General features: G+C 55.2%; 1 gene segment (V, D, J or C); it reads right to left on the bottom strand.

The window, feature by feature from the left end:
* Positions 1 to 18,675: 18,675 nt before the first annotated feature.
* Positions 18,676 to 30,178, bottom strand: LOC114202730 (immunoglobulin heavy constant mu-like). The segment is given in 7 exon segments: positions 18,676 to 18,894; positions 18,983 to 19,098; positions 20,916 to 21,248; positions 21,351 to 21,668; positions 21,937 to 22,278; positions 22,357 to 22,674; positions 30,108 to 30,178. Coding segments are annotated over 6 exon segments (1,362 nt in total).
* Between the last annotated feature and the right edge of the window lie 40,109 nt (positions 30,179 to 70,287).

The following is a 70,287-nucleotide window of genomic DNA, read 5'->3' as shown; positions in this document are numbered from 1 at the left end:
TGGAGTTCTCCCGTTCTCCTTGATCGGTAAACTTGGTCTTGGCTTGCTGGCTGTTCGGGCTGATCTTCTGGGGGAGGGGCCTGTTGCTGTGGTTTCCAAATGTCTTTGCCGGAGGCTGAATTGCCCCGCCCTTGTCGGTCCAGGCTAAGCAAGCTGCTCGGGTTTGATCTCAGGAGCTTTTGTTCCCTGCAAGCTCTCCGTACAGCCTTGGAGGACCAGGGCAAAAATGGTGGCCTCCCAATCTCCACCCGGAGGAGCTGAGAACTCGGGGCCCCGCTCCTCAGTGCACCCCCAGAGAAAAGCAGTCACTCCCTTGTCCCTGGTCTCCGGCAGCACTCCGTGCTCACCCGGCCTGTGACCGAGTGTTTGTATCTCTGGCACCCGACCCCGTGTGGAGTCTCCAAACCCAGCAGATCCCTGCGGTGCGTTCCCGCGCTGCTCCTCCCCGGGAAGGAAGGGGAGTCTCCCCGGATTTGCCGCTTGTTGGGTCCCTGCTGCAGGAGCAGTGGCCCGACTGGGCCGCGGATCACAGTTTATGGCAACCCCGAGCTCAGAGCCCGCGCCTCGGCTCCGTCTCTGCAGCCGGCTTCCCTGCTCTGATACCTGGGAGCTCTGGCGCACTCAGGCTCCCCCGGTCTTTCTGTGACCCCAGGGGTCCTGAGACCCCACTGTCCCGCGAGGGTTCCACCCCCGCTTAGCCACTGGAGCGACATCCCTCAGTGGAGCTGACTTCTAAAAGTTCCGATTTTGTGCTCCAGGGCTCTAGCACTTGCCAGCAGCGGCCGGCGGAGGCCCCTCCCCCGCCATCTATCCTCCCGAATATCGCCTCGGATTCACTTCTCCGCACGTCCTACCTTCCAGGAAGTGGTCACTTCTCTGTTCAGAGAGTTGTTGCTACTCTCCTCTTCGATCTCCTGTTGAGTTCGTAGGTGTTCAGAATGGTTTGATCCCTATTCAGCTGAATTCCTGAGACCAGACGAAATCTAGGTCTCCTACTCCTCGCCATCTTGCCTATAGTTTATGTCTTGTCTGAAACAAGTTGATATTTGGGCCTGGGGTGGAAACAGCTCTACTGTCACCTAACCTGCCCCCCCCCACCGTGGTTCTGTCACCGCCCATCTGTACGTTGATCCTTTGTAAAGAAGGCCTCTTGAATGCTTATAATGGGACGGGGGCAGGAAGGGGGTGCACCTTGTGCAATATCTCTAGCCTTTGAGAGACGTGGGGCAGTGAGTATCATCAGGCCAGTGGACACACTGTTGACTGTGATAATGAGCAGCCTGGTTGGTGTTCAGTGAGATGCAGAAAGAGGAGCGCTCAGTGAGTCAGCCCCTTTTCCTGTCAACTCAAGGAACAGAGTGGGCACCAGAAATCCCCTATGACAGCATTTTAAGAGGCCCCATATCCTGCAGCCAGAGGACAAATATTACTGAGAATGGGGCCCAGCATCCGATATAAGAGTGGGGAGGATTACAGAGGAGGCTGAATTCAAAAGCCCAGAGGTCCCTCCCACGAAGGGAAGGGTCTAGAGTGAAGGAATGGGACCCCAAGACCTGGGATGAGCACAGCTGGATTGGAGTCTGAGGTCATGCAGAAAAAGAGATGTAGGCCTCTCCAGCAGGTACAGACCCCATCCCACAGAAGTGCTGGCCAAGCCCGAAGGAGACAACAATTTGTCAAGGCGTAATCATGCCATTGTCACTGCATAATTAAGTGCACTTCATCTTTGGGAATGTGTTGGGTCTTCTTTTATGGCCACATGATAGAACAGTTAGTGGATGTGCTGCAAAGCTCAGGGCATGTGGGCCGATGGGTGGTTCTTTCCAAGGCCTGCGTGCGGGAGTTCTACCATGAAGTGCATCTTTACTAATGCTTGTCCTCTTGTTCTGTCCCTACTGAGAGGTCAGTGTTAACACCTCCCATGATAACCGTGAGTCTGTGATTCTTCCTGTAGGTCTGTCCATTTCTTGCTTTATATTTTGAGAGCTATAGTCCAGGTGTGTGCACATTGAGAGCTGTGTCATCCCTCTTCGTGTCCCTTAATGCTTTTTGCCTTAAAGTCTGTTTTAATTGAGATCAATGTGGCCACAGCTGCTTTCCTTGGGTGAAAGTCACTGAGCTTAACCAGCTTCATATTTCATATTAAAACAGAACATAAGGGACACCTGGGTGGCTCAGCGGGTTAAGCGTCTGCCTTCTGCTCAAGTCATGATCCCAGGGTCCTGGGATTGAGTCCTGCATCAGGCTCCCTGCTCAGCGGGGAGTTTGTTTCTCCCTCTGCTGCTCCCCCCCAACTTGTGCTCTCTCAAATAAATAAATGAAAAAAACCATAAAACCTAAAAAACACATCATATATAGAAATATTCCCCCCACACCATTGACATTGAAGTAGAGCATTTAGCCCATTTATATTGGAGTTCATGAGCTTCCTGTGTATGTAGATTCATGTACTTAATCAAATTTGGGAAGCTTTTGGCCATTATTTAATCTATTATATGTGTATATATTTGTCTCGATATACTGGAAACCATGAATTCAAACTGATGCGCCCAACCCACCCCCCAGCACAGGCCCCGTCTAGCTCTCCCTCTTGGCGACTGTGGGTCCCTCCTGTCCTCCACTCTTCTGGGTCTGTTTACTCACTTGATTGGCACCCGGGTGTGCCAGCCTCCCATCCCTGCTCACATGGACACCTGCCTGTCATCTCCGGCGTGGAGGTCTGGGCTGCCCCCGTGGAACCTCCAGACCCTGCTTCAGACCTCACTCCCTGTCCCCCCGGGCAGGGCTCTGAGCTCTGAGTCTGCATGTCCCCACCCCTGTCACCCAGACCTGCCCACCTAACAGCTTTGGGGGTAAATTGCTCAGGAAAGGAAAGGATCCTGGGTTCAGTAGTGTCTCCCCAAAATTCACGCCCAGCCAGAGCCTGCGACTATGACCACATTTGGACGTGGGCTCTTTGCTGATGTAATCAAGTTACAATGAGACCATATGTAAGTGGGTGGGCCCTCCATCCAGTATGACTACTGTCCTAAGAGGAGGGACATTTAGACACAGCGACACGGGCCAAACGCCACGTGCAGCCGAGATCGGTGCGAGGTGACTAAGGCCGAGGGACGCTGTGCTGCGGGCAGCCACCCGAAGCTGAAAGGGGCAGGGGGTGGTCCCCTCGAGGCGCTGGAGGGGGGCACGGCCCTCTCACACAGCGATGCCAGACTTTGGGCTTCCAGGACTGCGTGAGGACGGCCTTGAGGCTGTATGATGGGAACACAGTCTCTCTGGTGGCCCAGTTCTTTCCCTCTGCTCTTCGGAGATGGTGCCGCCCTCTCTTGCTTCCCTTGCTCCTGCCGCGGCATTGACCACCTGTGTCCCGCTGCCCGGAAGACAACGCGAGCGTCCCCCTCCTGCAGCCGCTCCTTTGCACTTTAGCTTATTCAGTAAATACGGTGCTCTTGAGCTGTTCTCTTCTTGACTCAAGTTTGATAAGATGCTGCTCTGGGATTTTCCATTTTATCTCAATATTAGTGGAATATGTTTATCCATTCCTTGCTCTTATACCTCTTCGTCAAGCAGTAATTATCTCTCTCTTCTCCTCTTTATGTGTATTTTGTCCTCTCCCCTTTTCCCCTGACCCATCCCCTCAGAGGTCTGTCCTTTTTAAGAAACAATTTTGGACTTGCTGTGCCTCTCAGTTGTTTATTTTCTTACTTTTTTATTGATGTTTTTTGTTGAAACAACGATGATCTCCTTTCTTGCTTTGTGTTTGTTCTGTTGCTCTTTTTCCAACTTGTAAATTTTGGCTCTTCGTTAACTTGTTGTTTTCTCTCTTCCAGACACTTACGGCTGAGGATTCCTTCTCGGATGTGACGTGAGACGTGGGCGGGTCACTTAGTAACTTCGTCGTAGACGCCTGTCCCATTCACTGTGTTGTCAGAGAGCTTGCCGTGGTGTAGGGCCAAAACACTTCAAAATTTACTGAGCTGTGACCCAGGGCGCAGCAGATGGTGGTTTCTACAAGTTCGCTGTGTGTTTAAGGAGTAATTCTCCTCGATTTCTGGGCCAGAATCCCGTGAAGTCTGCCGGCCCGGTGCCCGTGGTTCTGCTCTCATCTGTCTGCACGGCTGCTCTCACTTATTGTGTCCAGTCTGCTTGGGCCTGGACCCCACGTGGCTACTGACACTGCTCTTGGGAGGGCAGCATGACCTCTGTTGTGCCCGACCCAGGGGGTGGCCCCAGCCCCACGACAGGACCTGTCAGAGATGCCGGATGCAGCTGGAACCCCTCCCTCTCTGACTCCTGCTTCTGGCCTCGGCCGCTGAGGTCCCTGCCTCCCGGCTTGGCCTTCTCTGCTCATTCCATCCTTGCTCATCCCCGCTGTCCCATACAGACAAATGCCAACCCTGTGCGATGGTTCCAGATCCGAGTCCCCATCTCTGGCCTCTTACTGGGTCTTGCTGTGGGACCCCGCCCCAGCATCCCTTCTTGGATGTCCAATTGACAGCTCATCCCACTGTCTTAGGAAGGGAGCTCTTGAGTCCCCGGTCTCGAGAAGTGGCAATTCCATCCAAGCTGTGGATCGGGAGGCCTCGTGAGTACAATTCTGCCTGTGTGCAAAGCCGTCAGGTCGTCCCCCCACAAGGATGTGCATCATCTGAGCCCTGCTCTCTGCCCGCTGCCTCCTGGTCAGACTTCTGCACTGGTGACCACCCGAACCCCTCTGGGGGCTTCCTATCCCCTTGGAGTGAAGCCCTGGGCTCATGTCTGCCCCAGGAGCCTTTCACCTGCTGCCCCTTCTGCCTGCAATGTGCCCCCCCAGCCCTGTGCTGACCCTGCTGGTCAGTCCCCCTCTAGTAAGTGTCCTGGTCATCGGCCAAATAGTAGCTGGCGTTGATGTCCGTGTCCGGTCTCCTTGTCTTTTACGGGGTATTTACTGGTCTTTACCTGTGCTGTTCGTCCCTCATCAGGACAGTGGTGCCACAGCGTGGACACCTGTCTGTGTGTCCTCCTAACAGCTGTGTGGTGCATGGTGGGCTGGCAAGGGGCAGCAGCATCCTGAACAGGGGGTCAGCAGTTTAAAGCTGCTTTTCTTTGATTATTTGCAACTTCTAGCAATTTCATGTGTTTTCTTGGTTATTTGTGTTTACAACCCCCTGGGAACAGTCTCCTGTCTCCCACTGAAAACTTTTCCTTGAAGGTCAAGTTTCTCCCACTGTGTTGTCCCATCGCTCATTTACTGGGACCCTGGGATGGGTAGCTTCATGGTTAACTTGACCAGGCCGTAGTGCTCAGATATTTGGCCAAACACAAGTCCAGAGAGTGAAGGTATTTTAAAAATGTGATTAACATGCAAATCAGAAGAGATTGAGGAAAGCAGATTGCCTCCATGTGAGGGTGGGCCTTGTAAAATCAGCTGAAAGCCTTGGGAGGAAAAAGGCTGAGGTCCCACGAGGAAGAGGGGCTTCTGCCTCCAGACACCTTCTGATCTGACCTGCAGCATCCACTCTGGGTCTTCAGGCTGAGGGCCTGTATTACAGGTTTTGGGCTCACCAAGCCTTCATAGTTCATGGGATCCAGTTCCTTAAAATAATCCCTTTTATATGTATATATAAATATAAATAAGATTTTAAAATAAGATTGACAGACTTACCTGTCATCACACAGACACACACACACACAGACACACACACAATCATCTATCAATCATCTATCAATCATTTATCAATCATCTATCTATCAATCATCTATCTGGTCTATCATTGTTTATTCTCTGAAGAACTCTGACCAATACTCTTTTTGATGTCAGATGCTTTGGCCACTGTCTCCCGTCCTTTTTCCTTTTTTTATGGAGTCTCTATCCTGATAGATATTTAATCTTTGCTCTGAAGGCAAATCTGCCAATCTTACATTTTAAAGTTCCTGGCTCTGCTGTCATTCTGAGACACCTCGGGAGAAGGTAAATGCCTCCCCACCGTCCCTCTGGTCCCACTGTTGATTCCTATCAGTCAGTAATGCTGGTCCTGACTTTGCTTTTGTCCTGACCGTGGGAGTAGGGTCCTGTCTCTGCACTATGGAGTCTTGCTGTGGCCATTTGTCTTCCAGAATGACCTCAGCAAACCTGGGCCTGGCCGTGGGTAGGGCATGGATGTCAGGGCCTTGGCTGGAGAACAGAACTCTGGTTTCTGCCCAGGTGCCAGGAGGCCTGGTCCACAAGCCCAGGGGGCAGGACTGACTCAAACCTTCCCCTCAGACACCAAGAGAGTGGGGATCGGTCGGGCCCCATGCAGGTGGCTGGGCGGTGAATTCCACACTGAGGACCAGACTTGTCAAGCCTTGATTTAGGTGTGGGAGGGCAGCTGTGTCCTATTTATCACACAGCTGGAAACAGATGTTTCTGCCCAGGGTGGTTGGCGCCTAGGCCGGCGAGGCTGTGGTGGTGCGGGTGAGCTGCGGAGCGTGCTGGGAAATGGCCCTCAGCCTGCACGTCACTGGGCTGTGTCAGGGCCTGTGGCTGCAGAGCTGTGGAAGGTCCCGAATGCATTCATTGCGTGGAGGGAAACAGCCTGGGCTGGGGCCCCACAGGGGCCGTCACATGCCTCTGGCAGACAGATTTCTGTAGTTGGGGAGAGGTTAGTTTGTGCTTATTTAAGAGAAAAGGGGAAGTCATGGTAGAAGGCCGCCCACTGGATTCTTATGTTGCAGAAATCCGCTTGACCGGCCAGGAAGGGCTGGGGTCACATGCGTTTAGGGAAACATAGTTTAGGGCATCTAAGTATGTTTCCTGGACAGAAAGAAGCTCAAATACAGATCCCCTGGGCCCAATCAGGCGCCCACCATGCTCAGTGGAGGACTCGGGTCAGGGGCTTGATGCCCCGCCCCCTCCCATTCTCCCCGGGGCCTGCGGATGGGGCTCCACTGTGTCGATCCAAGGGCGTGGGAAAAGCCAGGGGCTTCCTTGGGAACAGCTGTGGTCCCATGGGGGCTTCTCCAGGGAGGCTGGGCTGGAGGATGTGCCTTAGGTCTGAAGGCCCAAGTGCATGGCCTCCTTTGAGGCTGGCCAGACCCTTCATTCATTCCTTTACTCATTCCTTCCTTCCTTCCACTACTATGGATGCTGAGTGTGTGTGGGGGGCCTCGAGGCCAGGCTGGGAGGCGGGTGGAACCAGGGAGCAGTGGGCCTGGACGGCGGCAAGGAGGGTGGTGCTGGGCAGCCTGGGGCTCTGGGCCGGGCCAGGCAGGGTGGGTTAGTGATACAGGAGCCCCGACCTCATTCCTGGTGTAAAGGGAGCCCATCGATTGGTTTGAGCTGAGGCTACCAGGATAGTTAGGTCCTCAGGACATGGCTGAGGGCTGGGGCAGGGGGCAGGGGAGGCCTGGAGGCTGGCTGGACAATGGGAAGCTCTGGGCAGGGGTGACATGGTTTGCAGCATGTGGGAGGATGGTGGTGATGGCTTTGGGGTATCTTTTGGGGTCCACATGGCAGGAGGTCATTTACAGAGATGGCAGGGCAGGGGAGGGTAGACTTCAGAAGGATTTGTAAATTGGTGACATGTGCAGGTGGAAATGCTGGGAGGTGAAGGGGCTCTTGTGCAGCAGGTGGGCACTCATTCACTCAGCAACTGTTTGCTGAGCACCTACTATGCGCTGGGCTCTGCTCTGTGTGTTGGGGGTCATCAGGGAGCAACAGGAAACACTGTGCTCTTGGCAGTAACTTTCTTGGTGAGGGGAAAGAAATAACCCACCGGTATGATGAGAAAGGGAGCCATAGAATGTGCTGGAAGGGGCAGAGAGGGAAACAGCCGGGGACGGGCAGAGGGCAGGGGGCGTAGAAAGAGCTCCGGGTGGTGGCTGTCCTGACTCCCACCATTTAGGGCTGTCTTCTAATGGTGTATGTGAGCCTGTGTGGGTGCAGGGCATGTGTCTCTGCTCACACATGAGCACTCATGGTCTGCAGACCCACACATGTCTATGCACACGTTTGTGTGCATGTGTGTGTGCTCAGGGTCTGCAGCAGTACGTGTGCATGCGTGCTTATGTGTGAACACATATGTACCCACGTGTTCGTGCACACATATGTACCCATGTGTGCCCGCATGCATGTGCCCGCAAGTGCAGGGAGCACCTCCCATTCCCTTCCGGGCAGAGAGGTCCCACAAGTTCTTCCCACAGGGGCGGCTCCCCACTGCGAACCCTGCCACAGCCGTACCCCAGTCCTGGGTGTGGATCCTTGGATGCTTGCCTGCAGCCCCCTGGGTCCTCTGACTGGAGGCAGATCCAGATGACTGAGACTGGTAAACAGGAGGCAGGTGGAATGAGCAAGGTTGTTTATGGGGCCGGCTGGCAGGCAAAAAAGCAAGGGGCTGCAGTAAGGACTGCTGGCTCAGGGAACTGCAGGGTGTGACGCCCTCCTCTCTGGGTGTGGCGGCTGAGCTCTGGATAGAGGTGGACTGAGGTGGGCTGGGGGGGCAGAGATGGGGCTGGAGTCCAGGGTGGTCCCCTCTGCCCTCGGCGACAGCATGAGGCTGAGCCTCCTTTCTCTGCAGGTGCTGGGCGTCTACTGTCCCGGGGTCACTTCACCTGCAGTAAGAGCCCAGGGGTCAGGAAGGGGGTGGGTGTGAGGGGCAGGGTCCCCAGAGAACAGGGCCCAGGCCCCTGAGTCCTGCCCAGCCAAGTCAGATGTGAGCAGGAGGCCAGCATCTGCTCCACCGTAGGAATGTGGAGGTGGAGGGAGGGGGCCTCCAGGGCCTCAGGGCTGAGAGGCCCTAGGCTGCGTCCACGGCCCGTGATGGCCATATATTCCTCCAGCTCCCTGCAGGCTCTCTGGGCCAACGGCAGCGTGTCCCTCAGCCCTGCACACAGAGGCGCCGGCTGCCTTACCTTGATGAAGGTGACAAAGCCGCTGTAGAGCAGAGTGAGGAGGAAGAGGGCTGCGAACGTGGGCCACAGTCTGTTGGCATCCTCCAGGTCTGTGGAGTCTCTGCCGCTCTCGTCCTGGCTCTGGGGGGGTGGGAGGGTCATGGCAAGACCTGGGGAGGAAGGGCACTGGTGAGGGGGTTCAGCTCACATGCCACGGGGTGCTGAGGGGCGGGCGACTGCTCTGGGGCGCCCCTGTCCTGACGTAGTGCCCATCTGGTGCGCACCTGTGAACCTTCTCCGCCACCGCCACCCCCCCGGCACTGGGGGTTCTGCCGAGCCAGACGGGCCCAGCACCGGGCCGTGCAGATGGGCTGCAACCAAATAGCCTGGCACATAAGCCAATACGTCTGCACAGAAGGTGGGTGGCACTCAGCAGGGGTAGACACACGGGGGACCCCGCCAGGCCACTGTGAAAGTCCCCCTCAGGAGCCATGAGGGGGGACCAAATGGTCCAACCAGAATGGCACTCTACACGGAAGAACCACCGTGCTCTGGCACACAGCCTGATTCCAGGAGGGCAGAGGGGCCCAGTGTGCCTGGAGCAGGGAGCTCGGGCAGGGGTGGCCAGGGAGCCAGGGCTGGGCCGGGTGCTCCTGAATAACAGGGATTCCCCCAGGGCCTTGAAGCAAGGGCCAGGCACGGCCAGCTCTGCCTGTCAAAGCAGCCACTCCACAGGCGACGGATGGGGACCCGTCCAGCAAGCACACTCCCTCCCCAGTAGGAAGTCCTGACAGGAACCATCACAAGGCACCGACGCTCCTGGCTGTTCACACCCTTTCCGGGGCTCCACTCTGTGCTTGACCAGGGCTGCTGACAGTGGGTCTGGGGCAGTGTGGGCCCGGACCCATGTCCTGTGTCATGGGCCCGGGGAGCAGGCGTGGACATCGCGTGGGCCTTGCAAACGTATAGCCGTCTGTGAATCTAGTAAGTACGTCCCGTCATGTTCTACAAAGGTATTGGTCCATGGTGAACAGGAGACGTTAAGGAAGGCAACGGCCCTTGCTCCAGACAGTTTGGGAAAGCCTGTGCCAGACAGGTGGAGGGCACTGGTGGACAGCTGGGGGCTCGGCTGGACGTGACAAGGGTCGCAGAGCGCTGTCCAGGGAAAGACTGGGATTCTGGGCCCTGACGAGGGCAGTGGACCAAGCCCTGCAGCAGGAAGGGCGAGGACGGGAGGGGTGGGTGTGACAAGCCTCCTTCGCAGCCTCCCCTCCGGCACGGCAGAGCAGCGGGCCATCCGCAGGGCACAGCCTGGAGAAGCCCGAGACGGGGACAACACATGAACGGACCTGCTTTTAATCCCAGCATCTGGATCTCTTGTGGGTCTGTTTGCGACTTTTCATCCAGATCATGGGGAAGCTTTTCTGGTTTTTTTTTCACACCTTTTAATTTTTGCATGCACGCTGGGCATTGCGAACAGACAACCAAGCAGAGGGTAAAGTGGGGTGTACACATGCACTTTCCACGTGCAGCAGTGGGACCTGTCCAATCAGGACTCAGCCGGCTGGGATGGCAGGACAGTTGACTTCAACTCCAGTGTTTGGGGTCAGGACTCTCCTTCCACGGGGACGTCAGGGTCTGGCACCACACAGGACGGGGGATCTGACCCAGCTCGGTTCCCCACTGTGGACACTGAACAAAGGTCCTGTGCAGGGCAGTCAGTGACAGAGAGAATGCATTTGGGTTCATCCCTACGCTCATTCCTCATGTCAGCCCACGCAGACATTAAAGCCTTGACTGATTCCCTCATGTCCCTCACCTCCCTGGATGCCCATGCCTCTGTCCCCCATGTCCAGGGTGGGGTGAGGTGGCCGACAATGTTCTCTTTGTAGGAACCAGGTCACCAGCTGGACCTCTGTGAGTCCCCAGCTCTTTGGTGGCTTTAAATAAGCATGGTTTACAGAATGTCTGTGGTGTTGTCTGTTCCCACTGGCCTGACAGTCCTTCCTTATCTTCTACATCCTGACTGGAGGCTCAGAAATCCCTTTGCTGTGGAGCAAGGCTGGGCTGAGGGGGAAGCTTGCAGCAAGGGCCCAGCAGGGAGTGTACTGTGATTAGCGGGGGAGGGCCCAGGCTGGGGCTGAGAGAAGCAGAAGGGTTGGAGGTCCGGGCGCCGGAGAGCCCTGACCTCTGTGTGTGGGACCTGGGCGCATGCAGCCCTCATGTGAGATGGGGAGCAGGACCAGGTTGCGGGGGGTGTTGGTGTTATTTTATGGTGACCCTGCGGAGCACAAATGTCCCCACCATCATGGCTGCCCGTGCGCCAGGCCTGTGCTGAGTGTACCGCTGTTTGGGAACAGGGGGCTGCGCTGGGCTGAGACAGAGGACAGACCTGTGGATGCGGGACGGGGGGAGCCTGGGGGTCCTGTGAGGAGAGCAAGGAGGACCCCCAGAAGCAGAGCCTCAGCTGCAGTGGAAGGAAGGAGGGTGCTCAGCTGTTGGGGGGACGTGGCTGAGACCCTGCTGATCCGTGGAGGACGGGCTCATTCCACGGGGCTGAGGTGGCCCAAACCAGGGGAGCGGTTCTATCCGCCCCCACCTGGCTGGAGCAGGGGTCGGGGAGATACGGGCAGGGCTCCAGCTGCCTCCCTGAGCAGGCCCGCCTGCACGGCTCAGCCCTTAGTGGGCTGGTGAGGGCCTGGCCCTCCCAGAGGAGGGCTTCCTCCGCACTCGCTCCCGGGGGCCCCCGGCACCCTCTGCAGCGCGTCCTGTCTCCAGAGCGTGTGACCCTGGCAGGTGGACGTACCTCTGTCCCTGCAAGAAGATGCGGCATGTTTGGGCTCTGGAGGCTCTGAGTCCACGCTTGGGGGTGGGACAGCTGCAGGCACCGGGAGAGGGCAGTGCTGGGCACTGGGGAGGCTTGGCCGTCCCCGCTCGCTTGCACGCCTCCATGCGCCCCTGCCCTGCTCCACACATGCTCGTGTGTGCAGGCACTGGGAGGGGCCTGGCTGAGCACCCCCGGCAACCACAGGCATAGATGTCACGGTCGGCGGAGGGGAGCGCACTAGGACCAGGCCACATCATCCGAGCTGAGCCCTGCCCGCTGGGCTGTCCTGGCCTCTCCACCGCTGGACACTTGTATGTGCTCAGGTGACCCAGGTGTGCCCGTGCACGCACACCTGGAGCCTGCAGCTGGGGCTCTGCGCATGATGCAGGTCAGTGTCCAGCCTTGACTGAGTCTGTCCAGGGCGCTCGTCTGCCCTCACCTGTGACATCAGACCTTGGAGAGGCCGGGTCTGTGCCTGGGGGCAGCTGGGTGTAGGACGGTGGAACCTGGAGGAGTGTCAGCGTGGACCTGGCCCTCAGGGAGCCCAGAGGAGGGAGGAAAAGCAGGGCCAGAGAACACATACCCTGGGGGCATGAGCCATGACAGGTGGCCCAGTGCAGGTGGCACCCAGAGGGAACGGGGGCAAGGCCGAGAAGACAGGCTGAGGAAAGGGGTCCCAGGATAAGTGGGCAGACAGGGCCTGGCACTGGGACTTTGGGGGAGGCCTGTGGGGGCAGAGGCAAGCGGGCTGGGGGTGCTGAGGAGCCGCCACCTCTCTGGGGCCCCCATGGGCCGCTGCCCAGCAGGCTGCCAGCACCGCCAAGCCTGGCTATAGGACACAGTAGGGCCAGTGCTCTCATCGGTGGGGGGATGCCCAAGGCAGGGTATGGGCTGTTGGTGGGGTGTCCAAGCCATGGAGCCTGGCACAGACTTCCTGCATGCCCCCCACATTGCTGCCATGGGCCTCCACTGGGCACCTTCCCCCTCCCAGCACCCGGAGCCGAGACCACCTGCTGCCCCTCCATGAGCGGGAGCAAGATGGCTGCTTGGCCTCAGGTGTCCAGCACAGTCCCACCAGGGCCTTGCCGGGCCAGGAAGGGCTCTTGTCAGGGTGCTGCCCCGTGATGGGGTGGCAAGGGGGTCTGACGAGGGCCTCAGAGGGCACAGTAAGCCCTAAACTTCTACCGTGAGCCCCACCCTGGCGGGCCTCCGTCCCCTCCGCCCTGTAGGCGGCCTGCAGTCGGGGCCCGTTGTGGGCCTTGGCTGGTCAGATGTCCCTGGGTACCGAGACCAGCTCCCACTTCTGGGTGTATCTGGATCCTGAGGTGCTGACTGTTCTCCCAGACCACTGGGGGTCCTGGGGCTTGGGGAGGCTCAGATGCCGCTGGAAGGTGGTGTCTGGATGACCACCCTCCCCAGGGGAGGCCCCTGTTCTGCGCCCAGCGGTGCGGCATATCTTGGTGGGAAATGGCTGTTCTCTGGGGCCTGGCGGGGGTGACAGCCGCCTCCCCCCGGTCCTAGTCCAGCATGTGGTGTGTAGACATGAGGACAGGCTTTGGGGGGACAGGTGTCGGGGCATCCAAAGCCCACCCCAGACGTCGAGCAGACGCCGAGCAGGCTGGGGTGGGGTGGTCCGGGGTGGGCGGTGCAGGCCCTTGGCCACAGCCCCAGGACCCAGCCGTTCAGCTCCTGGGAGGGCTGCCCCTCCGCCCCTGCCCCGCTCTGGGAGGAGGCCGGGACGGAAGCCCTCAAGCCTGTGAGTGACTCACCAGTGTCCAGGCTCCAGCTGGTGTTGAGCAGCTTCCGGGATGCGTTGTGCCTGACCACACACGTGTAGGTGCCCGGGCCGGGGCCCTGGGCGGCGAGGACACGCAGGACGCTCCAGGTCCGGAACGTGCTGTTCCCAGGCTGGGCCGTGGGGCGTGCAGTGGCAAACCCAGCAGGGTCCACCTCCGTCTGGCCCTTGAGCCAGGTGAGGAGGATGTCTGGGGGCGAGAAGCCAGACACCTCACACAGGAGCCAGGAGGCCGCTTGGGGCACGGTCAGGGCACGGACGGCGAGGCAGCAGGGCGCCGTGGCAGCTATGGGGAGAAGCCCGGTCATGCTGGGGCCACCTGAGGCTTGGGTGAAGCTGGGCGGCCCGGGAGGGCGGTTCCCCATCCCCTTGGTTCTCCTTGTGGAAGGAGGGGCCGGTGGAGCCGCTGGGCTGGGCGGGGGGTGTGTGTGCAGGGTCCCAGCCACCCATCTCCTGGGCCCGGGAGCGGGCCTCACCGTGCTCTGCTGGTGCTGTGGATGCCACCTGGGAAGGCATGCTGGGCTGGCTCAGCGTGCAGGAGATGCTGGGAGGGTGGGTGTGGTTCCCGCAGTCTGCCAGAGGACAGCGACCTCGGTCAGCGGGCAGAGGTCAGCGGGGAATCAGCCTGGGGGCGGTGCTGTGGGCAGTGCCAGGCCCAGGTCTGCCTAGCTCCCCAGTGCAGAGTCCCCCTTTGTTGCTTCCTGGCCTCCCACTGCTGGGCTGGGGGCTTGCTCGTGGGGCAGGACTTCCCCAGGGTTCCCCAGTCCCTCCCCTTCCCACTCTGTGCCCCAAGGAACTGGCCTCTGAGCATGGTGTCCCCTGGGCTTCCTGGCTCCGTGGCTGGCGTCAGGGTGTGGCTGGTGGAGGGCACTACGGGGAAAGGAGGGGGCGAGACCGGTGGGCCGTGGCCTCCCTGGGCCCCTCGGCCTTACTGCTCTCTGGGGTCCGGAGGCCTACCCGCACCCGCTGCTGGCCCTTCGCCAGGGCTCCTGAGGGGTCATCATGCCACAGTGCCCTCTATGGTCAGGGTGAGGGCGGCCAGTACGTTATCGGGCCTTAGGTTTGGGACAGACTAGACACCCACAAGTTTGTTCTGTAAAGGGTCAGATAGTAAATATTTAGGCTTTGCAGTTACATGGGGCTCCTGGGTCTCCGTCCCCCCCCACCCCCCGCATCCAGCTAAAGTGGCAAAGACCATTCCCAGCTTGTAGGAAATAGCTCCGGGCTGTGGCCCGTGCGGCCCTCTGGGGTGGAGAGTGCCGGCCTGTTCGGAGGGCTGGGCTCGTGGGACCAGCATGGCCCAGTCTGCCCCCTGGAGGTCATCTTCCCCTGGAGGGCCCACACAGCCTGCCTGCAGGGTCTCCCCAGAGCTCTGCCTGGGCCCAGCTCCCGGTCAGCCGGCGGACGTGCCCTGCATGGACAGGGTCCGGCAAGTACCCCTGCCCAGGTCAGGGTGGCATTTGGCATCCTCTCCTTACTGCCCGGTCCCTTCTGGGTCTGACAGGGTTGTGCTGAGCCGGGGCACTGGTGTTTGGAGATGGGGTGGTCACAGGTGGGGCGGGCTGTGGAGGGCCCACGGAGGGGCCACAGCAGACCACAGCCCCTGCCCCTCGTGTGGGCCTCACCAACGCCCCAGAGGGCTGGTGCTGGGGCTGCCCTTCTTTGTCTGCGAACACAGCTTGCTGCCCCACTCAGAGGAGCGAGCACTGAACCGTCCCCGAGGGGCAGGCAGGGCGGCTGTGACCACACGTGGCCCTTGGACAGGCAGCCGGCTGGGGGGGCACCTGCTGCAGGGACCCCTGGGTCCACCGTCACGGCTCCTGAAGCTTCGGTGACATGCTGCAGCTCTGTAAGGGTCACGGGGCCAGGTTCCGCCCACCTGGCCGTGTTGGCCACGTGTACCCACGTGGGGCTCCGGGACAGGCTCGTGTCTGAGGCCTAGCGCGTCCCAAGCCTGGCCCGCGGCCCAGCCTCATGCACTGTGCTCTCTGCAGGAGTCGGGGGGTCTCCTATTCACAAGGTGCCTGAGGGGGTGTCTGCTGGTGCCCGGCACAGGGCCTGCCATGCGGTCGGTGCTCCATGTGCACCTCCTCAGTGCCTGCCCTTCCCGACCCAGAGAAGTCAGGGAGGGCTGCCTGAAGGAGTCAGCCAAGGGACGGAAGGCAGGGGTGGGCGTGCTGGGGTGGGGGTCCTCACCTGGGACCCTGGCAGTGCTGGGGGCTTTGGTGGAGTCCTCTGGTAAGGACGGCCTGCGAGTCGACCGGGAGGTCCTCACTTCCCAGGACGCTGAAACCGGAGGGAGAGTTGGGGGGGTGGTCAGATGGTACGTGCGCGGGGGACGCTGCACGGTGGCCAGGAGGACGGACGGAGGATGGCAGGAGGGAGGTGCTAGTGGGCTGCATGGTGCAGACTGGGCCATGGGAGGCCCCACACTCAGCCACAGACTCTTGCATGCTGGGCCCAGGTGCCCGCGTTGTCCTTGGGGTGGAAGGAGCGGGAGACCCTGGAGGCCATCCTTGGGGGCCTGGGGACCACCCACCTGGCCACTGGATGGCCTTGTGCAGCTTGGGGCTGTTGGTGGCCCCATTGACGTTTGCGTTGCAGTGGTGCAGGCCCGGCTTCCAGTTGGCCATCAGGACGGACAGCTGAGTGTGCCCTCGCGTCCCCAGCACGATCAGGTGAGTCTTCTGCCTCTGGTCCTGCGCCTCCGGGCTTGAGCTGACCTGCACCGACTCTATGGAGGGTCCTTGTGCCAAGCAGGCCAGGCCTATGAGGTCACCTTCATTCGGGGCCTCACATCCTGAGACCAAGGGGAACAGATGCGGCGTCTCGGTGTCTGGAAGACAGACGGGATTGTGAGGCTGGGGCCGCGCACAGAGGGTGCAGGGTAGGGGGTACAATAAGGGGCGCTGCCCCTGCTGCAGAGCCCGTGCTGCCTTGGTGGCGGGCCCCGGGGCCCTGTGTCCCCCCCAGGCCTCCGAATGTTGGCCCTGGGCCATCCTATAGGAGGCCTGGGTCCCCTTTGCCTGCAGAGGGGCCTGCGGCTGGACTTCTGTGCGGTTCCCTGACGAGTGGTGGGAGCAGACGCAGCCCTCCCCAGTGCCTGCCCCCGGGGCTCTGCGGCTTGGGTCCAGGCCCGTGAGTGCTTTGTCTTCATGGGAGGCCTTTGGCCATGCCCTGGGCTGGGGAGCAGGCCGCCAGCGTGTCTGGGCTCGGAGAGCACCGCTGCGCAAGCGCCTGGTGAGGGCACTTGGCTAAGGAGCTGTCCACGCACAGTGCAGATGGCCCGGCCCTGCTCACTGCTGCCGGGGAATGTGGGAGGCGGCCGCACGCGGAGCCACAACTAGGAGCTTTGGGAAGGTCTCTGTGGGTCTGGCCAGACGCCTCCCGCCGGGGATGGTGCGTGTGGTCCCAGCAAGCGTCTGAGAGGAACCAGGAGCAGCCATGCGGTTCCCCAGGAAAGGCCCCTGGAGGTGGACTTGTCTGAGGAACTGCCTGGGATGCCGACAAGGTTTCTGAGAATCTCACGTAAACGCGCCTGCCCGACGGAAGCAGAAGGCGGCTGGCGTTGAGACGGAGCCACGGACACAGAGGCCGGCGGGGCTGCCAAGGGGGGCACAGAGGACCCAGGCCTCGGGCGCCAGCTCCGAAGACAGAGTGTAGGGCTGGAGCGGATTCTTCCGGAACCTTATCACCTAATGGGGAGCCCTGCCGGACCTGGCCTCTCTTGCTTCAGGTCCCTGCCTGCTGGGACGGGCCCGTCCACCCTGCACCCCGGGCTCAGTCGTACACATGTCTTGCCTCTCCCTGATTCAGCTGATTTTGGATGCAGGGTTGCTGTTCAGTGGGGTGATTTTGGGACTTGTTCGGCGAAGTGTTTTGCTTGGGAAAAGGACATGACTTTTGGGGGCCAGGGGTGGACGGTTATGGCTTAGCCCCGGTTTATGTACTGAAATCCTGTTGCCCCAGTGCCCCAGAATGGGCCCTTGTTTGGGAACAAGATCGTGGAGGCTGAAACCTTAATCCCACCTGACCTATGCGCTTATCAAAGGGGGGGTCTGGACACACGCGCAAGGGGCAGACCGCGCAGAGACAGCACCTCCAAGCCAAGGGACACAAAAGATGGTGGCAGCCGCCAGAAGCCTGCCTGGAACGGACTCTCCCTCCCGGCCCAGGGGGCCAGCCCTGCCGACACCCCCATGGAACACCTGACGTCTAGACGATTGAATTTTTGTCATGCAAGCCCCCCCGTCAGGGGTCCTTGGGCACAAACACAGTGCAGGTGCCATCCGGAGCCGACAGCCCCCTTCCCCACAGGCACAAGAGCCCCCAGCCGCGGCCCGCACCTCATTTGGCCCTCCTCAACCTATAAGGATGGGCCGTGGGGGGTCCATGTAACCAAAACGAAGCCGGAGCCTTGAAGTGCCCCCCCAGAGTGCACACAGGGGACAGGTGTCCTGGGGACCCGTGAGCTGCTGGCCCCAACCCCTCAGCTGTGTGGGGTCTGCGCCTCCCCTCTCTGCCCTCCCCTGCTGCCCTCCAGACCCTTGCTGGCACCGCTTCATGGCCCGTGGGCCACCCCGGTTGTCTGCACGGTGGCTGGGCAAGCCCCCGACACAGGTCCCACATCCCGTTTGCCGCGGGCCGCCTCTGCCATGGCTCCTGGGCCTGGCACCGCCTGCCCTTCCCGTGCAGTGATGTGGACGCACAGAGCCTTCCCCACCGCGCCGCTCCCTGGCAGGTACTCTCCTCACCGGTTCCCCAGAAACTCCTGCTGCCGTCCACACAGTGGTCAGGGTGCAGTCCAACGGCAGGGTCAGCCCCTGTGCTCCTGCTGGTCTCATTCCCACACACCCCAGACACCACAAAGGGTGGCACAAGCCCGTCGGGCGGCCAGGCCGGCTGGGATGGAGACGGGGACTGTGCGTCGCGCGGTTGCACACAAACCCCCCGAGGTCCAAGCCTGGCTCCTGGGTCCCGCCATGTCCAGGAGGTCAGGCCTGGGACTGTGCCCAGCTCGGCTGTGTCCTTCAGCAGATGGGACGTGCCCGAGACCCTGGGTCCCACCACCGGGCCCCCTTCCCTGGCATGTCCTCTGGCAGGCTTGTGTGCAGACGGACCTCCCTTTCCCACGGGCCCTTGACACACACTCGACACACACAGGGAGTGCACTTTGGGACAAAAAGCCTGCACAAGGAAGCAGTTTTTTCAGATAAAATATACATGTTTATTTGAAGGTAACATGCGTGTACATTGCAAAACAAGGCTCGGAGCGGACTCGAAGACGTGCGGCCGCGTCTTGGAGCTGGAAGCGCGAGGGGGCAGCGTGGGGCAGGTCTGAGGACCAGCTGACGGGCTCCACGGGCTGCCCCTGGATCCACGTCCCAGGCCTCTGATGTTCTTGGCCGGCCGGTCATTTCACCTGCAGACGACAGACCGCGTGAGCTGTGTCCCCGCTGCCCTGGGCCACGTGAGCCTCCCGCCCGCCCCCGTGCCCGTCCTGCGGCTACCTTGAACAGTGTCACTGTTGTGCTATAGAAGACGCTGAGGAGGAAGAGAACAATGAAGGTGGACGCCATGGTGTTCAGGTTCTCGAAGCCTTCCTCATCGGCGCTCACCTCCCCCCCTGCATGGAACACAGCACAGAGGGGTCAGGCCGCCCTGCAGCAGGGCTTGGCCCCAGAGCCGCCCTTGGGCCTCAACTGTGCTGCCCCGGGGGGGCCAGGTGGGGTGGGGAGGGGGCGAGTGGGTACGCATGGCTCCCAGCCCCACAGTCTCCTCCACACTCGCCTTGTGGGGCCGAGGGCTCCTGGGCTCAGCTGGGAAGCGTCTAAGCCCGGCACTAGCTGGGCCTTGGCAGCCTGAGGCAGAGGGTGAGGTAGAGGCAGAATGTGGCCAAAGCAAAGCAGGGGGTGACCCTGAGCACCTTGCATGGGAGCCATGGGGTGGCAGAGAGCGCGGCAGAACAACACAGACACAGGGGCCGGGCTGGAGCGGGGCACGGCCGCACAGCCAAGGCCACCCAGGAGAGAGGCAGGGAGCAGGGCCTCCTGCCGGCTGTGGTCTGGGGTGTGGGTGTGCCCCTGAAGCCAGCGGGGCTGGCACGCATCTGGGCCCGAGGGGAACGTCCTTGATTCCTACTGAGATTCCTGCTCACTGTCTTTCCGTTTCAGAGTGCATGGCCGGTGGGAGAGCCCGTGTGGGGCCCTGGCCGGGTGTCTGCCCTGCCAGTCCTTGAGGGCTAAGGGCTCAGATAGAACCCTGAGGCTCCATGGAGGGTGACACTGGGGTGGACAGGCTGAGGACTTTCAGTGGGGTCTGCAGCCCCTGCATAACTGGCCCCTTTGGGGCATCTGGAGCTGAGGCTCCCAAGGGCCTGGGGTGCACAGAGGGTCTTGGAGGCAGCCCAGAGGGGCTGGGCTGCCTGTGGCTGTTGGCAGAGGAGATCCCGCTCGGGGCCCTGCTCCTCTCTGCCCACCAGGTCTGTACTCCCTCACTTCTGCGCCTGGGGCCTCATTTTCCACCATTTCCAGGGCTGGCTGTTTGCAGGGGCTCTCCACTCAGACCAGGCTCTCTGCAGCCTACCCCTGTGAGGAGGAGCCTCCAGGAACAGCCTCTCTGCCTCTGGGGCCGATGTCCATGCACTGCCTGCTCTGTCAGGATGGGCCCAGCCCCATTTGCCCGTGGCACTGCTGCCTTCAAGAGCCTGGGCACGGGCAGGGGCTTCCCTTGGCTCCAGGCCCAGGAATGGTGGCCATGGTCAGAGTCCAGACCTCCAAGCTGAGACAGAGGGACAAGCAGAGCTTGGGCACAAAGCCCCACAGAAAGTGACACGACTGGACAGGGCAGAAGTTCCTGCCAGAGGCACTGAGGGACCACGGGTGTGCGAGGGCTGGGACGCGTGTGCGCGCGCGTGTGTGTGACTGTGTGTGCGTGTGTGTACATGTCCACGTGTGTGGGTGAGTGTGCACATGTGTCCATGTGTGTGCGTGTCATACACACGTGTATCCGTGTGTACCCGTGTGTCTAATGGAGGTGCACCCATATCTGGTGTGCGCGTTGCACACCCATGTGGCCGTGGGAGCAGCTACAGGAGCGGTGAGCATGGGCTTGGTCTGCAAGGAGCACAGGGACTTCCAGAAGCTGGGTGGGGGCAGGGACGGTGGTGGAGGGTGGTCTGGGGGTGGGGACAGCACAGTTGCGGCCCCGGCAGGCGAGACCAGCGCTTACTCAGGACAAGTGTCTTTGAATGGATGTTTTTATTTCTAATTTTGATAAAATGCCACGTCACCCCATTGACAAGGTTAGTTTGTACACAGGCACACACAGCGATGGGTCAGCCAGGGGCTGCGTGATCCACCGGAGGGTGGCGGCCCGGTGGTCAGTAGCAGGTGCTGGCTGTGTCAGACAAGACCAGGGACACGTTGTACAGAGTGGGTTTACCGGTGGACTTGTCCACGCTCCTCTCGGTCACCACGTGGGGCAGGGCCTCGTGGCCTACAACACAGGTGTAGGTCTCCCCGGCGCTCCAGTCCTCCTCACTCACGGTCAGGGTGCTGTGGACAAAGTAGAGGCCGGGGCCTTGCGGCTCGGGTGTCGGGGCACTGGTCACGTAGCTGTTGGGGGACATGGGCTGCCCCTTCTGCAGCCACTGCACAAACACGTCTGGGGGAGAGAAGCCCTTCACCAGGCAGGTGACCGAGGCCAACTCCCGCAGGCTCAGCTGCTCCCGGCTTGGTGGCAGGACATACACAGATGGCATGTGCTTGACAACCTCTGTGGGAGGAAAGACAGTGGTGAGCTCAGGCAGGGGGCCACTGGGGAGAGACCCCCGGAGGCCCTGGAGGGTCCTGGGGCAGAGGAGGAGTGGGCCCCTACCCTTGGGCCTGGAGATGGTCTTCTTCAGAGGCGAGGGCAGATCCGTGTGGGTCACCGTGCAGGTGAACTGTTCTCCTGACTCCCAGTCCTCCACACAAACCGTGGCCTCCCCCATGGCACTGAAGGTGATGTTGGGGTGGCTCTCAGAGATGTTGGTGTGGGTCTTCAGAGGCTCGCCATTCTGGCGGGTCCAGGAGATGGTCAGGCTGTCATAGGTGGCCAGGTCTGTGACCAGGCAGGACAGCTTGGCCGACTTGGTGAGGAAGATGTCGGCAAAGGAGGGGGGGATGGTGAAGATGCTGATGCCGACGGGTGAATCTAGATCAGGAGAGAGTTTGTGTCAGTGACCGGTTGGATGTGAAATCAGGCAAAGGTGGAGATTTTCCCCAAAGAACATAGGCTGAATTCACACTGAGCCTTCCTGAGCCCCAAGGACCCACTAGAGGGGCATAATGGGCCCCCACCTCCCTGCCCTTGGCCACTCTGGGAAGCCAAGGCTCAGGGAGCTGCTGGCCCAAGTGGACACCCGTGGTGTGTGTGAGGGACCCCCACCCTGAGGGGCTGCACTAGGGGCCAGAGCACTCACTGGGGGTGCACATGGAGGACACATTCTTCTCGGAGATCTCTCCACTGTGCTCCACTCGGCAGGTGAACACGTTCTGGCTGAGCCAGGCGCTCTCGGTGATGGTCAGCATGCTGAGGACCCTGTAGGTCACAGACCCGGACACTTTGTCCTCAGCCTCCACCTTGCTGGTGTCGATGCCGGACTCGATCTGCTTTCCATCACGAAACCAGGACACGGAGATCTCCTTGGGGCTGAAACCTCTGGCCTGGCAGAGGAGCTGGGACGTGCGCTGGCTGTTGCCGGAGAAGGCATCGCGGGGCGGGATGAAGACGGTCACGTTGGGGGACAGAATTCCATCCGGGGCTGGGAGGGGGACAAGGTGTCAGCTCACGTGGCCTCACCCTGCCCTCCCGGCCATGGGTAGGAGGCCCTGGCTCTCACCTGGTAGGGGCACTTTCACGGATTTGTTACCGTTGGGGTGCTTGACCTTGCATGTGAGATACTCATCAGAGCCCTGGAAGATGTCCACGGAGGGCAGGAACACCTGGGAGGTAGCCACGTACTTGCCCTCTCTCAGAACCGAAGGGAAGTTCTTGATGTCCTGGTTGCTGACCTCACTGCTGTTCTGGTAGTTCCAGGAGAAGGTGATGGAGTTGGGCAGGAAGTCCCGGGCCAGGCAGCCCATGGCCACCAGGGTCTCATCAGATGGGAAGCTCTCACAGGTGATGAGGGGGAAGATGTTTGGAGGGGACAGACTCTCTGAGGACCAGAGAGGGACAGGAGTTGAGTGACAAGGTGTCTTCTTCCCATGCTCCGCCAGGCAGGCCTGAGCCAGCCCCGTGGCCCCCTCACCCCACTGCCACAAGGGCTGGCCTCACGGCCTCCCCAGCCTGGACCAACAGTGCAGCGGGCAGCTGGGCGGAGGCCGAGTCCAGTTGGGAAAGGGAGGCGCAGCAGCCCCCACCCAGCCGCAAAAGCCCAGCTCTGCACTTGCGAGAAGCTGGGGGAAGACGTGACCTCTGCCTTATCCTCGAGCACTCTGGTACCCTGGCTCCCAGCTCAGGATGGCTCGGCCAGTGCTGCCTTCCCTCTGAGACACCAGAGCCAGACTGGTATGCTCAGCTGCAAGCCCTGTGAGCTGTCTGTGACGCAGGTTGAGGGCATCAAGAGGAGCCCCCCAGCCAGGCCCCTAGCTCTGGCCGGTGTGTCTAGGGTCAGTGGACGGTATGTATGTGAAGAGTCGGACCATGCAGACTCCCCTTGGCCTGTTCTTAGCACAACCGGGTCATTGAGGTCAGACCAATGTTAGTCAGGACAGTCCAGCAAGGCCAGCTCAGCCCAACTAAAACTGAATGGCCCAATGCAGGTGAATCTAGCCCAAACTAGGACATCAAACACCTCTGAGCCAAGCCAGCTCAGCCAGTCCATTTTTGCTGGACCAGCTCAGTGACCCTGGCTAATCAGCTAAATGCACCAAGCATAGCCCAACTCAGCCCAATTCAGCGCAGCCCAGCTCACCCAGGCCAGCTCAGCCCAGCCTGGTTCAGCCCAGCTCCATCGAGCTCAGCTCGGCTCACCCAGACCAGTCTAGTTCAGCCTACCACAGCCCAATTCAGCCCAGCCCAGCCTAGCTCAGCTCAGCTCAGCCCAGCTCCATCCAGCTCAGCTCATCTCACCCAGCCCCCTTCAGCTTAGCCCAGATCACCTAGCCCAGCCCAGATCAGCCCAGTTCAGCTCAGCTCAGCCCAGCAGAGTCCAGCCCAGCTCAGGCCAGCTTGGCCCAGTTTAGCTCAATTCAACCCAGTTTAGCCCAGTTCACCCAGCCTGGTTCAGCTCAGCCCAGCTCACCCAGACTGGTTCTACTCAGTCTACCTCAGCCCAGCTCAGCCCAGCCTAGCCCAGCTCAGCCTAGTTCAGCTCAGCTTACCCAGCCCAGCTCAGCTCAGCTCAGCTCACCCAGCCTGGTTCAGCTCAGCCCAGCTCAGCCCAGCTCACCTGAGCTCATCCAGGTCAGCTCAGCCCAGCTCACCAAGCTCAGCTCAGCTCACCCAGCTCAGCTCAGCTCACCCAGCCCAGGTCAGCTCACCCACCCCAGCTCAGGCTAGCTCAGCCCAGCTCACCCAGCTCAGCTCAGCCCAGCTCAGCCCAACTCACCCAGCTCACCTGGCCCAGCTCGCTCAGCCCAGCTCACCTAGCCTGGTTCAGCTCAGCTCAGCTCACCCAGCCCAGCTCAGCCCAGTTTACCCAGCTCAGCTCAGCTCACCCAGCTCAGCTCAGCTCACCCAGCCCAGGTCAGCTCACCCAGCACAGCTCAGCCTAGCTCAGTCCAACTCACCCAGCTCACCCAGCTCAGCTCAGCTCAGCCCAACTCACCCAGCTCAGCTCAGCCCAGCTCACCCAGCCTGGTTCAGCTCAGCCCGGCTCAGCCCAGCTCAGCCCGGCTCAGCTCACCCAGACTTAGCTCAGCCCAGCCCAGCTCACCCAGCCCAGTTCATCTCAGCCCAGCTCAGCCCAGCTTACCCGGCTCAGCTCAGCTCACTCAGCTCAGCCCAGTCCAGCTCACCCAGCCCGGTTCAGCTCAGCCCAGCTCAGCCCAGCTTACCCAGCTCAGCCTAGCTCAGCCCAGCTCAGCCCAGCTCAGCTCAGCCTAGCTCAGCCCAGCTTACCCAGCTCAGCTTAGCTCACCCAGCCCAGCTCAGCCCAATTAAGCTCAGCTCACCCAGCTCAGCTCAGTCCAGCTCAGCTCAGCTCAGCTCACCCAGCCCGGGTCAGCTCACCCAGCTCAGCTCAGTTCAGCTCAGCCCAGCCCAGCATACCCAGCCCGGGTCAGCTCACCCAGCCCAGCTCAGCCCAGCCCAGCTCACCCAGCCCGGTTCAGCTTAGCCCAGCTCAGCCCAGCTTACCCAGCTTAGCCTAGCTCAGCCCAGTTTACCCAGCTCAGCCCAGCTCAGCCCAGCTCAGCTCAGCCTAGCTCAGCCCTGCTCACCCAGCTCAGCTCAGCTCACTCAGCCCAGCTCAGCCCAGTTAAGCCCAGCTCAGCCCAGCTCAGCTCAGCTCAGCCCAGCTCACCTAGCCTGGTTCAACTCAGCCCAGCTCAGCCCGGCTCAGCCCGGCTCAGCCCGGCTCAGCCTAGCTCAGCTCAGCTCACCCAGCTCAGCTCAGCCCAGTTCAGCTCAGCCCAGCTCACCCAGCTCAGCTCAGTCCAGCTCAGCTCAGCTCAGCTCACCCAGCCCGGGTCAGCTCACCCAGCTCAGCTCAGTTCAGCTCAGCCCAGCCCAGCATACCCAGCCCGGGTCAGCTCACCCAGCCCAGCTCAGCCCAGCCCAGCTCACCCAGCCCGGTTCAGCTTAGCCCAGCTCAGCCCAGCTTACCCAGCTTAGCCTAGCTCAGCCCAGTTTACCCAGCTCAGCCCAGCTCAGCCCAGCTCAGCTCAGCCTAGCTCAGCCCTGCTCACCCAGCTCAGCTCAGCTCACTCAGCCCAGCTCAGCCCAGTTAAGCCCAGCTCAGCCCAGCTCAGCTCAGCTCAGCCCAGCTCACCTAGCCTGGTTCAGCTCAGTCCAGCTCAGCCCAGCTCACCTAGCCTGGTTCAACTCAGCCCAGCTCAGCCTGGCTCAGCCTGGCTCAGCCCGGCTCAGCCTAGCTCAGCTCAGCTCACCCAGCTCAGCTCAGCCCAGCTCAGCACGGCTCAGCCCAGTTCAGCCCAGCTCAGCCCAGCTCAGCTCAGCCTAGCTCAGCCCAGCTCACCTAGCCTGGTTCAGCTCAGTCCAGCTCAGCCCAGCTCACCTAGCTTGGTTCAACTCAGCCCAGCTCAGCCTGGCTCAGCCCAGCTCAGCCTGGCTCAGCCTGGCTCAGCCCGGCTCAGCCTAGCTCAGCTCAGCTCACCCAGCTCAGCTCAGTCCAGCTCAGCTCAGCTCAGCTCACCCAGCCCGGGTCAGCTCACCCAGCTCAGCTCAGTTCAGCTCAGCCCAGCCCAGCATACCCAGCCCGGGTCAGCTCACCCAGCCCAGCTCAGCCCAGCCCAGCTCACCCAGCCCGGTTCAGCTTAGCCCAGCTCAGCCCAGCTTACCCAGCTTAGCCTAGCTCAGCCCAGTTTACCCAGCTCAGCCCAGCTCAGCCCAGCTCAGCTCAGCCTAGCTCAGCCCTGCTCACCCAGTTCAGCTCAGCTCACTCAGCCCAGCTCAGCCCAGTTAAGCCCAGCTCAGCCCGGCTCAGCTCAGTTCAGCTCAGCCCAGCCCAGCATACCCAGCCCGGGTCAGCTCACCCAGCCCAGCTCAGCTCAGCCCAGCTCACTCAACCCAGCTCAGCCCAGCTCAGCCCAGTTCAGCCCAGCTCAGTCTGGTTCAGCTCAGAAGTGCCAGTTCAATCTGGTTTGGTCCAGCTCAGCTAAGGACTGCTTTGGGCAGCCCAGTATAGTCCTGTGTAGTGCAGTCCCGAAAGCCCAGGCCTGGGACTGGCTAGAAAATTTCAGACCACCGGACCTGCTTGCCTTGAAGCTAAAGCCATCTTATCCAGGAAACCTGTATGGATGGGCCTGGCCCCGGGTCAGTTCCTTCTGGTGCTTACTCCTGCCTTTTCCACCCTGTGAGTCCTTGTGGATTTCTCCAGTGGGACCCCCGATTTTGTCATGGCCTCAGTCTGAGCTGGCTCTTGGTGCCCAAGCATCATTGATCACTCCCACCTCAGTGTCCTGGATAAAATACTTCCTAGCCAGTTAAAATTCGTCAGGACACTTTACAGGGATTGAGGAGTGTTTGCTGTCATCAGGGTGAAAAGCCCATCTTTGCTTTAGAATAGGCTGTGCTGCTTCTGGGCTGACATAAGGGTGCTCGGGACTGTCCCCTCACGGGCTTCACCCGCCTGGGCACTTGCCCTTAGCTGAACTCCTGCCTTCTGAGTCTAAAGTAGGTCCCCGACTTTAGCTAAGTTCCCTCTAAATAAAAATCATCATGAAATATGACCAAAGATGCATCTTATCTGAATTTGCACTTCTCATTCTGTTCTTTATCCTAAAGGTCTTTACAAGGCAGTAGACTACTTTCAAATGCATAGTAATGACCTCACACCCAAAGCCACGTTTACAACCGAAAGATAGTGTAAGGGGCTCTCTATGTCAGAGCGTCTGAGCCGTGGGATCAATAGCTAAGAAGCCACGGGGCAGCTCTTCCAACTGTTTCCTTGAAATGATCTTTAGAGAAAGCTAAATTGTGAGTGACCAAGACGATGGTCACTCCGGGACTCATAAAAATCAATCTCATTGTCTCACTGAGCAGTCGTTACAGACTGATTCCTCACCAAGCAGAAACCAAACGTCAGATAACAAACTTCTCTCTTACCAGCTTGTCTCCCTGGTCACCGTGGGGGTCTTTGAAGAATTCCTCCGAATCCATTAAAGTCGGCTGGTCGAAGCATAGCCGGTTGGCTGGGTGGCAGAAGCCACGGGGTGCGGGGGGCCAGGCGGGCCCTCCACTGGGGCTCCGTCAGCCCGGGGGCCCGGCAGAGTTCTTTTCTGAGTCGAGACCTGACTGGACTTCCTCTTAGTCCAACAAGCGACACGCTTTACTGAACTCATTCTGGACAATCACACACGTTTCACCTAAAACCTGTCCCCACAGGAATGCTTGAAAAGAGGTCTGCAAACTTTTTCAGAATATCTACGTGCCTCTTCAGCACGAAGAGAAAATCGTCCAACTTAGAATACTGCGAACGCAGCGATTGCAAAAAACCGTGTTTCGGGACGCTGGAAGGTGGTTTGAGGTTAACAACCGTTTGCGGATACAACTAATTAAAAAAGCCTTACACGAACGCATTGTAAACTGTCCCCGAGACCAGTTTAATTTCTTAAACGTCTTACTTTGGAAATGAGTATAATTCAGATGTTGGTGAGCTAAGACCGAAAAAGTAAATTCAGATGGTTAAAAAAGGAAGCGTCTGGGCTCCTGCCAGCGTTTTGGCCTTATTTTAGAAACGCAGATTGCACAGGTGTTGTTTTGCACCATGGCTGTGTTCAGCCTCGCGGGGCTGGGCAAAACCACCGAAAACCACTTCTGCTAACCACAAACTATAAATTTGCCAAGTGTGTTTTCTTGCTTCCTAAAATAGCCAGTCCCTGCGACCTGCTTCCTGCCACCTGCAGGTGCCTGGCCACTCACCGCGCCTCAGCTACCTCAGCACCGCCACTTCTAGAATCGCTGAATTAAATACAAAATTAAGCTTAGTTTCTCACCATCAAAACTCAGCTCTGGCGGGGGGTTGACAGCACCGGGGTACTATTTCTTGGATCGACTCCAGAAAGACATGATTCTGGGTTGTTAATTGCCCGATACAATTAAAAAGTCTAATATACTCAAAAATCTCTGACATTTTAAAGTCACAGTTTTCTCCACTGTTTTTCTCAGGAGCCACCTCAAAGATACCCTGTCCTTGCATGTGTAGTAATCACACATGGAGGAGGAGCAAGCCACCTTCCCTTGGACGCTGACTGCCTGGAGCCGAGCTCCCTGGCCCCCCAGACCTGCCCTTTAGGGGCACCGGGACTCTGCGTCCCTCCTGGCCCGGACGGCTCTGTTCCTGACCAAGAATCGTAAACAGTCTAGCCCAGAACATCACTCCTAATTCCGAGGAGAGTCTTTCACTGTCGCTCTATGTGGGGCGAACCTGGTGGTCCTGCAAACACAGCTAGCCCGGCACACTCCTCAGCCGACACCAGAGTCTAAGAGCCGGGCGGCGCCGACCACGGCCGCAAGGCCCTATGGCCACAGGGCTCCCGGCCCACTTGTGGCCGGCCCAGCCTCCAGCCCCCTCTGCAGGGGCTCAGTTACTGCTCTGGGCATTCTGGTATTATTCTAGTTTTAAGAACGCATCAGAAAATCAAGAGGCTCAGAAGTCCCGAAGTCACCCGGTCCCTGTACCCTCCCGGCCAGGCTGCCCCTGGGGGGCATGTCCCGAGGACCCACCACTGATGCTCAGAGAATCCCACAGAAAGGAGCAGAAAATAAAGGCCCTGGGAGGGCCGCTCTTACCTGAGGACACGGTGACTGAGGTCCCCTGGCCCCAGTAGTCCATACCATAGTAATCACAGTGGTGAAATCGCCATGCGCATCCCACCAAAACCCCGGGGGCCTGGTCCGGCCTTGCCCTGACTCAGAGGCCTGCACGGTCTCCGGGCCACATGGAAGCCGATCCTCCAAGTCACCCTCCACCGGCCCTGCTCCCCCACCACTACCCCTGAGACCCTACAGAAGCCAGACCACTGCCTGCCTGGGCCGCCTGACTGCAAGCTGACAGCCCCTAACTGGGACTCCGAAGTCCAGTCCACCCCAAGGGCCACAGCTGCGGAGAACCCAATTCCACTGATCATGCCACAGTTGCCGTGGCCCCCAAGAAGTCCTGGACAATGTAGCCGGACTGACCAAAGAAGCCGCCGTGTCCCTGATTGCAGCCGTCCTCAAGGCAGGGCGATCTCCAGGCCCCTGTCTCTGTCCCCTTCCTGGCCCCCAGGAACCCCAACAGCCTGATCCCCCCAAGTGCAGCCAGAGGGGGAGACTGAAGACCCACCTGAGGACACGGTGACCAGGGTCCCCTGGCCCCAGTTGTAGAACGAGTTGTCACAAAGTGACAACTGTGTGGGGACCCCAGACAAGAAGTCGGCCCCGCTAAGGCCTCGGACCTCAAAGCCCACCCGGTGGGGCCGACAGGACGGCCCCAGGAGGCAAGGGTGGCCGAGAGCCAGGAAGGCAGGCAGCTGCTGGCCCGCTGGCCCCTTCCTGGGGCACCGGCTGCCCCAGTCCTTCCAAATCCCAGACCCAGACACCGTAATTTTCCCCCCAAATGCAGCAAAAAGCCCCAGAGAGAGAGAAGCGAGAAGGGCTGTGAGGACTCACCTGAGGACACGGTGACCAGGGTCCCCTGGCCCCAGTATGTAAAGTTGTCACATTGCCAAGGGCGCCGTTAGGGGGTGTACAAAAACCTCACCCCTGCCCGGCTGCCCAGCCTTGGCGGATGCCCTCCGTCCTCAGGTCTGCACACCCCAGACACAGAGCCCCCTCTGCCAACCCCTGTTCCCTACAGTGAGGACCTCACGGCCTCAGGAGCAGTCCACTGGGCTCCCCACACGGCCCTGCGGAGACCAGGGCGTCTCGGGAGACTTCTGCCCCAGGGCTGGGACGGACGGGGCAGACGGAAGGCCCTCTTACCTGAGGAGATGGTGACCAGGGTGCCCTGGCCCCAAACATCGAAGTAGCCATAGCCACGCTGATGCAGCCGCCCAGCCCCCGCACACCGAAAACCCAGCCCCACACTTCTGCTTCCCGGCCAACGCCTGTGCCGGGGCTTCTGTCTGCCTGGCCCTCGGCTCCCTTGCCACCAGGGGCTCCGCTGCTGAGTCTAGTCCCCACGGGGCCCGGAACCCAGAGGGACCCTGCCGCCCTGCCCCCGGCTCCAGTGATCCAAATCCCAGTAGCACATCCTCTGCCCATCTACGTCTCCCATACAAAAACCCACCTGACCTCCCACCCCGAGTCGAGACACAGAGCAGGCTTGCCCTGGCTCAGCGTGGGAGAGCAGACTCACCTGAGGAGACCGTGACCAGTGCACCCTGGCCCCAGGTGTCGAAGTGAGCATACGCACAGTGCACTGTCCCAGTGCTGAGGCCTGCAGAAGCCCCCACCAGCCAGGGTCCCCAGGGAGCCCCAGGGGCCGGAAAGTCTGCTTCCTGCTGGAAGAAACGGCCCACCCTGTGCCCCCACACATTCCCTCCTGCACTCAATGCACTGGCCTGGCATTTGATGTCCTTCCTGACACCCGACTCACGTGGGGCCTGAGGTCACTTTCTCCCCGAACAGCCTTGCGATGGCCCTCACTGCTCGTGGCCCAGGGTTGCACGCCCCGCCTGACCAAGCGGGACCAAGCTCCCACCCCCACCCCCAGTATCCAGGCCGCTGCCCACACCACCCCTCCCCCAGCCCATCAGTCACCCAGGCCGTCCCCCTGGCTGTGTCATGTCCACTTGAAAGTCCCCTCGCCTTCTGGGGGGGCTAAGCACCCCTCCTCCAGCTTTCTCGGGTTCCCCCCGCCCCTGCGGGTCTGTGGGGAGCCGGGAGGGTGAGCACCCGTCAGCCCCTGGAGTGCTCCCACACGGGGTTTCTGTAGGGTTGTAAATCACTGTGGCCCCAGGTAGCGCTGTGGTTCCTGGCTCAGCCAAATCCCCAAAGGCCCTAAGGCAGGCGCAAGGGAAGATGGGGCCACAGACCTCCATCCTCCAGCCATTCTTGACTCAGCAGCAATTTGCCACCACTAGCAATCATCAGAATATTGAAGGCCTTCCTGTGTCCGTTTTCCTTTTATTTTTCAGAAATAACAGTAGACTCAGGGCTGTGCCCACAGGCCTCCTGCATCTGAGCCGTGTGGTCCGAAAAGGCCGGCGGCTGCTGCCAGCAGGGCCGCACCCAGGTCCATGGCCTACCTGGAGGGGGCATGACTCCCGCCAGCCGGGCCCCAGGGGGCCTGCCTGAGGCTCAGCTGTTGAGGCTGCCTTCCCCCTGGCCAGGTCTGTGGACCCAGAAGCAGCTACCCTGTGGACTCTGCCTGTTCACTGTCCCTCATGAACAGGCTCCTGGGGGCCAGGGCTGTGCTTGTCTGCCGGGACTGCGGGTCCTGGAGGAGGGTTTCCAGCTCCGCATGCCCCTGGCTGTGGGGCGGGTGCAGGGGCTCGATGCTCCACGGGGGTGGCCCTCCCACCTCTACAGGCCGCTCTCCCCTGACCCCACGCATCAGACCTGGGGCTGGGCGCTGGGACCTGCAGGTCCCCCACAGCTGCAGGCTCCTGGGGCCCTACCCCTTCCAGAACGGTAACTGGGAAGGTGTCTCCTGGCTTACTTAGCTGACCTGAGCAAGACTCGGAGTCAAGCTGGAGGCTGAACCCCTGCAGCAGGTGGGGAGGGCACCCTGTCAGTCAGGACATGTCCATGCAATTGCTTCTGAAAATGGCTGGTGAGCTAGGAGCGGCTAGCATGGGGCCTTGATGTCCTTCCAGGCCTGTGGTGCTGCCATGCCTCGGTGAGCTAATCATACTCCAGGGTCGTGTTCCCCTAGAATCGGGCACGGTGGTAGACCAGATGGCCAGAATGCAGACACGCTCTGGCAAGTACTGAGCTTCTGTTGCCAACAAACCAGCAGGTGTGGCGTTCAGGGAGGTGGAGACCCACACGGGCTCCCACGGGCCGGCCTGAGTGCGGCCGGTGAGCTCATGCAGGGGAAACAGCTAGGGGCATGGACACAGCCGGGGACGGGGATGGAGTGATGATGTCCCGGGGCTTGCTGGCAGGTTAGAAGTCTGTGTGTGTGTGACTGCAGGCTGAGGGACAGCCGAGGCCAAGACCGCACACTGGCCGTGGGTCTGGAGAGCAGGGCACGTTGCTTGGTGTAGCTGGATTCAAATGTGGCCTATGTGCCCCTCGAAGAGGTGGAAAGATGTGTGGGCCTGGTTTAGAGTCTCTTTCTGGAAAGTTCTGTCTAGTACGGTGTAGAGGATGGATCTAGGCCAGCCTGGGGGCACAAGGAGCGGGAAGCCTGGGTGCTGAGAGAGGGTCAGGGAGCCCTCGGGGTGACAGGTAGGTCATGGGGGCTCCTGTGGGAGGGGGTGGGCGCAGGGAGAGCAGGGGAGTGTCTGAGGTGGGGCTCCAGGTTCCTAGCCTGGTCTTGGGGAAATGGAGGGAAGTTGGGGAATGTGGTGTAGGTGCAGCTGGTGATGTCGGCCTCCAGCAGGCTGACACAAGGTGCCGGGGAGACCCCGCCGTGATGGTGGGGCACAGGGCCTCTGCAGACATGGTGGACATCAGCCCACGGGGGGATGAGGCAGAGGAGCACTGTGGGGGTGCCCTGTGTAAGGGCAGACCAGCGCAACGGCCCCAAGTGACCTGCGAAGGATGCAGGTGAGGGAGAAGAGGCAGGAGTGAGGTGGGGAGAGTGGAGGAGAGCAGTGGTCTGTCCCTGGGGGGAGGTAGTCCTGGGCCTGTGTGAGAACCGGCTGGCCCTGAGGACCTGGGGTTGGGGGCAGGGCAGGTTGAGGAGTGGGTCACGGCCTGTGGTCCCCCCGCACCCCCATGCCCAGGCCTCCCGAGCCCGCCCTCCCTCCAGGGCTCACAGGGGTGGCTCCTGGCTCGCAGGCAGGGCTTCCTCCAGCTCGCTGGGGTCTCAACCCTGGACCTGCCGTCTCCTCTGAGGGAACCAGGGGTGGGGTCTGCTCTAGCCCTTCAGGAGGCACCTGCCCTGGCTCTCTAGGCCCTTCAGTTCCTGGCTGGGGGAGGGATGGTGCCCTCCATGCCCTGCCTACCCTTGCCTCCAGCTCCCAGCCCCAGTCCCTAGCCCTGCCTCCTCACCATGGCTGAGAACCAGTCAGCTGCAGGCACCGTCTGGCTGCACAGGATCCGGTGCAGCTCTTGCAGACCAGCGGGTCCTATCGGGCCCCTGTGGAGGATGGGACCTAAGCTTGGCAAAGCTCTTGAGCCTTCCATGGAGAACTCTGACCTGCCATCCTTGGCTCTTCCTGGCACAGCCATGTGGAGTTTGGGTCAGGGCAGCTGTGCTGGCTCCAGAGCCTGCAAACCATATGTCTGGCTGTGCTCAAGCCCCAGCTGGGCTCTTTCTGCAGCATCCCACGACCTGGTTCTGGGAGCCTGCCACTGCCCTCCAGGGAAAAGACATGGGGGTTATAGGTGTGTGCCCCAGCGAGTGCAGGATCACTGTAATGGGGTGGTCAGGACTGGGCTCACTGGTGGGCCTTCCAGTCACTGCCCACAGCTGCAGGCTCCTGGGGCCCTACCCCTTCCAGAACGGTAACTGGGAAGGTGTCTCCTGGCTTACTTAGCTGACCTGAGCAAGACTCGGAGTCAAGCTGGAGGCTGAACCCCTGCAGCAGGTGGGGAGGGCACCCTGTCAGTCAGGACATGTCCATGCAATTGCTTCTGAAAATGGCTGGTGAGCTAGGAGCGGCTAGCATGGGGCCTTGATGTCCTTCCAGGCCTGTGGTGCTGCCATGCCTCGGTGAGCTAATCATACTCCAGGGTCGTGTTCCCCTAGAATCGGGCACGGTGGTAGACCAGATGGCCAGAATGCAGACACGCTCTGGCAAGTACTGAGAGCATTCCTTACACTCCTGGGGAGAAGATTCATATTTGAGATTTGACCTCTGATGGCCTCTGCCATTGGGGAGCTGGTTCCTGAGCACACTACTCCAGAAGGAAGGTCTTCATGGGCAAAAACACAAGAGGAAATTCTTCTTGCTTCATCTCTCAGGCCAGAACCTGTAAAGAGCTTCTGTTGCCAACAAACCAGCAGTTGTGAGAAGCCACCAAAGGGAATAGAGAGGAATAAGAAACAGAATTTCCCTCCTCTGAGACTCTGAGACATGTCCAAAAAGGAGTAAGAACCAGAAAAAAAGGCAGGAGCTTACAAACAAATATGAAAAAACAATGGGAGGGGGCACCAAGTCCTGCTATGGAAAGAACAGAAGACACCAGTGGCTCCCGGCAGGGTCCCCACCTCATCCCTGCAGCCCAGAGAGGTGGTGGTGGGGTTAACAAAGCCCCGAGAAGGCAGCTCATATGTTCCCCACGTTTCTGAGAGGGGACTGGCTGGGGTGGTCATCATGGTCTACGGGACAGAGCACCTTCAATGCACACGACAAAGGGTTGACGAGGGGGTAGCCAGGGCAGACGTTGGTCTCCTCACTGAATGAGGAGTCAGGACGGGAGCTTGCCCAGCTGCTGAGGGTATGGGGTGTTGGGCAGGTGTCTCTGTGAAGGCCGTGCCTCCCTGGCAGGAGTGGAGCTGCTGCGGTCACTGGTACCTGAAGCAGGAGGAATGGGCAGGAGCTAAGGTACTCTCATTGCCAATCTGGCTTTTTGTACAAGAAGGGAAGCCCCAGCTTCTTTTGCACCTCCTTGTCCAGAGTGAGTCCTGTGTCCATCTCGGGCCTCCCTGATGCTTTCATCCCCTGGACCTGGGAATGCCCTCCTTTTGCCAGGGTCTAAGGAGCACACGCAGCTGGACAGACGCCTCATGTCAACCTGCTCTCTGGCTGGCACGGAACGGCTGCTTTTGAGAGCTGCCGTGGGGAAGGGGTGGGTGGCCACGATGGGTCTTCCATGTTGGAAGCAGTAGGTCCAGGGCTCAGGTCCTGAGGGCAGCACTCCCCAGTCCCCAAGAGTGGGACATGCCCGTGCCGACAGGCCAGTCCCTCCAATGACCCGGACATGTACAAAGTCTCAGAGATCATGACATCCCCCTTCACCCCTTCTTTACCTTAAGGTTAGAGTAAATTGGGTCAAGCTCAATACTCAGCCAACAGTACCCAGAAGGGTGTCCACAGCCCAAGGTCACCCTTACCATCCCCCTTGTTATTGTTGGCATGCTCTTGGGCATTGCCAGCCATATGCACTTTTGAGGCACATTCAAGCTTTTCTCTTGAGGGCTGTCCTGACTTAGACTGGGAGGCTCTTACCCCTTCCTCATTGTTCCCAGAGACTCCTGTCATCATAGGTTCCCAGCTAGCAGTGAGTGGGAGGGGAAGAGCAAAGTGCCTTCGGAATTCTTGGGAGCCTCCCAATGGCCATTGGTCAAGGCTGGGCACCCAAATTGTGTTAAAGAAAGTGGATGTTCTGTGGAAAAAGTGTCCAAATGGACAGAACAGGGCAACGGGACTCCCTCAGCTTTTGGAATATGAAGGTGCTGAGGTGCCGCCACCATGGCCACTGACCCAGTTAGCTCATGCATGGTGAGTTGCTTTTCTGCTGGTGGCTCTGTGTCTGCTAAGAGCCAGCTCCCTGGGGCCCCTGCAGTGGGTAGACCAGCTGCTCTTCTTGGAATAGGGAAGGGGTAGGGGCTTCGGTGTGTGCAGATGTGCAGCTTAGTCCTGCTCCACGTTTACCATGATTTCCCTTGGAAAAGTCTCTTGAATGCTCTAAGCTTCACAATCCCTCATCTGCAGGGACACAGGAACTACATCTTGCTCATGAGAGTCTTGCAGGTTTAAGAGGTAGTGGTGCACAAGAGACGTTCAATGACAGGGAGCATGTGTGGAGAAGAGGCAAGGAGTGATCTGCCATGACATGGAGGCTGAAATCTTCAAGAATTTTTTAAAAAATAGTCATTTAATTTTATTTCATCAGGACAAGTGCACTCCTTAATCCCTAGCCACCGTGCCCCACCCATCTCTCTTCTAGTAAACCATCAGTGGGTTCTCTACAGTTGAGATTCTATTTCTGGGTTTGTCTTTCTTTCTCTTTCACCTTTGCTCCTCTGTTTTGTTTCCTAAATTCCACACACGAGTGAAATCATATGGTGTATGTCTCTCTGACTGACTTATTTCACTTGGCGTTGTTCTCTGTAGCTCTGTCCATGTTACTGCAAATGACAAGATTTCATTCTTTTTTTTTGACTGAATAATATTCTGTTGCATTTATATGATACATCTTTATCCATTCATCCATCCATGAACACTTGGGCTATTTCCATAATTTGGCTATAGTATGCTATAATTATTGGAGTGCATGTATCCCTTTGAATTTGTGTTCTTGTATTTGTGTAAATACCTAGTAGTGCACTTGCTGGATTGTAGGGAATCTCTATTTTTAACTTTTTGAGGAACCTCCATACTGTTGTCCTGAGTGGCTGCACCGGTTTCCATCCCCACCAATAGGGTAAGAGGGTTCACCTCTCTCTGTATCCTCATGAGCTCTGGTTGTTTCTTGTTTTGTTGATTTTAGCCATTCTGATTGTTCTGAGGTAGTATCCTATTGTGGTTTTGATTTTCACCCTGATGATGAGTGATGCTGAGCATCTCATGTGTCTATTAGCAGGTTGTATGTCTTTGTAGAAATGGCTGTTTATGTCTTCTGCCCATTTTAAAATTGGATTATTTGGTTTTTGGGCATTGAGTTTGACAAGTTCTTTATAGATGTGTTGTTTGCAAATATCTTCTCCCATTCTACAGGCTGACTTTTAGTTTGGTTGACTGTTTCCTTTGCTGTGCAGAAGATTTTTACCTTGATGAAGTTGCAATAGTTCATTTTTGCTTTTGTTTTCCTTCTCTTTGGAGATGTGTCTAGTAAGAAGTTGCTGTGGTCGATGTCAAAGAGGTTGAGGCCTGTGTTCTCCTCTAGGATTTTGATGGATTCTTGTCTCACATTGAGGTATTTCAACCGTTTTGAATTTATTTTGGCATAAGAGAATGGTCTGGTTTCATTCTTCTGTGTGTGGCTGTCCAATTTGCCCAGCACCATTTATTGAAGGGACTCTTCTCTCCTGCTTTGTCAAACATTAGTTGACCATAGAGTTGAGGATCCACTTCTGGGGTCTCTATTCTGTTCCATCGATCTATGTGTCTGTAGTCGTGCCAATACCATGCTGTCTTGATGATCACAGCTTTGTAATATGGCTTGAAGTCAGGCAATGTGATGCCCCCAGCTTTGGTTTCCTTTTTCAAGATTGCTTTGGCTATTCAGGGTCTTTTGTGGCCCCATACAAATTTTAGGATTGTTTGTTCTAGCTCTATGAAAAAATGCTGGTGGTATTTTGATAGGGATTGCATTAAATGTGTAGATTGCTTTGGGTAGTATAGACATTTTAACAATGTTCTGCCGATCCATGAGCATGGAATATTTTTCCACTTCTTTCTGTCCTCTTCAATTTCTTTCATAAGTGTTTTATAGTTCTTACAGTACAAGATCTTGTACCTCTTTGAGGTACAAGGTACCTAGGATACCTTTCCTAGGTATCCTATTGTTTTTGGTGCAATTGCAAATGGGATTGATTCCTTGATTTCTTTTTCTGTTGCTTCCAGATTGGTGTATAGAAATGCAATAGATTTCTGCACATTGATTTTATATCCTGCAATTTTGCTGAATTTATGTATTAGTACAAACAATTTTTTGGTGGAATCTTTCAGGTTTTCTGTACAGAGTATCATGTCATCTATAAACAGTGAAAATTTGACTTTTTTTTTTTTTTGCTTATTTGGGCGCCTTTTGTTTCTTTTTGTTGCCTGATTGCTGAGGCTAAGACTTCCAGTCCTATGTTAAATAGTAATGGTGAGAGTGGACATCCTTGTCCTATTACTGATGGTAGGGGAACGCCTCTGTTTTTCTCCATTGAGGAAAGATATTAGCTGTGGGTATTTTGTATATGGCCTTAATGATGTGGAGTATGTTCCATCTATTCCTGCTTTGTGGAGGTTTTTTTTTTAATCAAGAAAGGATGCTGTATTTTGTCAAATGCTTTTTCTGCATGTATTGAGAGGATCATATTGTTCTTATCTTTTACTAATGTGCTTTACACATTGATTGATTTATGAATATTGAACCCCTGCAACCCAGAAATGAGTCCCACTTGAAGGTGGTGAATAATTCTTTCAATGTTCTGTTGAATTAAATTTGCTATATTTTATTGAGAATTTTTAAAATATTTTATTTATTTTAGAGAGAGAAACAGTGTGCACATGAGTGGGGGGAGGGGTAGAGGGAGAGGAAGAGAGAAAATCCACAAGTAGACTCCCCACTGAGTGCAGAGCTGGATGGAGGGCTCAATCTCAAAACCCCGAGATCATGAGTTGAACTGAAATCAAGAGTCAGATATTCAACCAATTGAGCCACCCAGCCACCTCTATTTTATTGAGAATTTTGCATCGGTGTTCATCAGGGATGTTGGTCTGTAATTCTCCTTTTTGGTGGAGTCTTTGTCTGGTTTTGGGATCAAGGTAATGCTGGCCTCATAGAATGAGTTTGGAAGTTTTCCATTTCTCTCTCTCTCCCTTCCTTCCTTCCTCTCTTTCTTCTTCTTCTTTCTTTCTTTTTTTCCAGAAGAATAGGTACTAATTCTTCTTTAAATGTTTGGTAGAATTCTGCTGGGAGGCCTCTGGTCCTGGATTCCTGTTTTTCGGAGATTTTTGATAACTGCTTCAAATTCTTTGCTGGTTATGGGTCTGTTCAGGTTTTCTATTTCTTTGTGTTTCAGTTTTGGTAGTTTACAAGTTTCTAGGAATGCATCCATTTCTTCCAGATTGCCTAATATTTTGGCATATAGTTACACAAAATATTCTCTTATAGCTGTATTTCTTTGGTGTTGGTTGTGATCTCTCCTCTTTCATTCATTATTTTATTTAATTGGATCCTTTCTCTTTTTGATAGGTCTAGCTAAGGGTTTATCAAACTTATTAATTCTTTCAAAGAACTAGCTCCAGGTTTTGTTGATATGTTCTATGCTTTTTTAAAATTTCTATTTCATTGATTTCTGCTCTAATCTTATTAATTCTCTTCTCCTGCTTGCTTTAGGCTTTATTTGCTGTTCTTTCTCCAGCTCTTTTGGGTGCAAGGTTAGCTTGTGTATTTGAGACTTTTCTTGTTTCTTGAGAAAGGCTTGTATTGCTATATAGTTCCCTCTTAGGACCACCTTTGCTGCATCCCAAAGGTTGAGAATAGCTGTGTTTTCATTTTCATTTGTTTCCATGAATTTCTATTTATTTATTTATTTTAATTTATTTTTTAAAGCTATTAATTATTTATTTGACAGAGACAGACACAGCGAGAGAGGGATCACAAGCAGGGGAAGTGGGAGAGGGAGAAGCAGGCTTTCTGCTGAGCAGGGAGGCCAATGCGGGGCTCGATCCCAGGACCCCGAGATCATGACCTGAGACGAAGGCAGACATCTAATGACAGAGCCACCCAGGCACCCCTGTTTCCACAAATTTTTTAAATTCTTCGGGGAGTGGAGCAAGATGGCGGAGGAGTAGGAGACCTGGATTTCGTCTGGTCTCAGGAATTCAGCTGGATAGGGATCAAACCATTCTTTTTTTTTTTTTTTAGTTTTTTATTGTTATGTTAATCCCCATACATTACATCATTAGTTTTTGATGTAGTGTTCCATGATTCATTGTTTGTGCGTAATACCCAGTGCTCCATGCAGAACGTGCCCTCTTTAATACCCATCACCAGGGAAACATATCCACCCACACCCCTTCCCTCTAGAACCCTCAGTTTGTTTTCCAGAGTCCATCAGCTCTCATGGTTCGTCTCCCCTTCTGACTTACTCCCCTTCATTCTTCCCCTCCTGCTATCTTCTTCTTTTTTTCTTAACATATATTGCATTATTTGTTTCAGAGGTACAGATCTGTGATTTAACAGTCTTGCACAATTCACAGTGCTCACCATAGCTCATACACTCCCCAAAGACTATCACCCAGGCACCCAATCCCTCTCACCCCCCACCAATCCAGCAACCTTCAGTTTGTTACCTGAGATTAAGACTTCCTCATATCAGTGAGGTCATATGATACATGTCTTTCTCTGATTGACTTATTTCACTCAACATAACACCCTCCAGTTCCATCCACGTCGTTGCAAATGGCAAGAACTCATTCTTTTGATGGCTGCATAATATTCCATTGTGTATATATACCACCTCTTCTTTATCCATTCATCTGTCGATGGACATCTTGGCTCTTTCCACAGTTTGGCTATTGTGGACATGGCTGCTATAAACATTGGGGTGCACATACACCTTTGGATCCCTACATTTGTATCTTTGGGGTAAATACCCAGTGGTGCAATTGCTGGATCATATGGTAGCTCTATTTTCAACTGTTTGAGGAACCTCCATACTGCTTTCCAGAGTGGGTGCACCAGCTTGCATTCCCACCAACAGTGTAGGAGTGTTCCCCTTTCTCCGCATCCCTGCCATAATCTGTCATTTCCTGACTTGTTAATTTTAGCCATTCTGACGGGTGTGAGGTGGTATCTCATTGAGATTTTGATTTGGATTTCCCTGATGCCGAGCGATGTTGAGCACTTTTTCATGTGTCTGTTGGCCATTTGGATGTGTTCTTTGGAAAAATGTCTGTTCATGTCTTCTGCCCATTTCTTGATTGGATTATTTGCTCTTTGGGTGTTGAGTTTGATAAGTTCTTTATACATTTTGGATCCTAGCCCTTTATCTGATATGTCATTTGCAAATATTTTCTTTCATTCTGTCGGTTGTCTTTTGGTTTTGTGGACTGTTTCTTTAGCTGTGCAAAAGCTTTTTATCTTGATGAAATCCCAATAGTTCTCTTTTGCCCTTGCTTCCCTTGCCTTTGGCGATGTTTCTAGGAAGAAGATGCTGCGGCTGAGGTCGAAGTGGTTGCTGCCTGTGTTCTCCTTTAGGATTTTGATGGACTCCTGTCTCACATTGAGGTCTTTCACCATTGTGAGTCTATTTTTGTGTGTGGTGTAAGGAAATGGTCCAGTATCATTCTTCTGCATGTGGCTGTCCAATTTTCCCAACACCATTTGTTGAAGAGACTGTCTTTAATCCATTGGACATTCTTTCCTGCTTTGTCAAAGATGAGTTGACCATAGAGGTGAGGGTCCATTTCTGGGCTCTCGATTCTGTTCCACTGATCTGTGTGTCTGTTTTTGTGCCAGTACCATACTGTCTTGATGATGACAGCTTTGTAATAGAGCTGGAAGTCCGGAATTGTGATGCCGCCAGCTTTGCTTTTCTTCTTCAACATTCCTCTGGCTATTCGGGGTCTCTTCTGGTTCCATACAAATTTTAGGATGATTTGTTCCATTTCATTGAAAAAAGTGGATGGTATTTTGATGGGGATTGCATTGAATGTGTAGATTGCTCTAGGTAGCACTGACATCTTCACAACGTTGGTTCTTTCAATCCATGAACATGGAACATTTTTCCATTTCTTTGTGTCTTCCTCAACTTCCTTCATGAGTATTTTATAGTTTTCTGAATACAGATCCTTTGCCTCTTTGGTTAGATTTATTCCTAGGTATCTAATGGTTTTGGGGGCAATTGTAAATGGGATAGATTCCTTGATTTCTCTCTCTTCTGTCTTGTTGTTGGTGTATAGGAATGCCACTGATTTCTGTGCATTAATTTTATATCCTGCCACTTTACTGAATTTCTGTATGAGTTCTAGCAGTTTTGGGGTGGAGTCTTTTGGGTTTTCCACATAAACTATCATATCATCTGCAAAGAGTGAGAGTTTGACTTCGTCCTTGCCGGTTTGGATGCCTTTGATTTCCTTTTGTTGTCTGATTGCTGTGGCTAGGACTTCTAATACTATGTGAATAGCAGTGGTGATAGTGGACATCCCTGTGCATTCCTGACCTTAGGGGGAAAGCTCTCACTTTTTCTCCATTGGGAATGATATTCGTTGTAAGTTTTTCATAGATGGCTTTTATGATATTGAGGTTTGTACCCTCTATCCCTATACTCTGAAGAGTTTTGATCAAGAAAGGATGCTGTACTTTGTCAAATGCTTTCTTTGCATCTATTGAGAGGATCATAGGATTCTTGTTCTTTCTTTTGTTAATGTATTGTATCACGTTGATTGATTTGCGGATGTTGAACCAACCTTGCAGCCCAGGGATAAATCCCACTTGGTCGCGGTGAATAATCCTTTTAATGTACTGTTGGATCCTATTGTCTAGTATTTTGGTGAGAATTTTTGCATCCATGTTCATCAGGGATATTGGTCTGTAATTCTCCTTTTTGATGGGGGTCTTTGTCTGGTTTTGGGATCAAGGTAATGGTGGCCTCATAAAACGAGTTTGGAAGTTTTCCTTCCATTTCTATTTTTTGGAACACTTTCAGGAGAAGAGGTATAAATTCTTCTTTAAATGTTTGGTAGAATTCCCCTGGGAAGCCATCTGGCCCTGGGCTTTTGTTTGTTGGGAGATTTTTGATGACTGCTTCAATTTCCTTAGTGGTTATAGGTCTGTTCAGGTTTTCTATTTCTTCCTGGTTCAGTTTTGGTAGTTGATACATCTCTAGGAATGCACCCATTTCTTCCAGGTTATCTAATTTGCTGGCATAGAGTTGCTCATAATATGTTCTTATAACTGTTTGTATTTCTTTGGTGTTGGTTGTGATCTCTCCTCTTTCCTTCATGAGTTTGTTGATTTGGGTCATTTCTCTTGTCTTTTTGATAAGTCTGGCCAGGGGTTTATCAATCTTGTTAATTCTTTCAAAGAACCAGCTCCTAGTCTCATTGATCTGTTCTACTGTTCTTTTGGTTTCTAGTTCATTGATTTCTGCTCTGATCTTTATTATTTCTCTTCTCCTGTTGGGTTTAGGCTTTATTTACTGTTTTTTCTCTAGCTCCTTTAGGTGTAGGGTTAGGTTGTGTATTTGAGACCTTTCTTGTTTCTTGAGAAAGGCTTGTATTGCTATATACTTTCCTTTCAGGACTGCCTTTGCTGCATCCCAAGGATTTTGAACAGTTGTGTTTTCATTTCCATTGGTTTCCATGAATTTTTTAAATTCTTCTTTAATTTCCTGGTTGACCCACTCATTCTTTAGTAGGATGCTCTTTAGCCTCCATGTATTTGAGTTCTTTCTGACTTTCCTCTTGTGATTGAGTTCTAGTTTCAAAGCACTGTGGTCTGAAAATATGCAGGGAATGATCCCAATCTTTTGGCACTGGTTGAGACCTGATTTGTGACCTAGGATGTGATCAATTCTGGAGAATGTTCCATGGGCACTAGAGAAGAATGTGTATTGTGTTGCTTTGGGATGGAATGTTCTGAATATGTCTATGTAGTCCATTTGGTCCGGTGTGTCATTTAAAGTCTTTATTTCCTTGTTGATCTTTTGCTTAGATGATCTGTCCATTTCAGTCAGGAGGGTGTTAAAGTCCCCCACTATTATTGTATTGTTGTCAATGTGTTTCTTTGCTTTTGTTATTAATTGCCTTATATAATTGGCTGCTCCCATGTGAGGGGCACAGATATTTACAATTGTTAAATCTTCTTGTTGGATAGACCCTTTAAGTAGGGTATAGTGTCCTTCCTCATCTCTTATTACAGTCTTTGTTTTAAAATCTAATTTGTCTGATATAAGGATTGCCACCCCAGCTTTCTTTTGGTGTCCATTAGCATGGTAAATGGTTTTCCACCCCTTCACTTTCAATGTGGGGGTGTCTTTGGGCCTAAAATGAGTCTCTTGCAGACAGCCTATCGATGGGTCTTGTTTTTTAATCCAATCTGATAGCCTGTGTCTTTTGATTGAGGCATTTAGCCCATTTACATTCAGGGTAATTATCGAAAGGTATGAATTTAGTGCCATTGTATTACCTGTAAAGTGACTGTTACTGTATATTGTCTGTATTCCTTTCTGGTCCATGCTGTTTTTAGGCTCTCTCTTTGCTTAGAGGACCCCTTTCAATATTTCTTGGAGGGCTGGTTTCGTGTTTGCAAATTCGTTTAGTTTTTGTTTGTCCTGGAAGCTTTTTATCTCTCCTATTTTCAACGACAGCCTAGCTGGATATAGTATTCTTGGCTGCATATTTTTCTCGTTAGTGCTCTGAAGATATCTTGCCAGTCCTTTCTGGCCTGCTAGGTCTCTGTGGATAGGTCTGTTGCCAATCTAATGTTTCTACTATTATAGGATACATATCTCTTCTCCTGAGCTGCTTTCAGGATTTTCTCTTTGTCTCTGAGACTCATAAGTTTTATTATTAGATGTCGGGGTGTTGACCCATTTTTATTGATTTTGAGAGGGGTTCTCTGTGCCTCATGGATTTTGATGCCTGTTTCCTTCCTCACACTAGGTAAGTTCTCTGCTATTATTTGCTCCAGTATACCTTCTGCCCCTCTCTCTCTTTCTTCTTCTTCTGGGATCCCAATTATTCTAATGTTTCATCTTATGGTATCGCTTATCTCTCAAATTCTGCCCTCGTGATCCCGTAGTTATTTATCTTTCTTTTTCTCAGCCTCTTTATTTTCCATCATTTGGTCTTCTATATCGCTGATTCTCTCTTCTGCCTCATTTATCCTAGCAGTTAGTGCCCACATTTTTTATTGCACCTCATTAATAGCCTTTTTGATTTCGACTTGGTTAGATTTTAGTTCTTTTATTTCTCCAGAAAGGGTTTCTCTAATAACTTCCATGCTTTTTTCAAGCCCTGCTAGTATCTTTAAAGTCATGATTCTGAACTCTAGGTCCGACATTGCACTAATGTCCGTATTGAGTAGGTCCCTGGCAGATTTTACTACCTCTTGTTCTTTTTGTTGAGGTGATTTTTTTCATATTGTCATTTTGTCCAGAGGAGAATAGATGAATGAGAGAAAATGCTAACAGGTTAACAACGTCCCCACAAAATATATTCTAATCAAATCAGAAAAGACCTGAAACCAGGGGAAAAGAAAGGGAAAGAAAGAAAAAAGGAGAAGAAAGAAAAAGAGATAAAAACAAGCAACAACAGAACAAAACAAAACAAAAAACCAGAATATGATCAAATATGATCAGGCTGGTGCAGAGATCAGTGCCACACACTAGATTTTGGGTGCATTGTAGTCTGTTAGAAGAAAGTGCCTCCTAAAATTTTAAAGTAAGAAAGACATATATGTCCAAAATAAGGGTTGATACGATGAAGGGATGGAATATGAATGTAAAGGTGAAAATTATAAAAATTTTTTAAAAAGGAATTAATAAGATGTTTGAAAAAAGAAAGAAGAGGATTAAAAAAAGGAAAGAAAGAAAGAAAACAAGTGGGGGAGAGAGAATGTGATCAGGCAGGAGACTAGAACAAAGCCATACACTAGAGATTTAGGGTACATTTAGATCTGTTAAAAGGACCTGTATCTCAAAATTTTAAAGGGAGAAGAACTTATATATATATATGCCAAAAATAAGGGTAACTACTATGAAGGGATAGAATATGACTCTAAAAATGAAAAGTAGAAATGTTTTTTTGGGGGGGGTTTCCTTTTTTTAATTTTAAGTTCAATTAATTAACAATATTGTGTATTATTAGTTTTATAGTTCAGTGATTCATCAGTTGCATACAACACCCGTGCTCATTCCATCACTTTCCCTCCTTCATGCCCACCACCCAGTCACCCCATCGCCCCCCAGCTCCCCTCCAGGAAGCCTGTTTCTTTCCTATGCTTAAGAAGTCTCTTATGGTTTGTCTCCATCTCTGGTTTCATCTTGTTTTATTCCTCCCAGGTTTTTGGGTTTTTTTTTTTTTAACTAACCAGAATCATGCTGTATGTATTTTTCATATGCTTTTTCGAGATGTTCTCAGCCTAGCACACTCCTTTTATCCATTCTATCTTCCACAGAAATAGATGTTTGGGTTGCTTCATTTGCTGTTATAATTATTCCCACTTTTGTGCACAAACTTGGGCACAGTGGCTGAAATTTGAGGGGAACAGTGTCAATTCGAGCCCTTGCCAATCTGAGGTGAAGTCGTGTTGACTTGGCATTTAGTAGGTGGCAGGCCGTGCACGCTGACTCGGACAGGAGGGCGGCTGAATTTGGGACCCACAGGCCGATGGCATTGTGTGTAACAGCGACATGGCTGGTTTTGCTTTTAATTTTTGTTTTTCTGGGAAAGTTGATCTCTCCCTCTATTCTAAATGAAAGCCTTGCTGGATAAGGTATTCTTGGCTGTAGATTTTTTCCTTTTAGCAGTTGGAATGTATCATGCCACTTTCTTGTGGCCTGCAGAGTTTCTGCTGAAATACCCACTGATAGCCGTATGGGGTTTCCTTTGTATGTACCTGCTTTCCTTTCTCTTGCTGCTTTTAAAATTCTCTCTTTCTCACTACTTTTGGCCATCTTATTTACTTCGTGTCTTGGTGCAGACCTCTTTGGGTTGGTTTTGTTGGGGGCTCTCTGTGCCTCCTGGATCTGGATTTCTCTTTCCTTCCCCAGATTCAGGAAGTTTTCAGCTATTATTTCCTCAGACAAATCTTCTGCCCCCTTTCCTCGCTCTTCTCCTTCTGGGATCCCTATCATGCGACTGTTAGGCCTGACAGCGTTGCTCAGTTCCCTGGGTCTATTTTCATTTTGTGTATTTCCCCCCCTCTCATCTGCTTGGCTTGATTGCTTTCCATGACTCTGTCCTCCAGGTGGCTGGTCCTTTCTTCTACTTCTTCTTGCTTGCTATTTATTCCAGATGGTCTATTTTTATTTCCATTTAGTGAATCCAATAGCTCTAACTGGTTCTTTTTTATGTCTCCTAGCTCTTGGTGGAGGGTCTCAAGGAAGTCCTGCAGTCCTTCCTCAAATCCAGCGAGAATCTTCATGCATTACTTTAAATTCGCTATCAGACCTATTACTTATCTCCGTTTCGCTTAGGTCTCCTGCTCTGATTTTGTTCTGTTCTTTGATTTGGGACACATTCCTCTGTCTCCTCATTCTGTCTCTTGCGTTGTCTGTTTTTCTGTGTTAGGAAAGTCAGCTACATCTCCTGCACTTGAAAGTAGTGGCTCTATGAAGAAGAGGTCCTGCAGTGCAATGTCTGTTCCCCAGAACCTGGTGCTTCAGGGGGTGTCTCCTATGTGTGTTGCTCCAGCAGTGTCCTACCTTGTGGCTGGGATGTGTTTGCCTTCAGTCCTGTTGTCTGCGATGGCTCCCTGCCTGTTGTGGGCAGAGTCTGGTGCCCGTGGTGTTAGTGGGCTGCTCCGGGGCTGCCTTGGGCTTGAGTCGAGTCAGACCAGGTGTTTGCCAGAGATGCAGTAGCACCAAACTGCAGGCACTGTCCCTGTGTCATCCCCGGAGAAGCTTTTGTTGGTGGGCGGGGCCTGCAGTCAGACCAGCTGCCTGCCCTCAGCCCACTGCTGGGGTCACAGTAAGACGGGTGTGTGGTTATCTTCCCCTCTCCCTGGGGCAGGACTCACTCTGGAGTGGTGCTGACCTTGTCTGGGCCATGCACACACTGCCAGGCTTGTGGTACCGCTTTGACGGGATCTTGCCAAGAGCGATCAGAAGGGGTGGATCTGCTTCGTTGTGGCCTCTTGTCTATGCCGGGCTGCAGAGAGTCTGTTCTGCCAGTTTTTGGGCTGCTTTTTGGGTTATTTATGCCGACGTGGGTGCTCTCTAGGCAGCCATGCAGCAAGAGGTCAGCCCAGGGACGTCCTACTCTGCCATCTTCCCAGCAGCCTCTGTTCAAGTAAAAAAAAATTTTTTTTAAAAAGGAATTGATAAAAGACTCCACCCCAAAACTGCTAGAACTCATACAGGAATTCAGTAAAGTATCAGGATATAAAATCAATGCACAGAAATCAGTGGCATTCCTATACACCAACAACAAGACAGAAGAGAGACAAATCAAGGAATCTATCCCATTTACAATTGCACCCAAAACCATTAGATACCTAGGAATAAATCTAACCAAAGAGGCAAAGGATCTGTACTCAGAAAACTATAAAATACTCATGAAAGAAATTGAAGAAGACACAAAGAAATGGAAAAACATTCCATGCTCATGGATTGGGAGAATAAACATTGTGAAGATGTCAATGCTACCTAGAGCAATCTACACATTCAATGCAATCCCCATCAAAATACCATCCACTTTTTTCAAAGAAATGGAACAAATAATCCTAAAATTTGTATGGAACCAGAAGAGACCCAGAATAGCCAGAGGAATACTGAAAAAGAAAAGCAAAGCTGGCGGCATCACAATTCCGGACTTCCAGCTCTATTACAAAGCTGTCATCATCAAGACAGTATGGTACTGGCACAAAAACAGACACATAGATCAATGGAACAGAATCAAGAGCCCAGAAATGGACCCTCAACTCTATGGTCAACTTATTTTTGACAAAGCAGGTAAGAATGTCCAATGGCAAAAAGACAGTCTCTTCAACAAATGGTGTTGGGAAAATTGGACAGCCACATGCAGAAGAATGATACTGGACCATTTCCTTACACCACACACAAAAATAGACTCCAAATGGTTGAAAGACCTAAATGTGAGACAGGAGTCCATCCAAATCCTAAAGGAGAACACAGGTAGCAACCTTTTCGACCTTAGCCGCAGCAACTTCTTCCTAGAAACATCGCCAAAGGCACGGGAAGCCAGGGCAAAAATGAACTATTGGGATTTCATCAAGATAAAAAGCTTTTGCACAGCAAAAGAAACAGTCCACAAAACCAAAAGACAACCGACAGAATGGGAGAAAATATTTGCAAATGACGTATCAGATAAAGGGCTAGTATCCAAAATCTATAAAGAACTTATCAAACTCAACACCCAAAGAACAAATAATCCAATCAAGAAATGGGCAGAAGACATGAACAGACATTTCTCCAAAGAAGACATCCAAATGGCCAACAGGCACATGAAAAAGTGCTCAACATCGCTCGGCATCAGGGAAATCCAAATCAAAACCTCAATGAGATACCACCTCACGCCCGTCAGAATGGCTAAAATTAACAAGTCAGGGAATGACAGATGTTGGCGGGGATGTGGAGAAAGGGGAACCCTCCTACACTGTTGGTGGGAACGCAAGCTGGTGCAACCCCTCTGGAAAACAGTATGGAGGTTCCTGAAACAGTTGAAATTAGAGCTACCGTTCGATCCAGCAATTGCACTACTGGGTATTTACCACAAAGATACAAATGTAGGGACCCGAAGGGGTACATGTACCCCAGTGTTTATAGCAGCAATGTCCACCATAGCCAAACTGTGGAAAGAGCCAAGATGCCCATTGACAGATGAATGGATAAAGAAGAGGTGGTATATATACACAATGGAATATTATGCAGCCATCAAAAGGAATGAGATCTTGCCATTTGCAACGACGTGGATGGAACTGGAGGGTGTTATGCTGAGTGAAATAAGTCAATCAGAGAAAGACATGTATCACATGACCTCACTGATATGAGGAATTCTTAATCTCAGGAAACAAACTGAGTGTTACTGGAGTGGTTGGGGGTGGGAGGGATGGGGTGGCTGGGTGATAGACATTGGGGAGGGTATGTGCTACGGTGAGCACTGTGAATTGTGCAAGACTGTTGAATCATAGACCTGTACTTCTGAAACAAATAACGCAACATATTTTAAGAAAAAAGAAAAAGAAGAGGATAACAGGAGAGGAAGAGAAGGGGAGTATGTCAGAGGGGGAGACGAACCATGAGAGACGATGGACTCTGAAAAAGAAACTGAGGGTTCTAGAGGGGAGGCGGGTGGGGGATGGGTTAGCCTGGTGATGGGTACTGAGGAGGGCACGTTCTGCATGGGGCACTGGGTGTTATGAACAAACAATGAATCATGGAACACTGCACCCAAAACTAATGATGTAATATATGGTGATTAACATAACAATAAAAAAATTAAAAAGGAATTGATAAGATGTTGGTTGAAAAAGGGAAAAAGAAAATTTCAAAAAAATGGTTAAAAAAATTAACTTTGAAAGACTAATGAATCATGGTAAAAAAGCCATGAATTCTATGTGCAGTATTCCCCTAGCGCTGGTGTTCTGCCGTTCTCATTGATCGGTAAACTTGGGCTTGGCTGCCTGTTCCTGCTGCACTTCTGGGGGAGGGGCCTGTTGCCCTGGTTCCCAAATGTCTTGCTGGAGGCGGAATTGCCCTGTCCTTGTCGGTCTGGGCTAAGCAATCTGCTCGGGTTTGCTCTCGGGAGCTTTTGTTCCCTGCAAGCTTTCCGTACAGCTTTGGAGGACCAGGGTGAAAATGGTGGCCTCCCACTCTCTGCCCAGAGGAGCCAAGAACTTGGGGCCCCACTCCTCAGTGCGCCCCCAGAGAAAAGCAGTCAGTCACTCCCATCTCCCTGGTCTCCGGCCGCACTCCGTGCTCACCTGGCCTGTGACCGAGCGTTTCTATCTCTGGCACCCGACCCCGTGTGGAGTCTCCAAACCCAGCAGATCCCTGTGGTGCGCTCCCGCGCCGCTCCTTCCGGGGGAGGAAGGGGAGTCTCCCCGGCTCTGCCGCTTGTTGGGTCCCTGATGGAGGAACAGTGGCCCGACTGTTTCACCGATCACAGTTTACGTCAACTCCTAGCTGAGAGCCCCGCGCCTCAGCTCTGTCTCTGCATCCGGCTTCCCCGCTCCGATCCCTGGGAGGTCTGCCGCACTCAGGCACCCCCAGTCTGTCTGTGACCGCAAGGGTCCTGAGACCACACTGTCCCGCGAGGGTTCCACCCCCCGCTTAGCCACTGGAGCGACGTCCCTCCGTGGAGCCGACTTCAAAAAGTTCCGATTTTGTGCTCCGCGGCTCTAGCACTTGCCAGAAGCGGCGGACAGAGGCCCCCTCCCCCGCCGTCTATCCTCCTGAATATCGCCTCGGATTCACTTTTCCGCACATCCTACCTTCCAAAAAGTGGTCGCTTTTCTGTTCAGAGAGTTGTTGCTATTCTTTGCTTTGATCTCCTGTTGAGATCGCAGGTGTTCAGAATGGTTTGGTCCCTATCCAGCTGAATTCCTGAGACCAGATGAAATCCAGGTCTCCTACTCCTCTGCCATCTTGCTCCACTCCCCTTCCTCAGGGTTTTTGATGGGCTCTGTAATGCTGTGGTAGTTCCAACCACTACCACTATAATAAACCACAGTGAAAGAGACCCACCCCAAATCCTTCTTCCCTGGGGCGCCACCTGCCTGAGGGCCCAGCTGGGGAGGAACCTGGGATGCTGAGGGCAGAGCCCTGAATAGAGGCGGGGCCGGGGGAGGCTGTGGATGGGCCCAGAGCTGCAGGTGTCCTGCTGGAAACAGGGGAGGCCTCCTGGGCCCTGGTTGAGTCTCCTTGGCAGGCAGCGGCAGTGTTGGGGTGGTGTGCGTGCCCATCATGGCTACCAACCACATAGTGACGGCCTTCTGGGTTAATAAACTGCCCCACGGTGTGGGGGTCACTCTGGGGCCATTTGTACCCTGGGGCCAACAGGTGCCCCCACCCAGGGAGGCCAGAGGTGGGAGGACCAGACAGGAGTCAGTCCTGGTTCTGCTGAGCCTTGGGACTCTGGGTCTGTGTCGTGTGCCTGGACTGCAAGGGCATCTGGAAGGACGGTGCCAGGCTTTGACCACCTGGACCCAGGCCTCTGGTTGTGCCTCTGACCCCCAACAGCTGTCTCCCTTTGCCATGTGCCTGTGAGCTCACCTTCTCTAAAGCCGCTGTGCTGATGGATCCAGAGATTCTCCAGCCCCAGAGGGCCTGCTGTCCCTGGTTCAGCTTCAGTCCTTTCTGGTTCTATCCAGACCTGGGGCAGGTACAGGTGAGGAGGTGCAGGTTCGGGTGAGGCCCTGGAGCACGGAAGGCCCAGGGACTGGGACAGGGGAGCGGCAGACCCAGGGAAGGTCCAGGAGCAGGTGAGGATATGTCCAGACCTGGGGGTGCCCAGGTACAGGTGCTTGGAAGTCCAGACCCAGGGTATTTCCATGTACAGGTGAAGGGAAAGCCCAGGGCCAGGGGAGGACCAGGAACAATTGTAGGTGAAGCCACATTAGGGAGGCACAGAGAAGGCCCATGGGACGGTCAGGGAAGGCCCAGGTATAGATGAAGTGTTTTCTAGAGGCAGGGAGACTGAGGTACAGGTGCAGAAAAGGTCCAGACCCAGGGGATGTGTAGGTCCAGTTGCAGGGCAGATCCAAACTCAGGGGAGGCCAAGGGGAAATCCATATCCAGGGGAGGCCCAGGTACAGCTGCTTGGAAGGTAGAAACCCAGAGGAGTACCCGGGAAGGTCCATACACAAGACAGCGCCAGGTTCAAATGAAGGTGAGGTCTGACCCAGCAGAGACCCAGATGCAGGTGCAGGTGCAGGGAGGTCCAGACAAAGGGCAGGCCCAGGGGAGGCCCGGACACAGGTGATGTGTGTTCCAGTCCTAGGGGAGGCCCAGGTGCAGGGGAGGCCCAGGTGCCCTCCTACACACCTGGTGGGGTTGCTGCTGGAATATCAGGGCCCCCACAAGGGTGGCGTTACTGTGACTGCACAGGTCCCCCACCTTCCCCGAGGCCCCAGGAGTCTGAACTTGCTGTCCTCCCACTGGCCCCTGGCCATCGACTCCGTGGTGAATGTGGGTGATTGGGCCTAAATGCTTCCCTCTGCAGGATGGACCCTGGTGGTCTCTCGTCCCACCTCCTGACCACCGGGGCTTCCAGAGAGGGCTGCCCAGGGCCCGGCCGACATTGTTGTCTGTTTCTCTCAGGTTCCCTTGGGATTGTGGAGCAGGCGGGCTGGCCCTCTGCTGGATGCCCCCCTCCAGCTGCCCATGTCCCACGGGATCTTCAGGCCTTGACATCACTGCTGCCTGGGGGGAAGAGTCCTCTCTGGGCTCATGTGTCCTGTGAAGCTCAGCGTCCCAGCCCAAGGGCCCCATGTTGGTGCCTTTGCTCCTCATCTCCTGGGCTGGGGGCTGCCCTGGGACCCCGACCCTCCCCTAAGCCCCTGCCCATCTCAGAGGAGGGCTCCTTCACATGCTCTCTTGATGTGCACACGGCCCCTCCCTGTGGTCCCTACCTCGCTGGGGCTTCAGGTACCTCCTGTCCACCTGCTCTGCCCATCCTGACCACCCTTCCCAGGCCCTGGGCCCCACGTTGTCCTCAGGGCACCCCGGCCCCAGCTCTGTCCCTGTGGTGGGTCACCAGTGTGAGGAATGTCCTGGTCTTGTTCCCCGACACAGGAAGCATTGGGTCGGGCGGGGGTGGTGGGATCCCTTGTCCCCTGGACTTACCTGTGGGAGGAAAAGATGCAGCAGGGTTTTTACAGGCTGGAACCTGGAGCTGACCTTGTGCAGGGGGGAGGGGGGGTTGCAGAGTATATTTTGTGTACAGGGCCAACTCAGCACCTCCCAGATGGAGACACAGGTCTGGGGCTCTGGGGAGGGACACCTGGCCATCAGCAGCTGAGCAGTGGTGGGCAGCCAGCCCTGGGGCCCTCAGGAGCCAGGCTTGAGGGCCCCGGGTCCAGGCTGGGTTTTTGCTCTGGGTCCGTCACTGTGGTGTAGTCTATGTAGTTCCACAGTGGGAAGTTCCTTGTCAAAAAGCCTGGCGGGAGGGGGAAGGACCCCTTCCTGCTGGAGGCCCCCGTCCGACAGCCCGGTGGGCCTGTCTGCACAGGTGTCCCGTGCACCTGCCTCACAGTCCTGGGCAGATGGGGGCGGTCTAGGTGCCCTCCCCAGGGAGTAGGTGAGGTCCCCCTGCAGGTGTAGATAGATGCCAAGCCTCCTTGGCCAGGGCACAGGGGGTGTGGGGTCTGCTCCGGATTCTGGTGGCTCCTGGTGGATCTGGGCTATGGGGGCAGCCCTGGGGGTCATGCTGTCTCCTTTGTGGAGTCTGTCCCAGACTTGGGGTGTGTGCCCAGATATGCCAAGGACTGGCCTGGGGAGGGTGTGCTTTTCTGGAAGCCCCTGGATTACAGTGTGGATGGAGGGTCCCAGGGGTCTCCAGGTGAGGTCAGGTTTGACCCAGACCTAGGGGATCCCTGAGCACTGGGATGGACGGTCCAGCCAGACCGGTGATGTGGCCACGTTCAAAATACAGGGATGGTGTCCCCGCTGCCCCCAGGGCACGACCATGGCTGGGACTCCCTGGTTGGGGTTTTTGATGGGCTCTGTAATGCTGTGGTCATAATAGTAACCACCATAATAATACCACAGTGACACAGACCCACCCCAAATCCTCCTTCCTTGGGGGGCCATCTGCCTGAGGGCCCAGCTGGGGAGGAACCTGGGATGCTGAGGGCTGAGCCCTGGATGGAGGCGGGGCCCGGGGAGGCGGTGGGCAGGCCCAGAGCTGCAGGTGTCCTGCTGGAAACAGGGGAGGCCTCTTGGGCTTTGGTTGAGGCTCCTTGGGGGGCTGGAGCAGTGTTGGGCTGGAGTGTGCACCCATCATATGTCCCAACCACATTGTGATGGCCTTCTGGGTTAATAAACTGCCCCACGGTGTGGGGGTCACTGTGGGGCCCTTTTTACCCTGGGTCCAGCAGGTGGCTTCCACCCAGGGAGTCCAGAGGTGGGAGGGCCAGACAGGAGTCAGTCCTGGTGCTGCTGAGCCTTGGGACTCTGGGTTTGAGTCGTGTGCCTGGCCTTGGAGGGCATCTGGAAGAACGGCACCAGGCTTTGCCCATCTGGCCCCGGCCCTGGTTGCGCCTCTGACCCCTAGCAGCTGTCTCCCATCACCATGTACCTGTGAGCTCACCTTCTCTAAAGCCCCTGTGGTGATGGACCCAGAGATTCTCCAGCCCCAGAGGGCCTGCTGTCCCTGGTTCAGCTTCAGTCCTTTCTGGTTCTAGCCGGATCTGGGGCAGGTACAGGTGAGGAGGTGCAGGTGTCAGGAGGCCCCAGAGCATGTAAGGCCTAGGGACAGGAATAGGGAGGGGCAGACCCAGGGGAGGCCCAGGAACAGGTTCATGGAAGTCCAGACCCAGGGTATTTCCATGTACAGGTGAAGGGAAAGCCCCAGGCCAGGGGAGCTCCAGGAATAGTTGTAGGTGAAGCCACACCTAGGGAGGCCCAGAGAAGGCCCATGGGATGGTCAGGGAAGACCAAGATATAGGTGAAGTGTTTTCTGGAAGCTGGGAGCCTGAGGTAGAGGTGCAGGGAGGGTGCAGGTGCAGGGGTTGTGCAGGTCCAGGTGCAGGGCAGATCCAAACTCAGGGGAGGCCAAGGGGAGAATCCATATCCAGGGGGGGCCCAGGTACAGGTGCTTGGGAGGTCCAAACTCAGGGAGAGCCAGGGATGGCCCAGGTACAGGTGAGTCCCTGGCACAGGTGCAGAGCAAGTGGAGGCCCAGGTACAGGAAAGGGCCAGATACAGGGGAGCCGCACGCCCAGGTCCAGGAGAAGCGCAGACCCAGGGAAGGCCCAGGAGCAGGTAAGGCCTGGGTAAAAATTCAGGTGAGGTCTGACCCCAGGAGAAGTCCATGGGAATTTGCATGGGATGTCCTAACGAAGGGGAGGCCCAGGAGAAGGTAAGACCCAAGTATAGGTGCAGGGCAGGTCCACACCCAGTGGAGGCCCAGGGATGGCCCAGGTGCAGCTGAGGCCAGTGTATAGATGAAGTAGTACTCCAGACCTAAGGGAGGGCCAGTTACAGGTCAGGGAAGGCCCAGGCCCAAGAGAGGCTCAGGTCCAGATGAAGGGGAGGCCCAGGTGCAGGTGAAGGGGAGTTCCAAATCCCAGGGCTGCCAAGGGAAGGCCCAGGTGATTTCCAAGGTCAGTTGAGGCTAATGTGCAGAGGCAGGTTAGACCCAGGCCTAGGGATGGCCCTGGTGTACATTATGTTCAGGAACAGGTGAAGTGGTTTTCCAGACTCAGGGAGGCGCAGGAACATGTGCAGGTGAGGTCCAGTCCCATGAAAGTCCCAGGTCTAGGTGCAGAGGAGGTCCTGATCAAGGGATACCCAGTTACTGGTGCTGGGGAGGCCCAGGTGCAGGGGAGGCCCAGGTGCAGGGGGGGCCCAAGTGCCCTCCTGCACACCTGGCTGGGGTTGCTGTTGGAGCACCAGAGCTGCCGCGAGGGTGATGTTACTGTGACTACCCAGGTCCCCCACCTTCCCCGAGGCCCCAGGAGTCTGACCTCTCTGTCCTCCCACAGGCCCCTGGGCATCAACTCCATGGTGAATGTGGGTGATTGGGCCTAAATGCTTCCCTCTGCAGGATGGACCCTGGTGGTCTCTCGTCCCACCTCCTGACCACCGGGGCTTCCAGAGAGGGCTGCCCAGGGCCCAGCCGACATTGTTGTCTGTTTCTCTCAGGTTCCCTTGGGATTGTGGAGCAGGTGGGCTGGCCCTCTGCTGGACCCCCCCAGCTGCCCGTGTCCTGTGGGGTCTTCAGGCCTTGACATCACTGCTGCCTGTGGGGGAAGAGTGCTCTCTGGGTTCATGTGTCCTGTGAAGCTCAGCGTCCCTGCCCAAGGGTCCCATGTTGGTGCCTTTGCTCCTTGTCTCCTGGGCTGGGGGCTGCCCTGGGACCCCGACCCTCCCCTGAGCCCATGCCAATCTCAGAGGAGGGTCTCCTTCACATGCTCTCTTGATGTGCACACAGCCCCTCCCTGTGGTCTCTAACTCGTTGGGGCTTCATGGACACCCTGTCCACCTGCTCTTCCCATCCAGACCACCCTTCCCAGCCCCTGGGTCTCACGTCTTCCTCGGTGCACCCCGGCCTGAGCTCTGTCTCTGTGGCGTGTCACCACTGTGAGGAGCATTCTGGTCTTGTCCCCCGACACAAGCAGCATCGGGCTGGGTGGGGGCGGTGGGGTCTCCTTGCCCCCGGTCTTACCTGTGGGAGGAAAAGATGCAGCAGGGTTTTTCCAGGCTGGGACCTGGAGCTGAGCTTGTGCAGGGGGGAGAGGGGGGTTGCAGAGGATATTTTGTGTACAGGGCCAACTCAGCACCTCCCAGATGGAGACACAGGTCTGGGGCTCTGGGGAGGGACCCCTGGCCGTCAGCAGCTGATCAGCTGTGAGCAGTGGTGGGGAGGGGGCCGGCAAGCTCCGGCCGGGTTACCCCACCATCCGGGAGCCGCCAGCGCCCAGGCTGGCGTGTGCGTGCCCGGGGACTCCAGGGCAGGGCTGGTCAACGTGTAGGTGGTTTTGAGCCAGAGCACCAGAGGAGATTGTCGAGGGCCGCATGCACGGAGATGAGAGGCCAGGCTGCGGACGCCTCGGAAGCCAGGAACGTGCAGGTGAGGGTCACCCGCCTGCAACTCAGGGACCAGGGCATCCTAGAACCATTAACCAGACCCCAATTCACCTGGGATCCAACTTTGATTTCCACATGTCCGGTGGCCCTTGTGCTTTCAGACCATTTATTCTGAGGAACTCGGGAAGTTTGCGTTAGGACACCCGTCAGGCTGCAGTGTGCTCGGGAGAGTTTAGACGTGACGGGCACATCGCGGGTGTGGAGAGCCTGGAGGCTGCAGTTACAGATGCAAAGCCAGTCCTGCCTGGCACACAAGGGCGCGTTTCGATAGCTGGAAGCCGGTCCCAAAACGCTAGGTACCCGCTGTGCAGCTGAGCAGGGCCCTAAGTGCTTCACATTCATGTGCTTCTGCCGAGAGGTCTGGCGTTCTCCCTCTGGATGGTGTGGGTGTCGTGGGGCTGGCTTCCCGAGGAGGGCCGGGGGGCACCGCCTGCAGGCTCACAGGGACGACAGACGGGGCTCCTTGGGTTGACCTCGCTGGGTCATGGGGTCATGGGTGCTGCCCCAGTGAGCTGGATGGAGGGTCCTCAGGGCTATCCTGGTGACGGGGTAGGGGAACCCAGCAGCCTCCCCAGGAGGGGCGGGTCGGGAGGAGGTGGGGCGGCCGTCTGCGTGGGCGGGGGGGTCACGGCAAGGGCCGGCCCAGGTGGTCCCTGTGGGCCCGGGGAGGGAGCTCGCGGGGCTCCTGTGTTCTGAGCGTGTGGGGAATGGCGCAGCCCTCTTCCTGGCCAGGGCCGTGGGCCGAGCCGGGAGTGCGTCCTCACGCAGGGTTGCGTGGGGCTCCCTGGGACCCCCTGGCGGGCCTCGCCTGGACTGCCCCCAGAGCGGCTGCATCTGAATCCGCGGGCCAGTGAGCCTCGGGGGTGGTCTGTGTGGGACCCGGAGTGGGGCGGCTTTTGTCCCCCTGCGTGGAGGCAGGAGGGCTGGCTTGTTTGTGTCCTGCCCTGCTGGGGGCGTTAGGGGCTGGGCTGCTCCTCTGGGTGCCTGTGCACCCCCCGCCACGTGCGTCAGCGTCTGGGACCGTGGCTCCTGACTGCAGCTAAAGCACCTCCTCCTCCAGGAAGGTGCCCTGACTGAGCCCAGCACACCGGTAGAGCGACGCACCCTCTACACCACAGCCCATGCCTCCTGGTCACGGCCTCACGCCGCACGTGTGCAAACGTCTGCACTCGCCATGGTCACACCGAGGGCCCGGCTCAGCGTCTCTGGGGTGACGGATGAGTGAACCAGCGAGCCAAGTGCGGGATTGTGGTGCTGGAGTGAGGGAACACACACCGTGGTGACCAGCAAAATGAAATTGCAGAGGCGGGGCGGAGCAAGATGGCGGAGGAGTAGGAGACCTAGATTTCGTCTGGTCTCAGGAATTCAGCTGAATAGGGATCAAACCATTCTGAACACCTACGAACTCAACAGGAGATTGAAGAGGAGAGTAGCAACAACTCTCTGAATGGAGAAGCGACCACTTACTGGAAGGTAGGACGTGCGGAGAAGTGAATCCCAGGCGATACTCTGGAGGATAGACGGCGGGGAGGGGGCCTCCGTCGGCCGCTTCTGGCAAGTGATAGAGCCGCGGAGCACAAAATCGGAACATTTAGAAGTCGGCTCCGTGGAGGGACGTCGCTGAAGTGACTAAGCGGGGGGTGGAACCCTCGCGGGACAGTGTGGTCTCAGGACCCTCGGGGTCACAGAAAGACCGGGGGTGCCTGAGTGCGGCAGAGCTCCCAGGTATTGGAGCGGGGAAGCCGGCTGCAGAGACGGAGCCGAGGCGCGGGTCTCAGCTCGGGGTTGACATAAACTGTGATCTGCGGCCCAGTTGGGCCACTGCTCCTCCAGCAGGGACCCAACAAGCGGCAGATCTGGGGAGACTCCCCTTCCTCCCCTGGGAGGAGCGGCACGGGAACGCACCGCAGGGATCTGCTGGGTTTGGAGACTCCACACGGGGTCGGGTGCCAGAGATACAAACGCTTGGTCACAGGCCGGGTGAGCACGGAGTGCGGCCGGAGACCGGGGACACGGGAGTGACTGCTTTTCTCTGGGGGCGCACTGAGGAGTGGGGCCCCGAGTTCTCAGCTCCTCCAGGTGGAGATTGGGAGGCCACCATTTTCACCCTGGTCCTCCAAGGCTGTACGGAGAGCTTGCAGGGAACAAAAGCTCCCGAGATCAAACCCGAGCAGCTTGCTTAGCCCAGACCGACAAGGGCGGGGCAATTCAGCCTCCGGCAAAGACATTTGGAAACCACAGCAACAGGCCCCTCCCCCAGAAGATCAGCACGAACAGCCAGCAAGCCAAGACCAAGTTTACCGATGAAGGAGAACGGGAGAACTCCAGCGCTAGGGGAATAATGCAGATAGAATTCATGGCTTTTTTTTTTTTTTTACCGTGATTCATTAGTTCATCAAAGTTAATTTTTGTTAACTGTTTTTTTTTTCTTTTTCTTTTTCTTTTTCTCTTTTTCAACCAACATCTTATCAATCTCTTTTTTTAAAAAAAAACATTTTTTATTTTTCATTTTTAGAATCATATTTTATCCCTTCATAGTAGTTACCCTTATTTTTGGCATATATATATATAAGTTGTTCTCTCTTTAAAATTTTGAGATACAGTTTCTTCTAACAGATAAAAATATACCCTAAATCACTAGTGTATGGTTCTCTTCTAGTCTCCTGCCTGATCACATTCTCTCCCTTTTTTTTCTTTTTTTTCTTTTTAAATCTTCTTTCTTTTTTCAAACAACTTATCTTATCAAGTCCTTTTATAAAATCTTTTATAATTTTCATCTTTACAGTCATCTTCTATCCCTTCATTGTATCAACCCTTATTTTGTACATATATGTCTTTCTTCCTTTAAAATTTTAGGAGGCACTTTTTTCTAACAGACCAAAATACGTCCAAAATCTAGTGTGTGGCACTGATCTATGCACTAGCCTGATCATATTTGATCACATTCTGCTTTTTTTGTATTGTTCTGTTTTTGTTTTTATCTTTTTTCTTTTTTCTTTTTTTTCTCTTTGTTTTTTCTTTCTTTCCCTTTCTTTTCCCCTGGTTTCAGGCCTTTTCTGATTTGTATACAGTATATTTGCTGGGGACATTGTAGCATTTTGTTCTCTCATTCATCTATTCTCCTCTGGACAAAATGACAAGGTGAAAAAAATCACCTCAGCAAAAAGAACAAGAGGTAGTACCGTCAGCCAGGGACCTACTCAATACGGACATTAGTACGATGTTGGACCTAGAGTTCAGAATCATGACTTTAAAGATACTAGCTGGGCTTGAAAAAAGCGTGGAAGTTATTAGAGAAACCCTTTCTGGAGAAATAAAAGAACTAAAATCTAACCAAGTCGAAATCAAAAAGGCTATTGATGAGGTGCAATCAAAAATGGGGGCACTAACTGCTAGGATAAATGAGGCAGAAGAGAGAATCAGTGATATAGAAGACCAAACGATGGAAAGTAAAGAGGCTGAGAAAAAGAGAGAGAAACAACTACAGGATCACGAGGGCAGAATTCGAGAGATAAGTGATTCGATAAGACGAAACAACATTAGAATAATTGGGATCCCAGAAGAAGAAGAAAGAGAGAGAGGGGCAGAAGGTATATTGGAGCAAATAATAGCAGAGAACTTCCCTAATGTGAGGAAGGAAACAGGCATCAAAATCCAGGAGGCACAAAGAACCCCTCTCAAAATCAATAAAAATAGGTCAACACCCCGACATCTAATAGTAAAACTTACGAGTCTCAGAGACAAAGAGAAAATCCTGAAAGCAGCTCGGGAGAAGAGATATGTAACCTACAATGGTAAAAATATTAGATTGGCAACAGACCTATCCACAGAGACCTGGCAGGCCAGAAAGGACTGGCAAGATATCTTCAGAGCACTAAACGAGAAAAATATGCAGCCAAGAATACTATATCCAGCTAGGCTGTCATTGAAAATAGAAGGAGAGAAAAAAGGCTTCCAGAACAAACAAACCTAAAGGAATTTGCAAACATGAAACCAGCCCTCCAAGAAATATTGAAAGGGGTCCTCTAAGCAAAGAGGGAGCCTAAAAGCAGCAAAGATCAGAAAGGAACACAGACAACGTACAGTAACAGTCACCTTACAGGCAATACAATGGCACTAAATTCATACCTTCCAATAGTTACCCTGAATGTAAATGGGCTCAATGCCCCAATCAAAAGACACAGGCTATCAGATTGGATTAAAAAACAAGACCCATCCATATGCTGTTTGCAGGAGACTCATTTTAGACCCAAAGACACCCCCAGATTGAAAATGAGGGGGTGGAAAACCATTTACCATGCTAATGGACACCAAAAGAAAGCTGGGGTGGCAATCCTTATATCAGATAAATTAGATTTTGAAACAAAGACTGTAATAAGAGATGAGGAAGGGCACTATATCCTACTTAAAGGGTCTATCCAACAAAAAGATCTAACAACTGTAAATATCTATGCCCCGAACATGGGAGTAGCCAATTATATAAGGCAATTAATCACAAAAGCAAAGAAACACATTGACAAGAATACAATAATAGTGGGGGACTTTAACACCCCCCTGACTGAAATGGACAGATCATCTAAGCAAAAAATCAACAAGGAAATAAAGACTTTAAAGGACACACTGGACCAAATGGACTTCACAGACATATTCAGAACATTCCATCCCAAGGCAATGGAATACACATTCTTCTCTAGTGCCCATGGAACATTCTCCAGAATTGATCACATCCTTCGTCACAAATCAGGTCTCAACCGGTACCAAAAGATTGGGATCATTCCCTGCATATTTTCAGACCACAATGCTTTGAAACTAGAACTCAATCACAAGAGGAAAGTCGGAAAGAACTCAAATACATGGAGGCTAAAGAGCATCCTACTAAAGAATGAATGGGTCAACCAGGAAATTAAAGAAGAATAAAAAAAAATTCATGGAAACCAATGAAAATGAAAACACAACTGTTCAAAATCTTTGGGATACAGCAAAGGCAGTCCTGAGAGGAAAGTATACAGCAATACAAGCCTTTCTCAAGAAACAAGAAAGGTCTCAAATACACAACCTAACCCTACACCCAAAGGAGCTGGAGAAAGAACAGCAAATAAAGCCTAAACTCAGCAGGAGAAGAGAAATAATAAAGATCAGAGCAGAAATCAATAAACTAGAAACCAAAAGAACAGTAGAACAGATCAACGAGACTAGGAGCTGGTTCTTTGAAAGAATTAACAAGATTGATAAACCCCTGGCCAGACTTATCAAAAAGACAAGAGAAATGACCCAAATCAACAAAATCATGAAGGAAAGAGGAGAGATCACAACCAACACCAAAGAAATACAATCAATTAGAAGAACATAGTATGATCAACTCTATGCCGGCACATTAGATAACCTGGAAGAAATGGGTGCATTCCTAGAGATGTATCAACTACCAAAACTGAACCAGGAAGAAATAGAAAACCTGAACAGACCTATAGCCACTAAGGAAATTGAAGCAGTCATCAAAAATCTCCCAAGAAACAAAAGCCCAGGGCCAGATGGCTTCCCAGGGGAATTCTATCAGACATTTAAAGAAGAATTAATACCTATTCTCCTGAAACTGTTCCAAAAAATAGAAATGGAAGGAAAACTTCCAAATTCATTTTATGAGGCCACCATTACCTTGATCCCAAAACCAGACAAAGATCCCATGAAAAAGGAGAATTACAGACCAATATCCTTGATGAACATGGATGCAAAAATTCTCACCAAAATACTAGACAATAGGATCCAACAGTACATTAAAAGGATTATTCACCACGACCAAGTGGGATTTATCCCTGGGCTGCAAGGCTGGTTCAACATCTGCAAATCAATCAACGTGATACAATACATTAACAAAAGAAAGAACAAGAATCATATGATCCTCTCAACAGATGCAGAAAAAGCATTTGACAAAGTACAACATCCTTTCTTGATCAAAACTCTTCAGAGTATAGGGATAGAGGGTACATACCTCAATATCATAAAAGCCATCTATGAAAAACCTACCGCGAATATCATTCTCAATGGGGGAAAGCTGAGAGCTTTTCCCCTAAGGTCAGGAACGCGGCAGGGATGTCCACTCTCACCACTGCTATTCAACATAGTATTAGAAGTCCTAGCCACAGCAATCAGACAACAAAAAGAAATCAACGGCATCCAAATCGGCAAAGAGGAAGTCAAACTCTCACTCTTTGCAGATGATATGATACTGTATGTGGAAAACCCAAAAGACCCCCCCCCCAAAACTGCTAGAACTCGTACAGGAATTCAGTAAAGTAGCAGGAGATAAAATCAATGCACAGAAATCAGTGGCATTCCTATACACCAACAACAAGACAGAAGAGAGACAAATCAAGGAGTCAATCCCATTTACAATTGCACCCAAAACCATAAGATACCTAGGAATAAATTTAACCAAAGAGGCAAAGGATCTGTACTCAGAAAACTATAAAATACTCAGGAAAGAAATTGAAGAAGACACAAAGAAATGGAAAAACGTTCCATGCTCATGGATTGGGAGAACCAACATTGTGAAGGTGTCAATGCTACCTAGGGCAATCTACACATTCAATGCAATCCCCGTCAAAATAGCATCCACTTTTTTCAAAGAAATGGAACAAATAATCCTAAAATTTGTATGGAACCAGAAGAGACCCCGAATAGCCAGAGGAATGTTGAGGAAGAAAAGCAAAGCTGGCGGCATCACAATTCCGGACTTCCAGCTCTATTACAAAGCTGTCATCATCAAGACAGTATGGTACTGGCACAACAACATACACATAGATCAATGGAACAGAATCGAGAGCCCAGAAATGGACCCTCAACTCTATGGTCAACTCATCTTTGACAAAGCAGGAAAGAATGTCCAATGGAAAAAAGAGTCTCTTCAACAAATGGTGTTGGGAAAATTGGACAGCCACATGCAGAAGAATGAAACTGGACCATTTCCTTACACCACATACAAAAATAGACTCCAAATGGTTGAAAGACCTAAACGTGAGACAGGAGTCCATCAAAATCCTAAAGGAGAACACAGGCAGCAACCTCTTTGACCTCAGCTGCAGCAACTTCTTCCTAGAAACATCGCCAAAGACAAGGGAAGCAAGGGCAAAAATGAACTATTGGGATTTCATCAAGATAAAAAGCTTTTGCACAGCGAAAGAAACAGTACAGAAAACCAAAAGACAACCGACAGAATGGGAGAAAATATTTGCAAATGACATATCAGATAAAGGGCTAGGATCCAAAATGTATAAAGAACTTATCAAACTCAACACCCAAAGAGCAAATAATCCAATCAAGAAATGGGCAGAAGACATGAACAGACATTTTTCCAAAGAACACATCCAAATGGCCAACAGACACATGAAAAAGTGCTCAACATCGCTCGGCATCAGGGATATCCAAATCAAAACCTCAATGAGATACCACCTCACACCAGTCAGAATGGCTAAAATTAACAAGTCAGGAAACAACAGATGTTGGCGGGGATGTGGGGAAAGGGGAACCCTCCTACACTGTTGGTGGGAATGCAAGCTGGAGCAACCCCTTTGGAAAACAGTATGGAGGTTCCTCAAACAGTTGAAAATAGAGCTACCATATGATCCAGCAATTGCACTACTGTGTATTTACCCCAAAGATACAAACGTAGGGATCCGAAGGGGTACGTGTACCCCAATGTTTATAGCAGCAATGTCCACAATAGTCAACCTGTGGAAAGAGCCAAGATGTCCATCGACAGATGAATGGATAAAGTAGAGGTGGTATATATACACCATGGAATATTATGCAGCCATCAAAAGGAATGAGATCTTGCCTTTTCCAACGACGTGGATGGAACTGGAGGGTGTTAATGCTGAGTGAAATAAGTCAATCAGAGAAAGACATGTATCATATGACCTCACTGATATGAGGAATTCTTAATCTCAGGAAACAAACTAAGTGTGGCTGGAGTGGTGGGGGGTGCGAGGGATGGGGTGGCTGGGTGATAGACATTGGGGAGGGTATGTGCTACGGTGAGTGCTGTGAATTGTGCAAGACTGTTGAATCACTGACCTGTACTTCTGAAACAAATAATGCAACATTAAAAAAAAAATGAAATTGTGGAGAAACCCATGCAGGGAAATCCCAGCTTTAAGTTAAAACTATTGACCCCCCGGCAGGCCTGAGTGCAGGGAGGGCAGGGAGTGGAGGGGTGTGGGGGGCGGGACCGGGTAGGAAGGGGGGCAGGGGGCCCGATGCCCTGGAGCGAGTCTGCTTCCTGCCTGTGGGCTTGTGGTGCAGGCCCTGGGCAGTGCGGGAGACCAGGGAGCTTGGGGGCTCGGCTGTCCTTCAGGCCCCTCCCCGCGAGCGGCACCGGCCGGTGGGAGGACCCCGACGCCAGCAGCCTTCACCCAGGAAGGATGATCACACCCTTTGTGTGCCGCCCCAGCCCCTGCCCTGGGCGGGGGCTCCGGACCTTCTGGAGACTGGCTCCAGGGTGACGGTTAGGTGGGTGCAGGTTGGTGGAGGGTCCGGGTCACGCAGGGCTCCCCAGGATCCGCGGTGGGCTGGGGCACCCCAGCTGCCCAGGGTGGCCGAGTCCTCAGTGCTGGGCCAGTGACCCAGGAGGACCTGGCGTGCTGCAGGGTGGGGGCTCCAGGGAGGATGCTGCCTGGATGACCGTCCCCATGGGGAGGGCAGTGGGCTCAGCTGGAGATTGGCAGAGGGGGCGCAGGTCTCTCTGGGTGGTCTTCCTGGCACTGCCTGGCCTGCTGGCTGTGAGCAGACCTGCACTGTGTGTGCTGCCCGCCTGCCGTGCAGACCTCATGAGGCCTGAGGCCTGGTCGGGCTGTGTCCAGCCGTGGCTCCTGCAGGTCAGTTCCCGGGGAGCTCGTGCCCAGCCAGCCTTGGCAGGGAGCAGAGACGGCAGTTCGTGCTCTGGGCATTGGCTCTGCATGGCTTATAGGGGGGTCGTGCGTTCCCCCGAGGGACGCTGGCCTCAGGGTGGCTCTGACCAGGGCCCCCAGTGCAGAGGAGGGAGGCTGAGCACAGGGCCCAGCCCCACCCTGACCGGCCTGGCCTCCTGTCCTCACCATGAACTGGGGATGCCGAGGGGCATCCGGGGCTGTCCTGGTACCTGAGGAGCCCGCAGAGAGCACCCAGCTGGGCGCAGGGCTCCACCATCCGACCCCTAGTTTGGGGCTGGGCCTCGGCCCATGTGTCCCCGCTGGTCCCTAACAGACCCCCAGGGACTCTGGGCAGCTCCAGTGCACCAGTCCCAGCTCGGCACTGGGGCCTGCACCATGAGGCCCAGGCTGCTGGGCGGGGGCTCCCGGACTCTGGGGCCTGCGCACCGGTTTTCTGAATGGCCTGAGGCATTGTGAGCCCCATCCGCTAATGCTCACCCTGCTTCAGGCCGGTACAAAATCCGCCAAGGGTCCCGGGGTGGGGAGGCCGCCATGGGCCCGGCCGCACCCGGCAGCCCTTCTCCTGGACCGGGGCCTGACTCGGGCCGTCCCTGGATGCTGAGGACGCAGGGCGAGCGTGCGGGCGAGCCAGGGGGCTGGGAGGGCGGGCACTGCACCCCACCGGGGGCCAGGACCCTCAGCTGGGGGCCCGCTCGGGGCCGGGGTTTGTGGCCTGGAGGGTGTCACCGTGGAACCAGCTGCTACCATCCCACCACCATGACACAGACTGGTTCAGAAACCTCCTGGCCCGGGGGCCCCTCTGCTGGGGTGGGGGCCTCTGCAGGCTCCGGAGGCCAGGGCTCCCCTGGCTGAGAGTGCTTCAGCCGAGTCCCGCGTCAGGCCCAGCGTCCTGCGGGTGGGTGGGCTCTGAGAGGCTGGCCGTCGGCCGCCCACCCGGCCTGGAGCGGCTCCCATCCTCCGTGCTGCTCAGCTCTCCTTCGCCCGGGGCCCCGCGCACGTGGGGCCCATCCCGTCTGTGAGGGGTCTGCGATCAGCCCTGCTGACTGGTCACTGCGTCAGTGGGAGGGGGCTCCCCGAGGGCAGAGGGGGGCCAAGGGCTGAAGGAACTACTGCGGGGGGCTTGTTTCGCCATGAGAGGGTCCGGGGCAGCACCTCCCCTCCTGCCTGTTCCCCCGGGAGTGGGGTGGGGGCTGGGGAGGGGGCGGGGCCGTGGCGTCTTCAGCCGAGCTTCCCCTGCGGCTGCCCCAGCGGCTCCCCTGCCCCGGCCAGCACCCTGTGCACCTGCCGTCCACCAGGCAGGGGCCGGACGAAGGGCGCCGGGACCTGGGAGACCGGCCAGCACCCGGGCTCATGGAGAGCTCGGGGGAGTCAGCCCAGGCCCCGGTCAGGTCCCAGGCCTGAGCCGCCCCCACAACAGGCACTGCCTGGCATTTGCTCTGAGGCTAGTCCCTGCGGAATCGGGTATCCTCACCGTGGTACAGCCCCGCTCCAGATCCTGCAAATCCGTGGCAGCGTCCCCTGCCCCGAGTGGAGGGGCGGAGGAGGTGAGGCTGGTTGCCTCGGGCAGGGGGTCCTGGGGGTGGGGTCTCCAGAGAGGACCTGGCAGCCGACCGTCCCCCTGCCCACCTGCCCAGGCCTGAGCCCAGGGAGCAGGGCGGGTCTCCCATGTGTGTGAGGGAGTCCATTCCATCCGCCTGTCCCGTGAGGACAGCAGGGGGTAGGGGCCAGGTCAGTGCTGTGCACGTCCTCTGCTCAGGAGGTGCTTGCCCTGGACCCGGCGCTCAGTCTTTTGCGCCCCTGGGTCGGCCCTGGTGCTGCCTGGTGCCCGGGACAGGAGCCGACTTGAGCTCCCCAGCCCCCTTGGACGGTGGGGAGGACAGCGTGAGGGGACAGGGCCCAGCCCCCAGCGGGGGACAGTGGGCAGGGCAAGGGCAGCCGGTTTTGAGCACAGACCATGTCACTGTGGGAGGTACTACTCCAGGACCCACAGTGACAGAGGCTCGGACAATACGACCTGTCCCCAGGGCCTGGGGGAGGGCCCAGCTCACAGCTGCCAACCCCGTCCTGGTGGAGGGCAGGCCCCCTTCAGCGTGCCTTGGAGGACAGGTGGGCTGGGAGATGGGGCCTGACTGAGAGGGCCCTGGGTCCCCCTGGGGTCCTGACCCCGCTATGGCTCATCTGCAGTTGATGGAGAAGAGCCTCGTGTCTCCAGGGGTGGGCCCTGGGGCGGGAAGCAGGGGGCAGTGAGACAGGGCTCTGGGCTCCCTGCCGGCTCCCAGGCTTCTCCTTAGCTCGGTGGGCCTGCCCAGTGCCTCGGCCCCCCAATGTGGAGGGGCTGCCGATGGAGCCTCTATGGAGGGACAGGTGGGCAGATGAGGGTTGACTTGCACCAGGCCCGTGGAGTCCAGCCTGGGGGCTCTGTGCTCACTGTCCTCAGGGGGGCAGGGAGGCCACTGGGCTTGGGCTCTGTGTGCACCCGGGCCTGTGGTTTCCTCCTTCCCCGGTCCCAACACAGCCCCTCCGGCCACACTGGACGCTGCCTCATCATTTAGAATCAGTTGGCCCTGGAGGCCCTCAGCATGAGGGGCCCATCCCCCCAGAGGCCAGAGGTCAGAGCCCTAGACTCAAAGGGGTCGGGGGGGCTCCAGGGAGCAGGTGGCCCTGGTTGCTCTGAGGGGAAGCACCACTGTGGTACCCGTAGTCATCTAGACCACTGCCTGAGGCCCCATGACAAGAACCCGGGCCGGCACCTGGAGGCGGGCTGACTGGCGGAGCTTCCTCAGGAAAGGGGCGTCTGGGGCCACCAGGGCTGTGGGGAGGCTGGGAGCTGCCCTGGGACCAGGATGCATGCCAGTAGCTGGGTGGGAGCCCGGAGGCTGCAGGGTGCAGCCCCTGGGGTGGGCTGGGAGAGGAGAGGCTGCAAGGTGGACGCCACATCCATGAGCGCCTTGTGTGTGGACGCCAGGCCTGGGAGGCCCTGAGACAGTTTGGACCCGGAGGTGCAAGGTCTGCTGCGCTGGAGGCGCTCAGACTTGCTGCCCAGGCCGGGGGGCCGTGTGCTGGCCAGTGAGAACCTGCCCACTCGTGGGAACCTGGGCTGGGCTGGTAGGGGCCTTGGGCTGTGCTTGGGCTCAGGTCCAAGGGATGCTGGATGGGGCGGATGGTGGGGGAGGAAGGTGGTGGCCCCCAGCCAGGCCTGTGGGGGGGACAGTCCCCAAGGCCACTGCCCTTTGCCTGTGCCAGCCAGGCTGCCCTCCTGGAAGACGCGGCCTGGAGCTTTGCCGCGCGGTCTGTAATCCCTGCCATCCTGCGGCCACCCTCCCAGGAACGTCCACCCAGTGGGCTCCCCACCCCGGGAATGCAGCCCCTGGGAACAGAAGCCTGGAAGTGGGCACGGGAGTGTGCACCAGGGGCCAGAGTTGGGGGACGGCCGTGTGGCTGAGAGCCAGATGAGGCTCTGGACAGTGTCCGTCTCCAGGAGCCCAGCGGGTACGGAGGGCGGCAGAGCTCGGGGCACCCTGGCAGAGCCGGGGCTGGGCGGGGTGGGTGCCCATGCTGTTGGGCTGGGTTGGCTCCTCCGAGGGGCTTTCCCTGGAGGCCACTCACTGTGGGTGGATTTCCAGCACACGGTGCCTCCTGGCCACGACCAGCAAGACAGCCCACCGCCGGGCCGGACACTGTCCTGCTCCTGGGCCAGAGGCCGGGAACAGCCCGGGAGGGGCTCCAGCATCCATGACCCTCATTCTCCTCGAACATCAGTGAGCTCCGACGACGGGCCTCGCTCCAGGTCCACTCCTGTCAGCCGGCCCGAGGGTCTCTGGGGGTCCTGCCCATGGGGAGCTTGACCACGGACAGTGTGCACTGGAGGCTCTGTCCTTCCTGATTCCTCCTGCCGGGAGTGTGGGGCGCCAGGCCTGTGCCTGCCCGCTTGCTGGGGGGCCATCCCCGGCCATTGGAGGCCCTGGATGTGGTTGCCCACTGTAACTGGACACGAGCCCAGGGGCCGAGCTGGCCACTG

The sequence above is a fragment of the Eumetopias jubatus genome, unplaced genomic scaffold (assembly GCF_037043125.1).
Source record: "Eumetopias jubatus isolate StellerSeaLion01/CBP00866 unplaced genomic scaffold, mEumJub1_p1.0 scaffold_7, whole genome shotgun sequence".
Taxonomy (NCBI): Eukaryota; Metazoa; Chordata; class Mammalia; order Carnivora; family Otariidae; genus Eumetopias; species Eumetopias jubatus.
The sequence above is the reverse complement of the archived record's forward strand: the minus strand, read 5'-3'. Positions and strand labels throughout refer to the sequence as shown.